Consider the following 72,089-nt stretch of genomic DNA (forward strand, 5'->3'; position numbering starts at 1 on the left):
ATGTAGAGGCCTAACATTGGTGAATGCCCATCTGAAACACTGTCTCCCAGAATGAGACACAACTGTTAACTGATTAAGTGGATTGACCTTTTCTTGGGACTAAAAGACTTGTTCAGTGAGTTATGGGACCATCCACAAAGCCAGTTTCTGGGCTGTAAACTTCTTGGAAAAGTTTCAGATAGGGAAATAACAGGACTAGGGCTATGATATGCCCAAACACAGCACATTGTCATATGAGGAAACAGCAGAAGCAGGAAGGTCTCTTTGACCCTTCCCTCACTCTTCTCACCTGAATCAGTCCATAAAATAATCCTCTGACTTTTCTCCCTGAATCAGGTCATAAGACCTTAATTCCAGAGGTATCCACCCTATACCTGGAGGAAAGGAACATCCTTATCCTCAAAGACACTGAGGTGCCAAGAATAGGAACAAACAGGCCTTGCTAAGTTGCCAAGCTTGTTGCCATTAGATCATACCCCCTTTTAAAAATCATACTTCTGAACGACTCTCCACTTTTCATTAAATGTAACATAGAAATAAACATTTTTTTCCGTTTCTTTGGGTCTTCATTTCCACAGGCTCCTGTGCCAGGGAAAACTTATAATAAATAAATTTGTATGCTTTTCTCTCGTTAGTCTATCTTTTGTTACAGGGTTCTTAGCCATGAACCTTGTGATGGGTAAGAAAAAGATATTACTTTTTCTCCCCTACATGATTTGGCCATTTTCTCATTGAATTGGTTTTTATTTTACTGCTGAATTTTGAGAGTTACTTATATATTCTGCATATATAAATAACTGGTGCACTGCTGGATATATGGTTTGCAAATATTTTCTCCAGATCTGTAGGTTTTCTTTTCATCCTCTTAACAGAGTCTTTTGCAGAATAAAAGTTTCACATTTTGATGATGTGTAGTTTTTCCAGTTTTTTTTTTTTCATTTATAGATTATTTTTTCCATGTCAAGCATAGGAACTCTTTGCTAGTCTTGGATTCTGAAGATTTTCTACTATCCCCCACACCCCAAATTCTTATACTTTTACATTTAAGTTTGTGATCTGTTTTGAGTTAGTGTTTTGTAAAGTGTAAGGTTTAAGTCAAAGTTTACATTTTTGCCTATGGATGTGCAACTGGTCCAACACCATTTTTAAAAAAGTTTAGTCTTTAAATACATTGTTTTGTCCCTTTGTCAAAAATCAATTGGGCATATTTATTTGTGTCTGCTTATGAGTTCTTTATTTGGTTCCACTGAACCATGCTCAAGTCATTTTAAGAATTAAAAAAACTCATGAGAAAAGTACTTACCAGTTAATTCAATTTTCTGATTATAAAATGGAAAAAAACCTCCTATGTCCTTGTAATATTTCATTGCCTCTCTCCATAGCATAAAATCATCCTTCATTGCACATGAGTGAGGCCATGTACGTGAGTTATGTTCAATGCATGTGGATGGATCTCACACAAACTTCTTCCAGTTCTGGCTCCTAAAAGCTTTTGGTAATCCTTCTAGCTTTTACTGTCCCCATCCACCAGCTAAATAGAGAAGGCTCAATGACCATAAAGAAGAAGAGGACAATAAACTACTGAGCTCCTGGATGTATGCATAGTGCAGAGTCTCCACTCTCAGATAGCCTCCATTCGATGTGCAAAATCAACCTTTTCATGTTAAGATTTGGGGGTTGTTTGTAATAGCAATTGGTTTACCCTGGCTTTCCTATTTCCTCATTCTTAATGTCTTGGGATTTTGCCTTTCTATAAAGCAGTGTAATGAACTCCAAGAAATTATAGTTTTATCAAGCATCAAGCTTTAATTATTATTAGGGAAGAATATGAACAGGAAGCCACAGCCAGTGATATTGCCCTGCCTCAACTGCCAGCTGTAGCTTTCTGAGTCCACTTTATCAACACATCTTTGTTTCAATGACAGATAAACCCCAGCTACATTTGCTATCTGAGCTAGCCCACAGTCTGTCTAGTCAACAAACAAGGAAGTCTTTCCAGTTCAAACTGCCTGCTTCAGGCATTTCCAGGAGGAAAGATGTGGTTATAAGCCCTGGTTAACTATTTCATCCCCAACTCCTTTCTTAAAATTCTCTCCTCCATAAAGGGAATGAGTTTAAAATCATGTCTAAGGCTCTCTTCTAACTTCAAGTAGTCAAAATATACTTTAACTAGTCTAAATTTACATCATAAAACAATAGGTAAATGTTTAACTTGCAATGAAGAAAGAATGCATCAAATTTAAATACCCTGACTCGAGAATTGCCCTTAGAAAGTGTGCGAATCAAATATATGTGGCCTACTCTTTGGTTCTCAGTACTTCAGAGATTTGCAATATTTTACATTCCTCTGTATGAGGAAAATGGAGTCAGTATAGTCACCCCTCGCCTCATATCTTGCTGGGTATGATTCAGCACATCCATTGTAAACAAGTTATGTAAGAGTGGTGTAACTGCATGCACACCCATATACTTCTTGGCTTGTTGCCTCATTATGTACTTTCAGTATAAAAGGCAAGACCTCTGAGTCACTGGCCGGCAGATCTCCTGTCAGAAAAAAGCATGTCTATCCTGTTATTGGCCACCAGAATCTTTTTTCAACTACCTGAGTGATGATTTGTCCAGGATGGGGCAGAGAGGTCTGTGATCCAGCAGGACACTCAGGTAAAGTCTAAATACAGAGAGTTTGAGAATTTAGACAGAAACACATTGCCAATGTGGCAAGTCTCCATTTTTCTATGCTGAGTTTCAGTTTCATTAGAACAAAATTGTTAGGTACCTCTTAATACATGAATCCTTTGTCATTTGGTGAGGACATTGTAGATTTTCTCCTAAATTTTAGGTAGATCCATTGCATCATTCATGTTTTCTGTTTAGATAGTAATATTTATTTTTGAAATTTCTGCACATAGTGCTGTTGTGTAAAATATTTTACAAATACTTTGAGAGAGGTGTTCTATATATTAACTGAAAAAAGCAATAAAATCTTTTTGGAGGTTATTCTTATTCTGTGTAAGTTTTTGAAATCTTTTAAAAAAAATCTAAAAGTATGTTGAAAAATTATACTTTGGATTAAATTATCATTTGGCACACAATTATCAAATCCTACTGGAAATATTAGATGATACAGAAAATAGAGAGTAATATAAGAAAATAAATATAATATTTAATCAACATTTAATATGGGAAAAGTTATGCCATTCTTTAGATGCAAGATAATATAATTTCAAAATTCCATTTTTGTGCTATTAATAAAATTTGTTTTATATATAAAAAACAATTCTAAGAATAAAGTATTTCTAAGAATAAAATCATCTTTGGACTACAAATATAATATTCATGGTCCATGATCTGAATTTCCCATTTGTAGTCTAAAACTGTTTCCTATTTTCTTATTTGAAATAGTCTATTTTTTTAATAAAGACAGTTTTTCTTTGCACCTAAAGGTAAAATGAAAAGAAAATCTATCTTTGATAAGTCACCTATGAAATAAATACCATGAAAAGTGCCTGGTGCACTTCAAGCACCAGTAATTACTGGCTATTTATGGCTTTCTAATACTTTCTAATACAATATACCTCCCTTATCAATGGCTTTACTTGTGTGTGTCTTTTTATTTGACTGTGATTTCCCTGAAGGTTACAAAGGAGCAGTACTCATCATCTGAAATTAATACTGTTGGTTTACTTTTCAGTCTCACCATCTGGTCTGTGAGCTATTTGAGAATAAATATGTTCTTATATAACACTTTTGTGTAATGTTTTATATAATATAAAGTAGGATCATGACAAGTCCTTGAACTTTTTAAGACAAGTGAACAGATATGATGTGGGGGGGGGCGAGAGAGGCAAGGGGGAAGAGGAATGGGTAAATGGTCATGAAAATCAACTACAACGTATATTGGGACGTTAAAATAAAAAAAATAAAGTAGGATATTAACCTGTATATTAATATATATTAAATATCACATTGTATGCAATTATATGTATTGGTATTGATATTTATAGTGTATCAGTATGATACCATTATATATTAATGTATAATTAAGATGTTTTAATGTCATACAATGGGTAAAATACTAGTCATTATTGCATAATATACTATTTACATTATATACATTTTTTAATATGTTTTATATAATAATGTCCACTGACTCTTCTGTATGAGCTGATCCTTGCATTCCTCTCTACTCTTTTTCCCATTGTCTATAATGATCTCTTCTCTCCATCCTTCTGACATCTGAAAGGTCACTTCTTCAGGCTGCTTTTCATTCATTCAACAAATATTTATTAAGGGTCTATATTTTTTACAGAAACTGCCATTCTCTGTCATTGTAATTGTCTGTGTAATTCAGTATAATCCTTGTCCAAAGGCTTACATTAGTTGATATATCTAGAATATAACTCCTTAAGTGCAGAGATGAAATGTCATATGCCATAGTGACTACCACATTCCGAGCAGGAATGGAGGGGTGTAGGGGTGTAGGGGTGTGTGTGTGTGTGTGTGTGTGTGTGTGTGTGTGTGTGTGTGTGTGTGTGTGTGTGTGTGTGTGTGTGTGTGTGTGTGTGTGTGTGTGTGTGTGTGTGTGTGTGTGTGTGTGTGTGTGTGTGTGTGTGTGTGTGTGTGTGTGTACAATATATAATATACTATATGTATATATAGTATATTGTAACTATATTGACACTCAGTTAATATTGGATAAATAAATAATACAAGTCACAGCCCAGGAGGCCAAAAGAGAATAAGAGAGGGTTTCAGAGGGTTTTTCATCTACAAATAAATCATCATGAGATACTCCAGAGCTAGTCCCATGGCTTCAACCATACCAAAGAGGGCCAGGAAGTTCAGTCTTCCTTGTGACAGAAGGAGAGGATTGGACATCAGTGAAAAGTCCTCATGACTCCTACAAAAGCAAATGTCATGATAAATATTCTTAATAAAGCCTTTCATTGTTTGAGTTATGTTTAATGATCTAGGGTATAAACTTTATTTACATGTATTTCTATCAGTATATGTTGAACTAAGGACCTACATAAGAATTTAAAAACTTATATTTTTGTTTAAAAGATGAGCTGAAATAAGTTACTATTACCATATATACAGCTGGTCATCCAGATGATCCCCTTATAACTGAGAACATTCACATGATTCAGTCCCATGCTGTGCTTCATGATAGTTTTATGAAGCCAAACAATCACTCCCAATGACAGAGTTTAACTTGAAATTGATTGGGTCGCATGTTAGCGAGCTGTCACATTCCAGTGTCAAGATGACAACACTGTGGCATATTTGTAACAACATTCTGGGGGATGGAGTGGAATGAGATGTGCGAGAGTTAAGCATGCTAAATTAGGTTTAATTAATTAAAGTAAAAGTCTTCAGCTTTTGGCACTTCCATTTCTAGATGTCACACACCTGAAAGGGACAGCCCACGCCTCTAAGTGCTGGTAACATAGGCTCTCAAAGAGGAACAGAGCCATGAGGACTGTTTGCTGGGCAACCTTGCCTTCTAACTTTTTGTCTCTGTTTTTCTTCCTTCTTTCCTGAATGGTATAAACCACATAATTTATTGGAAAAATGGCTCTCTTTAAATTTCATTAAATATTACTAAAGACACCTGAGTGTTTCAATAAATTTACTGTAATTGAATTCTATTGTATAACCTGTGCCCTCTGCTGCAGTGTGAGATATTATTTTCTCGGATTCAAAATTTTAGCATTCAGTAGTTATAAATTCACAGGAAAAGATTAGTAACACACATAGGAGTAGAATAGAGATGATGTTTTCCATATCTGTATAGTATTAATCTGGATTTAATCTGATCTGCAAATGTCATATCTTCCTGAGTACTCCTTTGCAAACTATCCTAACACTGGAAACCTGGAGAGGGCCTGACTCGTCATCTAGTTTATATCTTCCATTTTATGAAGTGAAATCTCAGGCCCAGTCAAGTTAAAGGACATGCTCAAAAGTTATCCAGTTTTCTTGTGGCGGAATTAAGAACAAAATTTAAAAATCTCGGCTATCATTCCAAACATGCTCATGAATAAAAACATTATAGTATCATGTTTAAGAATATTAATGACATACCCCATTCAGTAATGATAGTTCCTATCTGATAGAGCTGCTGAAGGCATTAAATTCTGGTGAAAATCTCAGCACTCAAAGTTAACTACATTAATAATAATATAACAATACTACTTAAACTTCACTGGCATGTAAGGTCTTTCAGAGCAGGGACTTTGATTCATTTGCCATTTACTATTACATTGTCAGCTGGCAGAACAGTACCTGTGAGATTGGCACTCAGTAAATAGTAAATGTTCATTTGTTGAATGAATGAATGAAGTGCTATATTTATTTATTTATCTATATCTGCACCTATAATCTGTCTATACTCTTTTCCAAAATCAGAGAGAATTAGGATGTATACAATTATATTGACTCTAAAACCTATACTTCTGAAAGCAATATAGAAAAACAGCTAAAACCACATCCAAGATAAAATATATTAACAGAAAATAAGAGAAGTCTCAGGCTTATGTTGAATGGTGATCTCCACTCCTGAAAACTGTAATGTAACCTTATTTGGAAAAAGAGTCTGTGCAGATGTAATCAGTCCTGAGATGACAACATCCTAGATTGTGTAGGTGGGCCTTAAATCCAATGAAAAGTGTTCTTATAAGATACAGAAGAGAAGATGTAGACAGAGGAGAAGACCATGTGAAGACAGAGGTAGAGATTGGATAGATGCAGCCACAAATAACGATGATGGCCATTAGCAAGTGGAAGAGCCATGGGAGAATATTCCATAGAGTCTTCTGAGAGATTGTAGCCCTACTGACACCATGATTTTGGACTTTAGTGGGAAAATAATTTCTGCTGTTTTAAGTCATTCATTTTGTGGTAATTTATTATGTCATCCACAAGAAACTAATGCTATCTCTAAGATCAAAAAACAAACATAACTAAAAAGAGTAGAGAACCAGAAGCAGACAGGAGGAAGCTCTGGAGAGAAACACTAAAAGTCAGTGCTTTAACTGACTGGATTATATTTACAACCCATCATAAGTTTGAAAGGCTGGATTCAAAACCTGAGTTAAGACCTGACTTTATGAAAAGACTAAGCCAACATAATTTCTTCAGGTAAACATGAAGCAACTATGACTTCACAAATACCCATGCACAATGAAAAAGTCACCATGAATGAATCAGAAACAGCAAATAATTTAGATTCTGAAGGAATTAAAGTATAAGATACTAGCTACAGCTGTAAAATGAAAATAAAGACAATGCCTGAAGAAGTAAAAAATATAGGAACTAAAAATAGTGTGCAAGCATCATAGAGCATAAAGATAAGAAAAGAAATAAATATTTACACATTAAATTGTATTGTTTTTAATTTAAAACTCAATGGATGAGTTGAATGGTAGATTAGATACAGCTGAGTGGAAATAGGAAGCTCAAAGGTAGATCCTGAAAAATTACCCAGAAATTAGAATAAAGAGAAATGAAGACAGAAAGTATGAAAGTGAATCACAGACTGGAATTACATAAGTATGATATCTAGTGAAAGTCCAGAGGAGATAATAGGGTGAATGAATGCCGGAGACCAGCTCCAGTTGAGTTTGGGGGACCTTGAAAGAGGGATGAGGAAGCCAGCAAAAATAACAAACACAGACAGAGAACTCAATGCATCAGTATGCATGTTCTCTCTCTGCGGGCTGTCAGCATGTTGCAGCTGGAGCCCAGTAGAGCAGGAGACAATGCCTTTTATTGAGATTTTTCTCTGCAGGGGGGTTTTGGGTACTATTTTTATTATATCAGCAAGCTTGAGTCAATAATTCAAAAAGGACAGGGGAAACTTTTTTAGAGGTCAGCATGTCTTAGGTGATCAACTCGTGCTTCTTTTTCCTGGAATCAGGTTATCAGATTCAAACCATCCCTTCATTGTCTTGAAGTTATCTTGTGACCTTTTTCTGTTAGCAAGCTGTGGTTAATATCCATCTTATTAACAGGGTGGCAGCTATTTTGTCTTAAATGTAAATGAACATACCATTCATATGGAAAAAGAACAGTGGATATTTGAGCAGCATTATCATGCACATTTTAAGGATATGCATTGGCTGTGGCCCTGTAATCTTGATCTAAATGTTAAAGTGTCCTTGTGCACAGCACCATCCCTCACAAAACTAGGTTTACTCTTTTATTTTTCTAAGATCTAGTTTTGCAGGTTTAATAATTTTACAGCATATATTTTTTATCCCAACACCTGATTCTTAATGATTTATTTAAAACTGGACACCACCAAGTAAAGGGAATTTTATGGTTTCATTCCCATACTTAATTTATCCCAATCATATAATTTCCCATTAATACCAACCATTCTCTTGCCATTAATATAATCTTCAGTAAATGATGTTTGCCAACTCATATTTAGTCATGAGCAGTGCTTTTGGAACATATGTTGGTGTGGTCAATTTATCATAAGGGGATAATTTTAAACTGTCCAATTTACTCAGATCCTCTGTGGGAATGTTTAGTTCAATGACCGCATAATCATTTTTGTTATTTTTATAATCTTTTGGGAATTCAGAGAACTGCCACGCTAACCAAAACTTCAAAAGAGAGAAAGTAAAACAGTACCACTATGCCAAGGCAGAGATCCCTATGGTTGTAGCAAGTGCTCGCAGCCGTGGTCTTGCCAGAAGCTCTCCCTCCAGTGGCCTTGCCAACTCGGAGAGGGCAGCCCAAGCTATTCCTTTCAGGACTCCACCATGGTGTGGACCACTCCAAATGAAAAAGAAGTACTACCTAAAGTGATAACAACGAGACTTTTTTACAACTTAAGACATCCAAAGATACAGTAAACACAGCAGATACATTCGGAAAACCAAAAGTAAATTGACTTGTAGACATAGTATGATGATTTCTAGAATATCAAAGATAATGAAGCAGAAGAGTTAACTCAGAAAGAGACCCGCCATCATATGAAAATATAAAAGTTGTGGCACATTGTATCAATGGCAAAATAATTGATTATTTTATGATGACTCTGGAACAATTGGTTATTATGATGGAAAAGAAATTAAATTGGATTCTCACATCACGCAATAACCTAAAACAGATATAGGTATATTACAGATTTAAAATAAAAAGCAAAACTTTAAAACTTTAAAAAAATATAGGAAAATATTTTTTTTGAAATTGGGGAGAGAAGAAAGTTCTTAAACATTACCTAGTCTTAACTATAATCCAATTCCATTGAAATTAAAGCTTCTGATGTTACAAAGGCACCATAAGAGAGATGAAATAAGTCCCCAATTAGAATAAGACATTTGAAATAAAGTATACTGATATATGCTATTTGTGAATGTGCCACAATTATATTTACCCACATCTCTCAAGAGGAGAATGTATTAGTAAATTGTGTCATATTCATGAATAAATAGGATACATAAATAAAAATTATTGAATGTTAGACAAAATGTTGAAAGTATTACAGAAGTCTGTAGAGACTATTTTTATACAATTCCAAAATGAATTAAACTAAATAATATGTTATTTATATTCACATATTGCAAAGAATATAATAATACAAATTCCAGTTCTTTGGTAATCTCTAAGTTGTGACCAAGTTGGGGGAAAAAGTTCTGAGGGGAATACATGTATTTACAAAAAAATTAAGTTAAATAAATGAATTCACTTCTGAACTATGATTTTTAATACATTTTTATTCCAAAATTAACTTGAAACATATTTAAATAAATTTATTTTAACTCAAATTTTAAAATACACCAAGGAGAAGAAAGAGGATGAGGAGGACTAGAAGGCAAAAGAATATGTGAAGTACAGTTGTGTAATTTAAACCATGACGCAAAAATTCCTGGTTTAGGTAGTGCCCATATGACAATCTGCAAAGATTGGAGATAATCTATTTCATTCTATTTTTAAAATCTCACTCTCCTTACAGAATATTATTGGCATTTTTCCTGATTTAAAAATATGTGCCAAGACACGTGTACTAATTTAATGCAGTTTCATCAGAAAAGCACTTATACTATTTACCATGTATTCAAATAAAACTACAGTTGCACACTTTGTTTTGTATGATCAACACTGGAAAGTGAAACCAAAAAATCTATTCAAAGATTAATATTAATGCGAGTTAAAGTCAAAGAAATCAGTCCATCATATGTTTAAACTCTGAAGACAGTATTATCAGTGTATGTGATTGTGTTGTTGTCTCGGTGACATAGAATTTAAGTGATAAATTGACTACGGCCTTCACACACACACACACACACACACACACACACACACACACACACACACACACACACAGAGATTTGCTTTTATTATTGATGCTTTAACATATTTTATTACCATTTTGGGCACAACAATCCAGGATTTGAGCAATCATTGCTACAAATGTAAAATTAGGGCATTGAACCATCTAATTCACACAGTTCTTAAAATTACCAAGTTATTTATTACTACCCTGGCCTTGATCTCATCGCCTGAAAAGTTCCAGTTGTAAGTAGGAGAACTTAGTTTGGTACAACAGGCATAAGACAAAGGCAAAGTATTTGAGGACTGCATTAGATAAGCAGGTGTGAGTTCTAGTGAATCCAGAAAAGGGACGCAGGACTTTTAGAGTTAAAGACAACCTTACAATAGATGGAGTCAGATTTTTTTCTCATTGAATTTTGATATGTTGACTTCTGTCTTTTTAGATGATGTTTTTTGCTGACCTGGTACTCTACCGGCAGCCAAGAATAAAAGACTCTTGGCCTGCTCTTCTAATTTTTGTAGACTGTTCTTTTAAAATCAGGTGGAGTGTTTCAGAATTCCAAAATGGGCTCTGAAATTGAATTTTGTCAGTTTACATGAGGGTTTTGTTTAGAAAATGTAATTGTCCCCATAATCAAATTGAACTAATTATTTTCTTTGTAACATTAATATTTTTAGGAGGGAAAAATCATGATTTTGAATGGTTTTGCATCTTTTGCCATTCCAGTAGAGAAAGACGGGGATTTCTTATTCAAATGTGAGAAATTTGTATGTAGGAGAGATATCACCATCTAGGTCTGGGTCAACTATAGAGATTAATCTCATTGTATTAGTCTATAAGCAACTGGAGAAAAGGACTATTCTTATATATATGGATGATAAATTCTTATTTAGTGAATGAATAAATGCATTGTCAAAATAACATGATGTTAATTTTTAACTTTCCTTCTACTGAAGTTTACATTGCCTGAAATTAATATAGGTATTAAATCTTACTTTTGATTATTGTCAGCATGGCATATTCTTTTACTTCTAACCTATCTTCTTATTCATATTTAAAGTGAGCTTATTGTACTCAATATATTGCTGGGTCTTGTAAATTCACTTACAAATAACACCATATTGCTCAATACATGGTGCAGATACCTTATGAGTATTTCTAATCCTCCTTTTCCATCCTTTATAACATTGCTATTATTCTTTTCACTTATCCATATGCTTTAATCACCCGATACATTATTGCTGCTATTACTTTAAATAGATACGTTTTTTAGTTACTTAAGAATAATAAATTCTGTGCATCAAGGGACATAATTAACAGAGTAAAAGGCAACCTACAAAATGGGAGAACATATCTATAAATTATATGTTTCATAAACAATTAATACAAGAATATATGAAGATCTACAACTCAACAACAACAATAAACAAATAAACTGATTAAAAAATTGGCAATGGGCTTAAATAGACATTTATCCAAAGAAGACACAGAAATGGTCAACAAGCACATAAAGGCTCCACACCACTGTTCATGAGGGAAACGCCAGTCAAAACCAGGTTGAGATACCCCACTGCACAGCCACTAGGATGGTTACTACTAAAAACAACAACAGAAAACAACAAGTTTTGGTGATGAGGGGAAATTGGAACCCGTGTGCACTGTTGGTGGGAATGTAACACAGTGCTGCCATTATGGAAAACAGTGGTTTCTGAAAAAATCAAAAATAGAATTATCACATGATCCAGTGATCCCACTTGTAGGCCTATGCCCTAAACACTTGAAAGAAGTATCTCAAAAAGACCCACCTGAGTACATAGCAGTATTATTCACAAAAGCTAGTAAGTGAAAGCAATGCAAGTATTGGTCAACAGGTGAATGGATAGACCAAGTGTGGTACGTACATCAGCAGAATGTTATTCAGTCTTAAAAAGAAGGAAATTCTGACATTAGCTATAATATGGATGAACCTTGAGGACATCACACTAAGTGAAATAATCCAGTCATTAAGAAACAAATACTGTATTATTCACTTATATGTGGTATCTAGAGTAGTCAAATTCATAAAGACGGAAAGGAGAACTGTGAATGCCAGTGGATGAGAGGAGGGGAAATAGGGAGTTTCACTTAATGAGTATAGAGTTTCAATTTTGCAAGATAAAAGAAAGTTGTGTAGATGGGCTGCAATGTGAACATACTTAACACTGCTGAACAGTATACTTAAAAGTGGTTGAGATGGTAAATTTTATGTTATGTGTATATTATTCCAATAAAAAAGAAGCCTTTTTATTTTACCTTCATTTTTCTTTCTTTGGTGCTCTTTCCTTCTTCCTGTAGATCTGAGATTCTGATTTATTAATTTTCCTTCTCCCTAAAGAACTTCTAACATTTTTTTAAAGGTCAGTTTTGTTTGTCTAAGGAACTTTATTATTCCTTCTTTTTCAAAGATTAACTTCACTGAATATAGAATTCTAGTTTGTTGCTGGTGATATTTTTTCTCCAACATTTAAAATGTTCTAGTGCACTCTCTTCTTGCTTGTATGGTTCTGATGAAAATCTGCTATTATTCTTATCTTGTTCCCCTATAGGCAAAGTAGACTTTTTTTTTAAGTTGGGCTTCTTTCAAGTTTTTCTCTTTGTCTTTTGACAAACGTTGGCAAAGAGTGTGCAGATTGAATATGATTTGCCTAGGAATAAATGTCTGCTTTTTTTTTTTTTTTTTTGTATGGGAATTCAAATCCGTGACCTGGATGTTGTAAGGCTGTGCTCTATCAGCTGACCTAACCAGCCAGTTCTTAACTTTTTATTTTACTTCCTGCTCTGTGTTTTCTGAGCTTCCTGTTTTATGTATGTTATTAATTTTTAACATTCCTAGTCATGATTCTTATTTCATATACTTTTTCTGATCCATTTTTCTCTTACTTCTTTTGGTATTCCAATTATGCATACAATCACCTTTGAAACTGTGCCACTGTTGGGGTGTTCTGCTCTGTTTTTTGATCCTTTATTCTCTATGGGTTTGAGTGTGGGAAGTTTCTACTGACACATTTTTAAACTCACTAATTCTTACCTTGGCTGTGTCTAGTCTGCATAGGAGCCCACTGGAGGCATTCTTCACTATGCTACAGAGTTTTTGAGTTTTGATTCTTTTGTTAGTGTCCATCTCTATGCTTACTTAAATCCATCTGATCTTTCATGCTATCAATATTTTCTTTCATTATAATCCTTAAAATATTAATCATTGTAATTTTAAGTATGTCATCTGACAATTCTAACAGCTGTGTTATATCTGAGTTTGCATCTGATATTTATTTTATGTCTTCAGATTCTATATTCTTTTATTTCAACATGCTTTGTAATTTTTTGTATGAAAGCTGAACATGACGTATCAGGTGATAGGAACTGAGCCAGATGCACCATTAGTGTCATATGGCTTATGTTTTTATGTCTTTATGTTAGCCTTGCTAGGAGGTGAGATGTGGTTACCGTTTGCTGTAGCTGTAGGTACCCACGATGTCAAATTCCTCCAGTGACATTTTTGTCTTCACTGTCAACTTTGGGCTTTCCTAAGTGCTGAGAGAGTCTGTGTCTTGCAGCTACTTGGGCACTAATCCACTGTCATGGCACTGGATCAGTGTCACTGTGGTGGTGAAATGGGGGGGGTGCTTTATCATATTCTAATTAAATCTAAGTTTTTAAACATGCCTGTGTCTCTGGGCTGGGACCTTCACAGTTGTTTCTCCAGTGTCAGAGCTTCTCCCTCAGCCATCTTTGGTGGAAGAGGAAAGCCAGAGGGAGCTGCAGGGGAACAAAGCCCTTTCTCCAGTTGGGATAAGGTTCTGGTTAAGCCTATGTCTCTGGGGAGGACATTTTGATGTAGAGATGACTCTTGGTGTGCTTCATAAAAGCTACTCTTTCTCTTCTCCTTCCAGTGCCAGTTGGACATTTTTCTGGGCTATTATTGTAAGAACTTGATGGAGTTCCCAGGGTTAAACCCACAAAAATGTAGGGCACCCCTAACATAGCAGCCACCCAGGAGTTCTTTATCTTCACATCAGTCCACACTCAGTGTCCACACAGTGTCCAACAATTCATCAAATTTACTATTTAAGTTTTCCTACCAGTGTATGGCTCCAGCAGCTTCTGTTCCAGTTAAACAGGTCTCACCTCTAAGTCACTGGATTCACATGTGCCTTCAGATTTCAGGGGGTGGGGGGGTGGTTTCCCTTGCAACACAGTTCTCTGATGTGTCCAGGAAAAGTCCTCAATTTTCAATTTTCTCAGTACTTTCTTGTTGTTAGAATATGAGGGACAGCTTCCAAGCGTTTTAGGTGTTATAGCTGAAACTGGAAAAATAAAGAAATCCTTTGGGTGGCGTATATGTAAAAAAATATACAGAAAGCAAGCACTGCAATTCAGAAGTGGCTTCTGATAGTGGGTTAGAGAAATAATTCCAGCCAAATTTCATTGCCTGATTAGCACTAATTTACTCACAATTTGAAGAAACAGCCATTAGCTTAGGAGTAGTCGACTTCAGAAGCAGTTGCCCAAGTAGCAGTTATTGCCAGCTTCTTCCAGTGCCAAGACTTAGGATTCCTGCCTGGATACAGTAGCACGTGACTGTTGGCCACTGCGTCAGCGGCTGCCATCTGCCCTGCTGTAGGAGGCATTCCATGGCACGAGTGCTCTTTTCACTCAATGTGCTCAGGTTTCTGATTTGCAAGGCAGCTTTCACTGTAGCACCCTGACTGTCATTTGGGGTATTGGCTTATTTACTGCTTCCTGCTGTAGCCAGAACTCACCCACCCCATGATTTTACCCTGTGATTCAAAAAATGGGTTTAACAGGGCACTCATGGTATTTTGGTATCACTGACCATAATAAACTGTGGGAAAAAACAAAAAACCCCCAAAAAACAGATATATCACATTCACTAGCACAAGGCCATAATTGTGTTTTGTCAGTGCACATTTGTCTAAAGCCCCATACTCTTTGGAGATTTGCCAGTGGTTACAATTACAAAACTAAAGATATCTATGTGTTAGCCTGTGGTTGAAGTAGGTTTCCAGGGAGCTGAAGAGAATGGTTGCTCACGGTGATGACTGGCCATTACGGTCAAAGACTTAGTTGGAAACAAGCCCAGAACTTTCCATTTTTTTGTGGTCTATTCAACACTTCGTACTGTAACAGGGCTAAATGAATAGTAAATATATAACTGACTTTATCCATGATGAACTTACCTTTTAAAGAACTGTAAGGTTTATTCTTTGGATCTCCAATACAGGGGCAATATGTTAATTTAATGTTGCCTTAAATTCACATGCTGATTTAATGTAAATGTCTTTGAGAAATGTGTGGCTCAGTGACACTTGAGCTCTCCTTATGTGACTGCAACAAAATCATTAAAACTACCCTGGAAAGAACAACAACAAAAAAGATCTTATTGAATTTCTAGAATGAGTTTAATTCTGCATCATCCTTCTTTTCTCATCTGCTTTCCATTCTCAGAACAGAAATAAAAGAGAGGAGAGAGGAGGTGTATGTTTAGTCTTAATGAAGGTCTTAACAGTCGTCTATCATGTTAAAAAGTAAAATATTATATCCACTGTACCCTCTTTCTTCCTCCCTCAAAATAGTTCTCATTACAGCACTTACTTCTTGCTTTAACTAAAAAACTGTTTTTCAAAAAATGGAAACATGTTAGGAAAAACTACAGGATAAATCTAACCTCACCCTAAGTGCTAATATATTGATTTAAACAAATGATGTGTCTTTGCATTTTTTTCACTCAAAAAACCATATAGCCTATAATAAAACACCTAAGTCGACCTCAAACATCAAAGTGATAATGGAAAAACACTTGATTTCATGGAAGTCAGAAAAAAAGAATCATGAAATTAAAACCAGAAACTGTATTTATTTCATTCATTTTACTAGTATAAAACAACCGGTGTTATAAAAATGACTGGACATCATTTAACACAGGGTACAGAGGTGAGCTCCATTTTTATTGCAGTCGTTACAGCAGGGAAATTTCCAAGGAAGAGAGAGGAGAGTCACAAAAAAGCAGCTCCCAAAATATGTGTGAAATTTACCCTCAGAATTTTGGGTGACTCTTAAGATACTCATGAGCACGGAGAGACACTGGGGCCCGACAAGGACAGTGGTAGGGGGCTACTGAGATGATCAGAGATTTCAGCAGCTGCACAATGAAGAGGTCATGTTGGAGTTTAAGCCCAGGCAGTGTGAAATCTCCTTAGTGGAAACAACGCATTTTTATTTAAGCCTCGAAAAAAGAAATAAAAAAAAAAGACCAGACACTGGGCATGTGTCATACTCTGAATACCCATAATTACTTTGGCGATGCTTATCTTGTTAGGAAAGACACAAAACTGCAACTTTAAAATGGATTCTAATATATCAAAGGAAAATTTTGTAATTTTGTGAAAGTATCTTCAATTAAAAAGATATTACTAATGTAACAACATAAAAACCCATTTTTGATGTTTTATTGCTGAGAGCTTTCAAGCCTTCCCTCTCTGCTTCTGCCTATCTGCCTCACATCTGGGCAAGCTGATGAGGAAGTTCAGAATGTGCAAGCCCAGCCCACATGTGGAGACCTCACCCAATCTCCATCCCTTGCCCATCATAAAACTGCAAGCCAGTCCCCTTTCCCTGCTCTGTCAAGACATTTCAGATCAGTTCGGAAGTTCAATTTGCTCTTGCAAGAAAGCTTCATCATGTGAATAATAAACATCTTCACAGACTCTTGGCACCTGTGGGGAGTCATCAGTTTCCACATCCAAATCCAATTTTGGGAGTGGGATACTACATCCTGTTAGTGTGGAGGGACACCAACAGCTGGGAAAAAAGAATGTTATATTAATAATAACAATAATTATCATGATTAAATACTTAACGAAACTAAGAAACAAATCAGTCAAGATTGTTAGTAATATATTTTTGTCCCTATAAATTATAGTACAACTTACCAACTGTACACTTTAGATATGTTTAGTTTATTTATGTCAATTATACCTCAATAAAGCTGTTAAAAGGAGAGGATTATCAGACTAGATAATAAAATGTAAGTGTATAATATTTATAAAAAGCACTTTTAAATATAAAGACACAGAAAAACTTAAAGAAAAATGGTGCAAGTGCACATCATGCAATCTGTAACCAAATGTGTATTTTATGAGAAGAAGTACTAAGATAGACAATGGAAGTTCTTCTATAATAACAAGAGGTTGAAAAATCAGGAAGACATAACAATTATATACCTGGACACCTAATACTATAATTTTGAAACCTAGAAAAACTGAAAAAATATTAAAGAAAAATAGACAACCCTAAGAGTATATTTAAGAATTTTAACATAAATCTCAGTAACTGATAGAAAAAGCCGATAGAAAATCACTAATACTATAGAATATTTAAACATGATTAACTGACTTGAATTAAATGACATATGTAGAAGTCTATATCCAACAGCTGCAGAATACAAATTATTTTAGTGTGTAGGTAAATATTTACCCAAATAGACCTTACATCTGGCAACAAAGCAAGTCTCTTAGTTTGTTTTCTGTTGCTATAACTGGATACCTGAGACTGGGTAATTTATAGAAAAAAAAATTACTTTTAACAGTTCTGGAGGCTGGGAAGTCCAGAGGAGTTCCAGGAGGCTGGTGTAGGCATCTTGCGAGGGCTTCTTGCTACATCATAACATGGCTGAGGGCATCATATGGCAAGAATCAGGAATGTGTCAGCTCAGGTCTCTCTTCCTCTTCTTATAAAGCTGCCAGTTCCATCATGGGGCCTCACCCTGATGAACTTATCTAATCCAAATTACCTCCCCAAAGCCTCACTTCTAACCAACATATGAATTTGGAGATTATGTTTCCAACACCTAAAATTTGGGAGACACATTCAGATCAAGGGTTTATATATATATTTTTTTCTATTATTTATTTATTTGTTTGTTTGTTTGTTTGTTTGTTTATTTATTTTTACTACTTATTTTTACATTCTAAGATGTTGCAGAGTAAAGAGGAAGGAAATAGGGTGGGAGGAGAAGGAAGGATGGGGGGCTTGGTCCAGGCCTGTGGCACCCCCCTCAGCAGGGGAGACCAAAGGGCTTCCAGTGGTGGCTCAGTCATTGCTGGGCTGCATGCAGATGTCAGGGAGGTATGACTAAGGCCCTTGGACTCTACTATCCTGGCTTGGGAGCCTGTGGTACTTCCCGTGCCAGCTCAGTGGTCATTGCTGGACTGATTGCAGATGTTGGGGTGCATGGCTGAGGCTGTTGGCTCCTCACTGCCCCAGCTTGGGAACCTGAGGTATTTCTGGCAGCTGCCCAGTGGTCATCGCTGGGCTGGTTGTGGATGTTGGGGGGGGGGTTCATATATTTTAGCTATTTAAATAATTCAATTATTTTTTTGACCACTGTAGAATTAAAAGTCAAGAACAGAAAGATAACTAAAAAATCAACATTACTGCAGATTAACACACTTAAATAACCTATTAATTAAAAAATAAAACCACAGAGGACTTTAGAAAAAAATTTATTGGCTGAGTGATAATGAGTGTGTAACATGCAGCCAAATAATGTTTTAGAGGAAAAGTTATAGCTTTCAATGAATATACTAGAAAAGAAAATTAAAAGAATTAAAATAAATAATCTTGTCTTCAAGCTAAGAAACTAGAAAAATAACAGCAAACTAAGTCCACAGAAAGAAGATGGATCAAAATAATACCTATAAAAATAGAAATAAAGAAAATAAAAAACAGATAAATTTTTAAAAAATCAATAAAATCAAAAGTTTATTATTTGTAAAAAGTAATAAAATTAGTAAATTTCCAGCACAAGAAAAATAAAGGAAAAAGACATTTTACAAATAACAGAAATGCAATAGAATTCTTCACTAAAGATCCTATGGACATTTGGTTAATAAAAGGGGTTGTTTTAAGTAAATTTAAGACAACAAACTTGAAAATTTTGATGAACTTGACAGATCCTTTGAAAAACACCACTTACAAAAATTGGCACAAGAGAAAACAGAGAATATATATAATCTATGACTTTAAATAAATTAACTCCATAATAATAACTTTTACATTCATAAAGAAAACTCTGATCTCAGATGTTTTCAGAGGTGAATTTTCGAAGTTTGTTAGAGAGATAATACTAATCTTGCATGAATATTGCAAGGGATAGAAAACAGAGACTATTTTTTGTTTGTTTTGTTTAGGTTGTTTTTTTTTTTTTCATCTTGGAAAAGAATATATAGTGACATGAGAAATGTTAGTAACATATTGTGAAGAGAAAAAGCAGGTTACAAAACAGTAATGTACAGGATGCTTCTACATTTGACCAATAATTTTTTTTAAGTGGAATGCCTAAAGAAAGTGCACCAACCTAAATTGATGAAGAGAGTTGTACAAAGTTCATGGATCAGATAACTTGATATATGTCAGTTCTTCCAAATTTATGTATAGATTCAATGCAATGAAAATTAAACTGAAACAAGCCTTTTGAAGAAAGTAATATTCTTATTCTAAAATTTATATGGAAATGCAAAGATTCAAGAATAGACAAAACTATCTTTAAATTGAAAGCTTGAGGTCATACACTATCAGATAATAAGGATGTCTGTAAAGATCTAGAATTTAGGAGTATTTGGTATTAACAAATAGACCAATGGAATAGAATACAGGGTCCAGAAAGAGACCCAATAAGTTAAACTAATTTTGTAATAAAGGCATAATTGCAATTCAGTTGAGAAAGTATGGTCTTTTCATTTAATGACATTGCATCATTTTTAATTTAATTTGGATTGATCATTGATCTAAAGGTAAGAGTTTAAACCTGCAAGCTCTTTTTAAAAAATCTAGAATAGCTTTATGATTAAGATAGAAAGAGGAATTTCTTAAATAGGATTCAAAAAGCACTTTGCATAAAAGAAAAAACTTACAAAAAAATCTTTCACTAATCAAAATATCATAAAGTAAAAAGTCAGTCCACAGACTGGGATAAGATGTTTGTGATATGTTTATTTAATAATCAATTCATATCCATATAATATATAGATCTATTTCAAATAAATAATGAAAATAATGAAAAGAGAAAGAACCATTACAGTATTACACAGAATAGTGTCACTGCCCTAAACATCCTCTTGATCACCTATTTTGTAGATACATGTCATAATACACTGGTCAAAGTGTTTAGAACATAAATGTGTGACACCAAGAGTGAACCCTAATGTAAACTATGGACTTTGGGTGATAATGATGTGTTGGTGCAGGTTCATCTATTGTAGCAAAGGCTCCACTATGGTTCAGGATGTCGATAGTGAAGAAAGCTATGCATGTGTGGGGACAGGGAGTATACAGGAACCCTCTGTACTTTCTGTTCAATTTCTCTGTGAGCCTAAACCTTCTCTGAAAAATAAAATCTATTCAAGAAGAAAATTTTTTAAAAAAAGAAAAAAACAACTAAAAATGGGCAAAAGTCTCCAATAAACACTTTACTAAGAAGAATATCAAAATACCTATTCACATATGAAAAGTGTTTAAACATAATTATTCACTGGACAAATGGAAATTTGAAAATAACAATGATATACCAATTAATCCTAGAACAATAGCAGAAGTTTAAAAGAATGACAATACGAAGGATGTAGAACAATGAGAATTCTCACTCATTTCTGAAGTGAGAAAAGTGTTTGTAAGCATTGAGGAAAAGCTTAGTAGTGCCTACTAAAGCATAACACACAAACCAGCAATTCCAACAAAATAATTAATTATGTAAATTAAAATACAAGATGTACATGTCCAAGAATGTTCATACCAGCTTTCTTTCTAATGTCTCCAAATGGGAAACAATCTAAATAGCCACCAGTAGTAGAATGGGAAACAGTTGTATATTCATACAATGGAATAGCGCACAGTAATATAATGATGCACACAACAACTTGAAAGAATCTCATGAATAAAATAAGACAGAAGATAAAGAGTGCATACCATGTGATTTTAGCTACATGCAGTCCAAGAACAGGAAAATCTAATCTAAGGTAATAGAAGAAAGAAAAATGATTTCCTTGGAGAGATTGTACTGAGTTGTCAGGGGCATGAGAAAACTTTCTTCAGTGCTTGAATGTCTCATTTTTAGTCTGGATGGTGATTATAAACGTGCATACCTAACTAAAAATCCACCGAGCTATATATTTAAGATAAGAGAATTTGCTATAAATTATACCCCAATTAAAAATACTGAGCTTTTAAAAAACTTGCCAGTGTGATATAGAACATCCTATTGAAAACTCCCTCAGTCTCAGCTCTCTCATGGATGAGATAAATAATATAACTAAAATATAGTGTTATAACAAAGCTTAAATGATAGAATGCATAACAATAGCACACAGTCTAGCGTGTAGAAAGTTTGCATTGTTTTCACATAAGAACCTAGCTTTTGATTTTTTCCATTCCATTTAATTCAATTTTTGTCAGTCACATTGACATTTTAACTCCATTTAAATGTCCATGGAATAAGAATTTCTAGACATTATATATAACACAAAGTATGATTTTCTTAATAAAAAGAAAATGAAACGTCTCAATTTGAGAGTACAGTTGCCTTGATATCAGAAAAGGAAAACAAAAATTTAAGTAACAGAAAATAGTTTTTTTAGAAAGAGATTGCAGTATTGTTTAAATTAAAAGTATTTTTACATATTTTCTTCTCAATCTGTCTCTCATAAAGATTGGGCAATGTCCAGAGATATTTTGGTTGTCACGAGGCGGGGTTGTGCAACTGGCATTTAGTGGGTAGCAGCAAGAGATGTTGCTAAATATCTTCTAATGCAAAGGACAAACCCCACCACAAAGAAGCATTTGACAGATGATGTCACTGGTGCTGTGGTTGAGCGTGTCCTAAGCCATAGCTAAGGATAACAAACATCCATCAATACTGCCTGTGAGGATCAGGAGGAGATAACAGTATCTATCCCCTTTCTCTACATAGACTTGACAACTTTGAGATTTTTGAAAACGTGGAAAAGTTTAAGCCAGAGTTCCCTATGCAAAATGTCAAAACCCGAACAGGTCTGAAAACAGCATTCACATCATAAAAAAATTAAAATAAATTTGGTCTGACTTGACCTGCTCTGTGCTGAGGCTATTTATTGCCTTTGTTTATCCAATTTAGTGTAAGCATTTCTGCCTTTTATTATAGAATCACAGTGTATGTGATTAAAGGATAACGGTCCATACATTGTCAGACAGTTATCATAATTTTATATGATATGTACACTATATTGCCTTCTTAAAAGTCAAGGAATTCTGAAAGGCATCTATCTCCAAATGTTTAAAATAAAGAACTGTTTACCAGTATTAGAGTAGGACATTGTAATGTAGTAAAAACAAGAAAATTAAAAACAAGTTTTTCTTTTCTCCAAACTAGTTCTCTTATTAGCAAACCAACCATATATGGATAATTTAGTCCAGATTTATCATGTATAAAATGTAAATAATCATAACACATTCCTCTTAGATATCATTTGAGTATTAAACGAGCAAATATTTGAAAATGACTGCAATTCCCAATTTCTAGTGTTTTGTGAATAATAGGTTTTCCAAATTTTTCTGTTATTATTTTGTTATTAAATAAAATATGTCCCCTTTTAATTTTTGAATTGAGGAATAATGAACATATTAAGGAGTTGTCTTTTTTTAACTACAGTAATATTAAAAAATTAGAAGAAGTCTGTGCACATTTCTTGGTATATCTCTGAATCTATGGTGAATATACTGAATCTTCAGCGGCTAAAATGGTAGAGTCACCTGCTAAATGCATAGCAGCAGTAGTTCAAATCTTCAGCAAGGGCTCCAATGGGGCACTTAAGAATAGGGAGTTGGCTGTATAGGATGCAATGTGTTTATACAAAAAGTACAAATTGCATTCAACATTGTGTACCTCCGAATGCCTTTTACAAAGAAAGTAATTAATGAATGTCTTAATAAATGTATAAATTGGGGACTGCAGATGAAGTAGTTGACTTGCAACTTGGACAGGACTCTATACTTCTCAAACATGTAGCTCTACTACATTCGGACAACTGACCATTCTGAATTTTTATGATCCAATCTCCATGTGTTCAGATGAAAGAGAATCATTTCTTTGTAAGTAAAGAAGAAAGCCTCAGCTGTCTTTAGTGAACAAGGGGAGCTATTTAGGATTAAAAGAACAGACACCATGAGTTTAGGTTGTGCATTTTAGCATTTTCTTCTTGTTTTATGTTTAATTGCTTGTTTTTAGTTAAAAACTGCCTAAACATAGAAGAAATAAAGTTAAATAAGAATCTGGGATACTACACGCAGATGCTCTTCACGGCTGGCTCACTCTTGCCCGGACACTGGGAATGTTCTTTGTTCATGGCTCACAGCTGCATCTTCTCTGGATACAGCTCAGCTGCCTCGCCCAAGCTCCCGTTTCCTCCTAGGTGGTGGTCCATGGCCAACAACCAACAGAGATAAAAGACCTCACTTCTTGCCTTCATTTGGGACAATCTGGAAGGGTCAACCCAACTTCAGAGAAGCCTATAGGACTGGCTGAGGCCTCAGCTGAACCCCTGTGCCTGCCAGCTCTCCTTCAGCCCATCCTGTCTTGCTCACTCTCTGAAATGCACCTCCTAAGTACAAACCCCCAAAGGCCTTCTTCCCACAATCTTCTCTCATAGCCTGTGTCCAGGAAGCTCAGTCTAACACAAATAATTATTTTACTTAGTAAATATTTATTAAGTATCTATTATACAATGTAATGTGCTAGGTCCTGAGGATATATTGATCATAGATGTTAAACAATTATGAAATATTAGAAAAACATACTAATGATTTGCAGTTGTCTTTAACAAAAGGAGAGGTCAACTAATATTTGTATTTTTTTTAGCTTCCAAACAAAAATAAATTCTTGAATGTCTTCTAGGCTAAACATTAGGTATTGATTATTAAATTTGTCATATCTTAAAGTTGGTGGTGTTAGTGAGGGAGAAGAGTATGTCAGGATTTTAAGCATTCTTTCTGAATGACAAAAAAGCCCAGAAAAAGAAAATCCTAACCGCAGATCCTCTGTTAATTTTCTGTACAAATTAATAACTCCTTTTGCCTTCTTACAGGTCATTTTTATAATTTCAAAAGAGGCTATGGAATTTGTCATTCAGATTAAACTGATAACCCAATTTCTGTGAATTTAGCTGCTACAGTTTTCAGGTGGCCATAATTCAGGGGAGGAGCAAAGACCTCCCATCTGAAGGACAGGTATGGGCAGAGCAGCTGCCAACAAGAATCAGCAGAGTTATGGAGAGTCCAAGAACTTCAGACACAATCTTACTGTGCACTAAGTTCCTAGATACTTCAGTGTTTAGAGGTAATGGCTCAGGTTTCCTAGTTCTGTCTTTTCATTTCCTAAGTGACTGAAGACATTAAAATGGAAGACAATAACTAGAGAGTTAAAAGTGAGAATGAAGCTAAGTTTATTAACCCTCACACCAATTTCTAAATGTGTAAAGGGAATAAGAGTATCTAGAACGTAAGAAAATATTACACTTTTAATGTTCTTTTTCTGATTTATATGTACTATATAAATATTATACAATAAAAAGTTTTAAAATATTAAGTGCAATTTCATGAATTATAATTTTTCTTTTTTCTAAGATGTCATAGCAAATAATAAAACAAGTGGTCTAAGTCTATAGGAAAAAGTGTTTTTAGCTCAGTTTACTATGATTTTGTGGTATCTCTATTGTCGAAGGTATTAATTTGTTTCAGTTCTCCTTTTGTGCTCATGAATGAATCAGATTTACCACATTTTTGTTTCATGATGCATTAGATCTTAGCATCAGGTCTGTGTTTTGTTTTCACCAGTCACAATATATGAATTGAACACATTGCTCCGACATCAGGAATGTAAACTGTACCTAAACCATCAAATTTTAAATGTGTGCTTTCCTTAGAAGTTTGATTTGGTATGAAATGATCCTTTAAAAAATGCAAGAACTTACAATTTTGATTCAGAAGTCTCCATAGGTCTACTTTTCATACCACCTGAGAAACCACCGTGGAGTAGATAACCTGCCTTTGGATCAGTTAGGATTTCTATAGAACTACAGGACCCATTCCAGATAATTTGTGGTTTTATTGGATGAGCTAAAATGAAGAAAAAGTGAAATGACCCAGAAATTAAAGGTAGAGGAAGTACCATGAGGATAGAGGGGAGAAGAGAGAAGTGGCTTTACTCCCCGCATTCAGGAGCTGGGGCTACTTGGCCAGTACTGGAATCTTGAAGGAGACACCAGGTGGTAGCCAGGATCAAAGAGAAAGTCGCTGATTGATGCAGTGGAAGCCACTGAAGTGACACCATCAGTTCTAGAGATAAAATGAGGGAGGGAGAGGGAGAGAGAGAGACAGAGACAGAGAGAGACAGAGAGACAAAGAGACAGACAGAGAGAGAGCGAGAGAGAGACAGACAGAGAGACAGAGACAGAGAGAGACAGACAAGAGAGTGAGAGAGAGCGAGAGAGCGAGAGAGAAACCCGCTCAAACTTGTTTTAGCATAAATGAAATGCTTTAGTTCTCCTAACTAAAATTTTTAGGGAGTCAAAAATGCTGTGCAGAGTGGCACTAGTTTTCCATCAGCTCTGAGCTCTGTTTTCCTGTGTGTGTGGCTCACATGTTCCAGCAGGGCTCCTTTTATCTTGGAAGGTCTGCTTTCATTTCCTTAGGTTAACCTGGTTCTGAGAGCTTAAGGTCTCAGAAGCAGACACTCCACTCTCCTGATTCCCACAGTGAAGATTCGAATCTTCCTTGGTAATGTGAACATCCCAGAACAAGTAACTGGGTCCAAGAGGACAGCAGGCCTCTGGCTATTTTGGGTTACATGGTCACCATGGTGGAAAAGGGAGTGTCTTAGTCTGTTCGGGCTGCTGTAACAGAATACCGCAGACTGGGTGGCTTAAACAAACATTTATTTCTCACAGTTCTGGAAGCTGGGAAGTTCAAGATCAAGTCACTGGCAGATCTGGTGCCTAGGGAGGGCCCACTTCATGGTTCACAGACCATCTTCTTGCTGTGTCCTCATGTGGAAGAAAGATGAGGGAGCTCTCCAGGGTCCCACTTGTAGGAATACTAATCTCATTCATGAAGGCTCCACCCTTATGACCTAATCACCTCCCAAAGACCTTCACCTCTAATGCCATCACATTGAGGATTAGAACTTCGATATATGAATTTTGGTAAGACATGTTCAGTCTGCAGCAGGGAGATACCTCTGGGGTGAGAGAGAGGGCAGTCAACATATACACAAAAATGGAAGCAAGATAGATGATAATAAAAATGATGTCTACTGCATTTGGTGCTGCATAATTTTCATCAGTCTCTCTGTACTTATCAATGTGAGGCTAGGCTTGAACTGGTTAAATGATGAAGGCAATTCTGAGAGATTAGCCATCTAGAACTAAATTCCTTATTGAAGAAGTAAAGAGCCAAGATAACTGTATATATGTGGTTCCAGACAGTGGAACACAATCCTGTTTCAAAGAGAATCATAGGAAACTAAAGGTCAGGACTAGCTCTAAGAGCATGGTTAGAGTTTGGGCACCTGACCTCAGGAAACACAACAGAGACCAATGATCAAAGTTGTTTTTTAGCAACAAAAACGAGTTCCATATTTTCTTACTAGACTTCCTTCAATTCCTCCTTTCTAATTTCAGAAATAGTTCAAGACTATGGAGAAGAGCTATCTTCTTTGGGGGTATAGGAAACAGCAGAGTCTGACAAAATTATTCATGGCCTGAGAATGTCAGTCCTTTTCAGAGGAACACCAACTCCTCTCCTTCCATTTTGAGACACAAACTTTTCTGAGTTTCTGTCATATATTGTCAGGCTCATAGATATTGCAGAATTTTCAGCTAGGAAAAGAGAACTCAGTTCTCATTCTTCTGTGCCTTAATTTACTTTCTTCTCATTGATCGAGTTAAATAATGTAATTTAAAAAAAAGGTTTGGTGTATTGCTGTCAGGATATTATCCCCCTTTTTTTTTTTTTTTTGGACTTTTACATAATTATATTAAACTGAATCTTTTAAAAGTAACTCAATTGATCCTTGATAGAACATTGAATTAAGTACAAATGATGCCAGAAAAGGTTTTTATTTTAATTTTATAATATAGAATTCACTTTCAATGGCCCGAAACGATTTTATATTTGAATGAGTCCATTCATGTTGAGTGTGTATTACACACAACCTAACTTGTTTTCAAATGTTATTTATTCTTCATTTTTATTTATCATTCTGTGTAGTTATATAAATTTTGCCCATAGTTTGCCTTGAACTTTTAGAGCTGTTATAATGTTCTATAAGTGAACCAATTCTTTAACGTTCCATATTATAATTTAAGGCAACACATACATTATAATCAATCATTTATAAAAATTTAATACTGAAAAAAACTACATCAGTCCAAAAACAATCTTTTTATCATTTAGAACAATGGCAAATTATGCATGAATGCTAACAGTGTACAATCTTAAATGCATCTGATGGCTTTGTAAAATATTAATATCAGAGAAGAGGACTCCCTTCTATTTGACAAGTCTTACTGGAAGACACTGATGTAAAAATACATTATATATTTACGGTGAAAGAGTTGATGTATTGATAGCAAGATCTATATTTGTGAGTGGGGTCAAAATATCTTAGTGCCTACATCAAACTTTATGTCAGGATTCTTTAGTGAAAAATAATTACTGATAAAACTAAGCTCTATGTAAACCTATTCTAAATATGCATATTTGAAGTACTCTGTACGTCCAAGTTCTCCTAGAAACAAATATAGTGGGAAACGAAAAAGCACACAAAAAAATAAAACTGCAATTTAAAAATAAGACACATGAGCCAGCAAAGGAGTATAGTACCATGTTTCTCCAAGCAACCTGCTACCTTCCGTTGTATCCACACCCAAATGTCCATATGTCTAGGTGGGTCCAATGTCTATCTAACTCATTGGAAGGAAACTTGATTATTTTTGTGCAAGACTGTAGCTATTGTATACGAAAAGGGAGGAGAAACAGAGTAAGTTATGAAAGTTTCCTTCTAAGGTATTTCTACTGTCCATTTTTGTAATTCTCTCTCTACCATGTCAAAACTCTTTTTTAAAAAAAATATATATATATATATAATCTTACAGCATTATGAAGTTACATAATGTACACTAAAGATAAGAAAAATTCCTTAGGTAAAGATTCTTAACTGAGGAGTCACAGATCTACATGTGGGCTTCAGAGAGCCTTGGAACACAGAAAATTTTGTATCAAAATATTTGCAATTATTTCTTTGGGAAAGAACATCCATGGAAGTACAAATGATTCTTAAGATAGCTTGCAAAACAATGTTAGACAATTACTTCTGTAGGAACTAGGTTCAAATAAAATTATACAGCTGAGATTATGTTTTGGGGAGACAATTCTCCATGGATCTCTTGTGTTTCTGCACTCTTGCTCGCTGAGGTACAGATTGTCTTTATTCTGGACTATCTTGAGAAGAATGTTTGTACAGCAAATACCCTTGGAAGGTAGAGATATAGCCTCCCTCTGGAACAAAAAGAAGATTTGCATACGGTCTTAGAAGATACAGAGAGTGTCTACTCTAAGAGGTTAAAGGCTTAATTTGCTTACTGCAATTACTGTAGAAACTTGGGCTCCCTAAATGCAGGGTTTCTTTTTTGTAATAAAATTCACCAAGTGTGCAGATGTTACATGAATGTCTTACTGTCATTCTGTGGCAATTGGGATACAGGGAATTGGGGCAAGAAAACACTGATACTCTGACTCTTGTACTGCTGTGAGTAACCACATCTTTTGTCTTTACACAGAAGTCTTGTGACTTCAGTTCAGCTAACACCCATGAAACCAAGGAAGGCTATTTGTCACAGCTTTGGTGACAATTTTGGCCATAAGTATGGAATGCTGACAAAGCCTGGCTTTCTAGAAAAAGAAGGATGAATCAAGATAAAGGCCTTGATTAACAGGATTTGAAGCAGGTACATGGCCATAAGTAATAACCATATGGACAAAATGCATGGTTAATTAGGCAATAAATAAATTGCTCCTCAGACCACTGAGGTATATTAATGTTAGAAACTGAAGATGTGGCTGTAAAATGAGTACCATAAAGTAGGTTCAAAGACATGTGTCTGAACAGTGCTTGACTTGTGGCTAACTCTTCTCAGGAAGGGGGCACTTCTCTGCCAATCTGAGTGCCAGCTTCAGGTTTGCTTGATTATAAAAAATAATACTAAGATTCTTCCTACCTGAGCAGAATTTTCCAGCTGCCTTCAGTCAAGAGTTGCTTATACTGTTTACTTATGCTGAAGGTGAAAGGAGATAAATCTGCAACCACTGGAGGTAGAAACAAGGTGTGCCATGAGAACACTGACTGGCTTGCTTGCGAGATGAATGTCTGGGGCGTGAAGTGTTGTTTAAGAAGGAGACGAACAACTGGTGCAGGTCAAGGCTCAACCACTTCTGTAGTCTAACACCAACCCTAGACCTATTCAGAGACAATGGTAAAAGGTGCTAGAGATGTTTTCAGTGTGTTGTCTGCTATTCGTGAGGTAAGGCTGGGTTTATAATGCAAATGATGACAACCTACAAGAGAATGAGAATATGAGCAAGGAATGTTTGAGAAATTATTTGTCATCCCTGTACCCCTGGAAGACTCTTGTAACCCATTTGTTAGAACCAGGGTAGAATTTAAGAGACAGTATCATGGTAATGGGGCACTGAGGTGGACTCCCTAAAAAAGATGCTACTGTGTGTGCCCAGCCCAGGTCATCCAAAGAGTGAAAACTCTGTGGACCCAGGCAAAGAGCAATGTGGCTATGACTGCTGAGTCAAGATGCCCATAGCTGAAATAAACAGTGCCAGAAATGGTGGCCCTGCAATCCATTGGGGATGGGGGTTGGGGTGGCAGAAACACAAAGATTTTGTTTGGTTGTTCTGCAAGCCAGAGTCATGCCACTCAGAAACAACAGTGAATGTGCCTGGTGTGTGGGTATGGACCACACTCCTCTTCATGACCGTGGTCCCTCCCTTCCTCACTTCTTAGAATTCAGCTGCCTTAAGGAAAAAGAGGATTAAGGGTGGGGTCTGGATTTCAAACTTCAGGGAGGAGAGGGGCTCCAACCTGTATGACTTTGTTGGACATGGAAGTCCAAGTCATCTTGTCACCAACCTACCCAACTCAGTGAGGACACCTGGATTCACCTCGATGGGTTTGAGCAGGGTTCTCTATGGGGAAGGGAAGGGAAGTTGGCCTGACCTTGGGCAGGGCGTGGGAGTGGATCGATTCAATGTTCTTCTGTAGTAATTTCTACCTCTGAGCATACAGTAGGAATTACAATGTCATGTACTTGTACTACCCTGTCTTATAAACTCAGAATTTTTCTTCTAATTAAGACTCTCTACCCATGTAGAGAAAGTGCTGGTACCTTTAGGACTCTCCAACATGATTAATCCCTTTGAGATATGAATTTCTCTGACTGATGCTTTTGCCAAATGAAGCATCTGGCAAAGTGAGGCAGCCTCTACTTACAGACATCATCGGGGTTTTGGATTTGTCATCCTCCTGACGCAACTACCAGATACACCCTGTTTGAAAAGCAGCCATTATCTTACTAACGGTACTAAAGGACTTTTGTTCAAACCAAACACCTGACCCAGGGAGGCCTTGTGACTGATATGCCCATTGCGGGGTGAGTCTATTCCTTATAGCAGTTACTTTATTTTTTTATTTTTATTTCTTTTTTTATTGAAGCATAATTGATTACTTATATATTTGGGGTACAGTGTTGACTACCATTACTCATGCACAATATGTGATGATAAAATCAATATTATTAGCATATTCATTATTACCAATTGTACTTATTTTTTGTGCCCCTTACCCAATTTCTCCCTAATACTCCTCTTCCTTCCCCTTTCCTACCTCTGGTTACCATGAGTTTGTTCTCTCCTCCTAAATGTTCAATGCATTACTGTGGTCTTATTTCTTTCAAACACTTGAATTATAAATCCTTTCTCTGCCCCTTTGAAACAAAAATCTTCTACCACCCAGAACTGTCTTCTCAAGGATCTGAGATCTGTCTCTTTGAAATGAAAATATGAAAGGAGATAACTCTGGCTCCCAGTTCCTGTTGGAGGATGGGAGACTAACTTCAATAAATCCAGTTAGCAAACTAAGATGGGTTCACATAAACCACCCCCCTCCCACTGTTTGTAAATTTCCACTTCCCTGACTCTGCTCCAGCTCCTGACATTCCCCTCCCTACTTCCCCCTTCTTTCTTTAAAATGTCCAGTCACCTCTGCACAAATCAAAGTTGGATTTAGTTCATGCTAGACTCTTTTCTCTATTGTAATAAATAGCTATTACTGAATAAATCTATGCTTACCACTTTAGTGTCTGGCTTTATTTAACTTTGATAAACGCAGCTGAGCAGCCCCACTAGCACCTCAGATATCCACTTTGGGGAAACGTTACCCTTTTTTGCCTCACTTTGCTGCCTGCAGCAAATTCACATTCTCTTCTGAATAAGTGGTCGACAGAGATCCTTCTTATTGCCTCTACCTGACTAACTGATGGATCACGCACACTGAAAATGGGCTGCCGAGACTGCTCAGCCCCAGCCCTGGCTTGCATAAATGAAACCGTACAGGATGTGGTCACTCTGCTCAGTGTGCAGAACTCACAGCCACTGTCACAGGTTTGGCCAATACTCTTCTTGATGTACTGTTTTACATATTTGCTGACTGAAATAGGCTATTGCCAATGGAATGTCACTTAGAAAACCACAGAGCAGATTAAAATTCTTTTCTTTGGGTCCATGAATCAAAGAGATAAATTACAGTGACTGAATAGTCTGCGTAACTCATTTCAGTGCCTGGTAAGGATTTACTCTCTGGGACCCCAACTGGATTCAAGCTGCTGATGGAGCCTGCACTGCCCAGACAGCCACCAGTGATGTCTGAATCTGTCATTGTACCAGGCAGGGGCACATACTTCCCAGTTCCACTGGATGCAGAATCACGAACTCTGTTTCTAATGCAGGCTGACTGTGCATGCTGGACTGTGACTCCTGCTGTGAAAGGAGTTCTGTTCGTGGTGCGGAAGGCCACTTTGCAGGATGTGTTATCCACAACTGCTCCTAGCATCCTTGATCCTTCTTGGGCTATGAGTGTGGAAACTTTTCAGGTTATGGGGTTGCTGTCCCAGCTGGTCATCCAAACCCAGCCATATACAGCTGGCCCTTCTAGTAGTCTATGTGATGAGTTTAGCTTTCTGAACTGTTTGCCATCTGACAGCAACAAGGGGCTGATAGTGCAGATGCTGGAGCACCATCCATGCTCTTCACCAGTCACAGGCATCAGATTTTGTTGAGCTTTGGAGCAGTATCCTCTAAACCAACTCAAATAAAATAAAACAGTCCTCTGGGCTAACACACTTTAGTCAGTTCAGCCTGGTCACCAAATAAAGGTATCCTCAGAATGGAACTATCACCTTGCAACCATTTCCCGGGTAATAATAAGGTCAAAAGGATTGGAGGGTTTTATAGATGTTATTTGAAAATACAGGACTCTGCCCTGACCATTTCTGGACATGATGCATCTTTCTTTCTCCTAACAGCAACCCCAGGCCAGCCTGTTGGTACATCCTCTGGGTAGCAGCTCAGCCAAAAATGGGGCCTAAAGGATTCTAACTTGTGTTTAGCCACCTGGATTCTCTTGTTGAATTGACATGGTCCTAGATCACATCATTTCTTTGAGAACACTGCTTGCCAAGCTTCCCTACATTGACCAGTAAGGGTCAAAGTGGAGACACACTGGGTGTCTGTAAATTTTATTAATATGCCATCATATGTCCCACACTGATCCTTCCAGAATGTGATCTGGGTGACAGTGGAGAGTGACTAGAAAAAGGTAAGGTTTTGGCCACGAGCATGGGGTGCTTCTTTATTCTTTCTTTCTCTTTTTATGGTGGAGGGAGTGCAGCAACCCCAGCCCTTATGATGGGAAAACTTCCTACTGAGAGAGGTATGAGGGAGGAAGGGACATCAATGATCTTTCATATTTTAGCATCATTCCCATGTCTTCTTCAAGAAAGGAAATACCCTGATGTACTTTCCTAACTCTTTCAGGATCCTTACATTTAACTGGCTATTGGAGCTAGCATTCCCCTTCAGGTGGTTCTGACTACAGTTGATCACCGTTGCCCTCAGCTTTACCATGAAGTTTATCAAAAGCATATGTGGTACCAACCAGCTCCTGCTCTTCCACATAAACCACCTGCCAAAGGTCCAAGTGTCTTTCCCACCTCCATGTCTACAGACATTGCCGGTTAATTCACACCATGACAGATGCCACTCAGATGGAAGCACAGATAACACCAACTGCATTTATAGCCCACAGGCAGTTCCTCCAAAAACAATGATCAGAATCAATTATTCCAACTAAACTGGGAGCCCTGAGGCTTGCCAGCTGTCCATGAGGCCATGTTGGAGGCAATGTCAACCTGTGCTTCCCGACTGGAAGGCTTTTCACTTGCAGATTCCCTGAAGTTTCAAATAACACTTTCTTTCTAGGGGCACAATACATGTCCTGGAGACTACATTTCTTGCATTAAAGCCAAACCTTAACTTACATTCTTCCTGAAAATGTGATGATCTGTACCTTGGGGGTTGTCATAACAGACCTCAAGTGTTAAAGGAAACACCACCATTACATAATGTAGATCTTAGGTCACATGGAGATCTCTTCAAAAGAAAACCATCCTTGGTGACTTGGGGAAGCTTCCTGGAGGGATTACGCACTTGGTATTTAGGAACACAATACTGACAATAATTCCTATGGTGACAGCCATTCAATTAGAGGAGGTGAAACAAAGTTGTCCCTGAAATGAACTCAAGTGCTCAATGATGACACCTGGGCCCTGGAAGGCCTTCAGTTTGGCCTCGACTTACTGACCAGGGTTCTTATAGACGGTAACTTTCTCTTTGTAGGCCAGGGCATGGTCTGTACCATCACTAAAACATCTTGCTATAACTTATTTAATTCCACAAGGCCAAGAGAAAAGTCAAGTACAAAAATTAGTAGAGAAAGCCATCTGGCTTTCTAAGGTGAAGACTAGAAGTTTATGGCAATTGCTCAGCAGGTGGGGTCCAGGACACTGGGGTGCAGGGTTGAGGTCAATACCATTTGCTGGCCTCATCCGGCTACTTGGAGTCCTGTTGGTGGTAGCATTAAGTAAATGTTGTATGACACAAACTGAACAGATTCTTATGGTCATACTAATCAGACTGGCTAACTATACGGCTTATTCTTAGGACATTTTACAAAAACCAAGACAGTGTAGAAATGTGTGGTGTTTATTTTTGGAAGATAATTCTCCATGGGCCTCTCACATTGCTGCGTAACTTGCAAGCAGAGGCAATGACTGCTGTGTACTCTAATATCTTTACAAGGACTTTTTTATGGTGATCAGTCATAGAAGATAGGGATCATCTTCTTCCCGAGCAAAGGGCAGGTTTATTTACTGGCCACTATAAAAGAGTCATGTTCCCAAAGCTCATAACCCTCTCCTGGAACACAACTCCTTGTATGTTCAGGTGTCACCCGGGCCTCTTCGTGTTTCTCTGAGGGAATTAGGGATTGAGGAACTAGTTGCAAGAAAATGATGATACTCTGGCTACTGCTATTTTTGTGAATAATACTAACCTTAATTTCTAACCCATAAATCTCATGTCTCAGTTGGCATTCATGAAACGCAGCCTAGAGTTTTAGCTTGCAAGTAGGGTGACCTATCAGACTCTTCACAAGTCTTCACATATGACCAATCTCTGTTTACTATGATTTTTTCCCCTATCAAATAATTTCAATAATTTTTATTTATTTGCTAACCAAGAATATGAAAAGGTAATAAATTTGAGCTTGTAATGTAAAATATTACAGAAAAAAATCCTAATCTTTACTAGCTTTTCTACTGCCCATATATTTTATTTATTTGTTGAACAAATATTGTCAATGATGTTCTAAAGTATAGGAGTACATAACACATATCCCCACGGAAGTAGACACACATACTAATCACTTTTTTCATGCCATTAAAGCTAAGCTGAGAAAAAATAAACATATATAGCGCTATTTCTTTAACTGACTGAAAGGACTTATTTCAATCTGGTTGAGTAGCAGAGAGTTTGGGGTTAGAGAGACATAACCACCACCTCATCTGCTCACTTCAGATATGGTTGGTCTTGTCTGTCTGTATTTCTTATTCCAACCACTGATTTGCAAAGAATTCTAACGATTTACCTCAAATGAAATATGACACAGGCGTTCCACATTCCTCCCATCTCCTATCCCAGGGCTTCCCATTTGACACTGAGACATGAAGCCTTGGGGGCCTGTAATGCTCATGCATGTGTAACCAGGGAATAGGTGAGATAATGCAAAACCTTGACCAGTGGAGTCAGAAAAGGGCAGAGACATTTGGTTCTCTTTCTCCTTCAGCCCAACCAGTTTCACTGAATAGCTTGACACTTTGTTGTTACACCTCTTCTTGGAAGGTGGTCAGACAAGATTGACCATCAGCAGCACATGACAGATAACAGGTGGTGGACATCTGGGAAATTTGCCTTCATTTTGACTCATTCTTTTTCCGTGCCTCCTTCCTCTCCTCCCATGCTCCTGCTTCCCAGAGATTAGAGTAAAGTCATAGCACGTGTGTCTTTGGCTAGTGCTATGAATTCTGGAGAACCCAGACAAACAGAACTGGATCATGAAAGAGGTCGCATTTAAGTTGAGCACACACGAAAATGTTTGTGTGTGCGGAGATGCAGTAAAGCCAAAAACAAAACAAAAAAAGGTCATGCTGGCTGAAAAGAGGAGTGAAAGTAATTATAATGGAAAAAGAATGATAAGGTATGTAAGAAAAATGGCAAGTGGGATTTGACTGTAGTGTTTGTTGTACAAAAGTCAACCAAAGCAATTGTACAGTGAAAAGTTATGGCCAATTACACTAAAGGGATTTATGGTCCTACTACAGAACCTGTATGGCACAGATAACTATAAGCAGGTTGAATGTAGTGTTAAGAATTTCAAGTCAAAATTCAAACAAATAAAACTACTGAAAAATGAAGACAGGTTAATAGGCAAAGATTAGCAACAGAGAGAAACTTTACCCTCTTCAAAACATGACACATTTTGTCTCATTTTAAGTTCAGCCTTGGAATTTTCAAATAAGTAAGAGTACAGAAGTGATTCTAATATGAATCCGACTAACCCCTCTGGCTTCTTTAGATGTCTTTCATAAAGTTTACATTTACTTTGACCTGGCCTTGGAACACATGTATCTGAATAGAATAGGAAGGGACACAGGCAGAAGTTGTGAAAGAGAGCAGCATTCCTCTTAGTGGGGGTGACCAGAAGTGGGGGTGACCAGAAAGGCTCTCCACAAACTTTCTTTAACAGCTCTTGCTCAGTTACAAGAGAATAAAGAGGTGAAAGAAAGTAGAAATAGGAAGAGGAATAATGAGTAGGCGAGATAAAAAAGCGGGCATTTTTTAAAAAAGGGGTTTATTAAAGGTATTTCCAAATTTAAATCAAATACAGCAGCATAGAAACATAGGACATGGAAATGCAAAGGGAGGCATATGGTAGAACAGAAAAAAACATCAGGGCACAGGAGAAATATCCTATGAAAATATATTCAATATCATTCAAAACCAAAGAAATGAAAAGAAAATGTGTCTTTGGAGGACCCTGCACTGCTGACACTACAAATTAACATCAGATATTACAGAAGAAAACAGTGGTTCGATTTTGGAAGACAAATGAATAGGAATGAAAGAGACCTTGGCTAATAATAATAATATTTACATGGTTTTACTCTTGTTTGGTTTTAAAACATTGCTGGGTTCTCAGGTATAGTAATTATAAGATTTCGGACATGATACTATAAAACTCTGAGAATTAAACCTTATTAATTTTTTTCCCAGATTAGTTACTAATGCATTACTCTCTGGGGACAGTCTAGCCCACCATAATTTGAAAGAAGTACAATATTGCAAGATTTTCCTTTGAACATTTAAAAGTAAAGCTTTTGTCTGTTTGTCTGTTTTAGAAGTAATGACACTGAGGATGAGGGACTACTTGAAATTTAAATAACCCAAATCAAGGTAGTAAGTAAAGCTCAAGGACGTCATCCAGAATTTTCAACTCACTCAAAATTCAAAGAAAATATGTTATTGTGCTGCTGTTTTGTGCACTGCTTTGAGATCGTTTTATCATGACTATGTCCCCTATTAACTCAGGTTTTGATAATTCTCAGAGAGGATGGTTTGGTTCAGAAAATGTGATGCGTTCAGGGTAAAATCTGAAGCCCTCAATTTAGATACTTACTTCAGAAGACGTCTTGAAAACTGCATTTTAATAAGTGTAGTGTCAATAGCCTTTCAAAAGATTATCTTGAGAGTCAGTTCTCTTGTTCTTTTATATGATGTCAAAAAATATCTCATTCATATCAGTTTTCTGTTATTTCATTTACAGGTATTAAGTTATTACCTTGACCTAGCCTCTCTGTAAGTTTAATAACATTAAGATCAGATGGACTTGTTGTGACCAGGTGTTATTTTTATGCTTCCTCACACAGTGCATTAAAGGTGATCCTCACCTTCCTCAAAAGTACCCTATTGATACCAACTGTATAACGTTCATCAGTCTTGGGAGCAGGCTCATTTATTTAAGTCACATTCGGGTTAAATGTAACCCAATTCAACAATACTCACATCAGTCAGAAATAATTTTGGGAAACTCTAAAAATTCATAAAATGAAAACACTGTTACGAAGTGTGGGAGGGAAATAATTGTGAGAAAAGATAACCATTAGAACAAGCTAGTCAAACAGACACTGCAAAAAAGTTTCAAGACCTCTAGGTACTGCACAGTAGAGGGTTTAAGAACAAATAATACTGACCTTATAAAAATAAATGGATAAGAATAATTTTAAAAGATTAAAGAATAAAATGAAGCAAGATAGTATATGCCAATAAACAAAACTAAATATGATCGCATATGAAAAAAACAGAAAGCAATGATGCAAAATAATTAATTAAAAAAATAACAAATAATTACAAGTCTACTTCAAAAAGTTCATGGAGACATTCGTATTTTAACACTATTTTTCCATGAACATTTTGAAGTACCCTTGTACACCAGTATGTGTGTATCTATGAGTGTGTGGGCATACATTTTCAAAAGTCAGTATAATTTCAAGCTTTTATAACTTTTGAAATATAAATTCTGAAAATGTTTAAGATAACTATCATTCTTTTTTATGGCTGAGTAGTATTCCATTGTGTATATATACCACATTTCCTTATCTAGTCATCCTACTGTGGACATTTAGGTTGGTTCCATAGCCTGACTATTATTAATGGAGCTATGATAAACATGGGCGTGCAGGTAACCCTTCAACATGATAATTTCCTTTCCTTTGGATATATACCCAATAGAGGGATTGCTGGATTATATAGTAGTTCTATCTGTAGTCGTTTAAGGAAACTCCACACTGTTCTACATAATGGCTGTACTAATTTACAGTCCCAAAACCAGTACCAAAGGGTTCCCCTTTCTCCACATCCATACCAGCATTTATTCTCTATCTTTTTGATAATAGCCAGTTTAAAATTGATGAGATATCTCAAAGTGGTTTCGATTTGCATTTCCCTGATGATTAGTGATGCTGAGCATTTTTTTTATATACCTGGCGGCCATTTTTTTGTCCTCCTTTGAGAGGTGTGTATTCAGCTCCCTTGCTCATTTTTTAATTGGACTATTTGATTTTTTACTGTAAAGTTGCTTTAGTTCCTTGTATATTCTGGATATTATTCTTTTGTCAGAAGAAAATATTTTCTTCCATTCTTTAGGTTGTCTTTTCACATCACTGATTGTTTCCTTTGCTGTGCAGAAGGTTTTCAGTTTGATATAATCCCATTTGTTTATTTATTTATTTTTGGGGGGGGCTGGGATTTTGGGGTCTTATTCATAAAGTCTTTGCCCAGTACTACGTTCTGGAGTGTTCCCCCTATACACAATGGAATACTACTCAACCATGAAAAAGAAAGTCTGCCATTCATGACAACATGGATGAGCCTGGAGAAAATTATGTTAAGTGAAACAGCTTAGGCACAGAAAGAGAAATACCAAATGTCCTCACTCATAAGTAGGAGCTGAACTCATAAATAAATAAATAAATGTTAGAGAGAGAGAGAGAGAAAAACAATCACAATAATACATTGAACTTTAGAAGAGAAGAGAACCATGGTTACTATACGTGGAAAGGGAGAAGGGAAGAGGGAGAGGAAGGGAGGTTAATGGGAAATTGAGAAATTGGTCAATAGACACAAAGAACGATTACATACTGTAATGATAAATAAGCTAACTGATAGAGTTTTGATGTACTATCCCCCCAAAACTCATGCAGAAATCTGATCCCCAATGTGGCAGTGTTCGGCGATGTTTGAGTCATGGGGCAGATCCCTCATGAATGGATTAATGCTCTCCCTGGGGAGTGGGGGTAATGAGTGAGTTCTCGCTCTATTAGTTCCTGTGAGACCTGGTTGTTTAAAAGACCCTGGCACCTCCCTCCCCCCTCCTGCCGTGTAATCTGCTTCTACCCACCAGCTGCCTGCTGCTTTCCACCATGAGTATAAGTAGCCTGAGGCCCGCACCAGATGCGGATGTCCCAGAATTGTGAGCCAAATAAACCTCTTTTCTTTATAAATTACCCAGTTTCAGGTATTCTGTTATAGTAACACAAAAATGGACTGATACACTGACTATTCTGATTTGAACATCATATATTGTAAACAACTATTGATATTATACTTTGTACCCCACAAATATGTATAATCACTTATGCTTCAATAATAAATTGGAAAAAAAAGATTAAGAAAAAATATAATACTAAAGAAAAAAAGATTAAAATGTAAAAACACCATCATTTAAAATTTAATAGTTATATTTCTTACCACTATATATTAATATATGTGTGATATTCTAATAAAGCATCTTCCATTCTTTCTCCATGTGCTTTCATTTAGATTATTTGTATTAACCTATCTTCAAATTCACTGGATCTTTCCTCAGCTGGGTCAAGTCTACCGATGAGTCTTTCAAAGATATACTTTATCTCTGTCATCATGTTTGCATTTCTAGCATTTCCAGTTTTTAGCCTTTTCTTATCTCTGCTGGAATTCTTCATTTGTTTATGTATGTTGTCCATTTTTTCCAATAACACCTTTAATATATTAATCATTGTTATTTTAAGTGCCTGTAGGTTAGTCCAAACATCCATGTCACATTTGGCCTAGTTCTACTGATCATTTTTTACCTCTTTCTTTTCTTTTCTTCTTCTTTGTATATCTTGCAGTTTTGATTGAAGGCCATCCATTCTGTGCAAGACAGTGCAGACTGAGGTAAGTAATATGAAAGTCTGGAAATGGGATGCCTCTTCTTTTGCTACACCTTTAGTTTGAGGTGTCAAGTCAATCTAGTTAACAGTGTGTTGGGTTTCAGTTTTCTTGTTGCTATGGTTATCCTTTCGTGCATCACAGAATTCAAATATCATTAGTTGCCTTTTGTTTTGACTTTTGTCTTAAGGTTCCTGATAACCTTAAACTGGAGGTGTTCCTCAGAGCCAGCACCAGAGAGTGGCTCTCCCTTTATGGGCTTGTAAGTATCTAATTGACTCCTGTTAGCCCAGTGAGGGAAGTGGTATAGTTTTATTCTCTGCCCCAGCCTCAGATTTTGGCAGGTGACACATCTTTGGGTCTAAGAGAGGGGCCTTCTCAGTCATTCCCTCCTTCTTTGCAGCAGATGATCTTTGATGATCCAACCTCAGAGAATTTCTATGCTCCTCCCCAGAGGTAGTGGGCTGTTAGTTTGCTTAGCTCTCTTGGTCTTTAGCCATGCCCTAAAGGTGAGAGTTTGCTGCCCTCCCACAGCAGTTTACAGCTTTTGGTCATAGAAGAGATTGGAAACAAGGATTTCTGTGTGGTTTCACACTGTTCCCACAGCAGCTGCTTTTTCCCACCTCAGGCTTGGGCCAGGACAGAGGCTCCCTCCTGTCACTCGACCTTGTCCCAGTACTCCTTTTGACAAGTGGTGAGGCCTGTGGAGAGAGCCTCCAGTGGGTGTGAATCCCCCCTTTGCTTTCACAGCTCCCGGGGACGCTGCCCCCTCAGGCTAGCCCATGCTTGGCATTTCTCAATTTATTAAAAAATTGAAAGAAATTATTCTCACTAGGTCATGAGGTGTCCTATGTCTCTCCAGATAAGCAGGTGCTCTCACCTCTTTGGAGCTGCTTGTCTTTCTGCAGATTTCAGGCTAATTGTCTGCCTTATGACCTCAGTTCCCAGATATGTTAAAGAAATGTGATGTTGTAGATTATACAGCTTTTATTTTTATTTATTTGTTGTAGTTGTAAGGGCCAGAGCAATGTATTAACCAGCTTTTTGTATTCCAATAGAAGTTAAAAAGCAATAACATTTTTTATCAATAATATGTTTTTAATTTTAAATTTTTGTTTCAGTCCTTCTGATTAAATATCAGAAACCTGAAATAAACGTATATTAAAAGTTTTCTTTTAAAATTTATGAAACATCTAAATAATGTTTTTAAAAATGTGTATGATCATATTTCTGAATTTATTTAAGCTTAAAACTGCAGATTATAATATAGGTATATATATATTGTCTCCCTCTCACACACACACACATATACACACACAGAAATACACACACATACTGTATTAGTTTTGTAGAGCTGCTTTAACATTTTACCATATATTGGCACTGCTTAAAACAACAGTAATTTAATCACTCAGTTCAGGAGGCTAGAAGCTCAAGACTGAAATGCTGGTAGGTCAGGCTGTTTGAAGAATCTAGGTTAGCATCTGTTCTATGCCTTTCTTGCAGCTTCTGGTGTTTGCTGCCATCCCCAGTGCTTCTTGGCTTATAGACGGAGCACTTCACTCTCAGCCTGACTTGTCACACAGCCTCTTCTTTGTGTGTCTCTGTCTCTGTCTGTCTTCTCCTCTTCTCATAAGGACACCAGTCATATTTGATTAAGACTCATTCTACTTCAGTATGACCTCACCTTAAGTTAACTAATTACACATGTAACAAACGTTTTCTCAATTAAGGTAACAGTCTGAAGAATAGGGGTTTAGAACTTCAGGATATATTTGAGAGACATAAATCAACCCAAATCACATACACAATTGTGACTTGGTTGATTTTCTTCTAGGACTGCAAGGATTGTTCAACATCAGATGATATGTCATCATAATTCTTCACACTGACATTCATATAATCATCTCAATTGATAACACGGGAAACAGCAGTACAACAGCACATCTAACTTCACCCATTCATCTTACAATGATAGTTACTTTAACCTAAAAAAGTTATTAGAATATTTCTCAAAAGCTTATTATTTATGAAACTTTAGGAGCACTCCCAATATTTCCGGAGCTGGAAATGACAGCCAGTCTCACTCAGTATGATATATTGCCCTGGAGTTCTTAGCAACTTCCAACAAAAAACAAAAAAGATGCATAAAAATTGAAAAAGAAGAAACAGCATTTTTATTAAATTTAGGTGGTCATATTTTACCAGAATTGTACATAGAATTATACAAATGTACATTTAAATATATGTGATTTTTTAAAATACCAATTGTGCCTCAGCAAGGAATAAAAAAATCTAATATGATAAGAAATGATGAAAGGAAAATGTCTTCAACTGTAAGTCCTTCATTATGCAGATTATAAACTAACAATTAATAAAATAATTCAACCTAGAAAAATAGAAACATAGTAAAGTCTCATTTGTTTGAAATGTTTATTATTTATGGTTTTACTATCAGCACTGACTGACAACTGGTATCCAGATTCACAGAATGCAAATTAAAAATAAGATCAAGCATCCTATTCTAAATAACTACACGCAGAAATAAATGCTTCACCAGTATTCTAACTGGATGGTGTTGGTATGTAACTCTAATCATCCACTTATTTATATCTATGTGCATTATTTCTGATTTATATATTTAGCTGTGTGCACAATACAAAAAACATCAATTGCACTATGTACATTTAATACTTTGTATCATTTTCTGCCTTCCTACAGTCTAAAGATTATGACTGCCTTAGTTTTCCATGCTGCTATAACAAAATAAAATGGTAATGTATAAATAACAGAAATTTATTGCTCACAATTGTGGATGCTGGGAAGTACAAGGTCAAGGCACCAGCAAATTAAGTGTCTGATGAGGGCTTGCTCCCTGTTTCACAGATGGCACCTTCTTGCTGGCTCCTCACATGGCTGAATGGGCAAAGGAGACTGCCCCAGCCTCTCTCATAAGGGCACAAATCCCATTCATGAAAGTGGATCCCTCATGACCTAATCACTTCCCAGAATCCCACCTCTTAATACTATCACATTGGGTATTAGGTTATAACACATGAATTTGGAGGGGGCATCAGCTTTCAGACCATAGCAAAGACCCACCATAAATATTATTAAAGAAATAAATCGATCTCAGTGTATACTACTAATTTTATAGCTTCTATTTTAGTAGGCAGCTGTACACTTTGAATCTTAACACACTGTATGGTACAAAACTATCAACATTTGACTTTGAATAGGCTGTGAAGTTACAGAGTAAATTTAAGAGAACGTGGGTGAACTTCAGTACACAGACCATAGAAGCAGCATTGGGTTTACTGAACATCAGCCCCTGTTGTGTTAATTATATGCAAGGGTCAATTACCTACACCAATGATTCTCTTTAGTGCAGCAGAAAATCAAAAATTTCAAGACTTTACTCAGATCATATACAAATCAGGTTGATCTTGAGTAATAACAACCTTGAATATGAAGGACAAAAAAATAACCCTTTAATTACCGTGTTTATGTCTCCTTTTTTAGTTTATGTCTCCTTTTTTAGTTACCCACAGAAAGTAAACATGTTTGAGAGCATCTTGGCAATTATAGCCTGCTTTTCAGACTCTGTTTAATTATGAATGAATCAATCAATATGGTTCTATACACTGCCTCATTCCAATGCTTTAAACCAGTTTTAAAACTGAATGTCTCCCATAGATTTGGGTTTGTACTTCTCTCTCAGACAGTTATTCCAATCCATAACAATGACTGAATATAAAAAGGCATCATTTCTTAGTACTTTACCTGGTATTAACTTTTTCTCAAACTTTTAAATTATTGTTCTTTTGTTTACATCCATCACCAAAGCTATGCTTGTATGCAGATGGCACAATTTCACCTCTCTCCCCAGAATGACTGACATATGCCTCGATGCTCACAATTTCTGTAACAGGAGGCAGAAACTTTCATTTTTCTCTTAAAGCTAAAATTTTAAAAACTGAACACTTCAGTGTATGATGTTATCTCTTGTGCCCTAGGGGAGATATCAATGGCCTGATATGAAGGGAATGTCAGCCTCTTCCTGGGACTTAATATGCAGTGTTTGCTTCCTCTCAGTTCTCTCACGTAGCAGCTAACTTCTCCATTATGTTAGAGTCCTGTCTTGCCTTTCACATTCTCCTCCCCCAAAATAAACCACGGCTAGCAATGCTCCTCTGGACACTGAGTTTTGGATTGTCTGATATTGGAGATTAGCTCTATTGGTGACTTAGAATTTTTAGCTTTTTCTGAGTCTTCCAATTCCAGTGTTGTCCCTGATTTAGTGTTAGTCAGCGTTGCTATACTCCTATAACAACCTATCTATAATTACACAATTATGATCTCAAAATGCAAAGGACAGCTATCCAGATAACTGCAAAATAAGTTTTATATTTAATCAAATGGATTCATTTCCTCATTGAAATTATGTGCCCAAGAAGTGCTTTTCCCAGTATATCCAGTGAGTCTACATTTTTCAGATTTATTTTTGAATTATAATCAAAAAACCACAATAGTAATTGCACTTCCATAGTTTATATTATTTGACTGAAATTTGACTCTTCAGTTCTTTTTTCCTTTGTGTTCTCTTTGTTTGTATGTTTTGTCTAGGATCTGCTCTATTATTTATCTATGAAATGGAAAGGGAAACAAACATTTCATACTGTTCTCTTATTTTAAAATAGAGATAAGAAGCCTTAGACATGATGGGTACGTTGTCTGAGGTTATTTTTCTAGTTGTGTTTTGAGCTGGAATATGATTCCAAGCACAGTGCTGTTTCCATTACAATGTTGCTGCTATGTCTTCAAGAATTAGCACTATACAGATTGTGATTATCTCATTAATTTCAGTGTGTTTGCATGCTGAAAACTCAGTGAAGAGTTGGTAAAGGCAGTGTGAGACACAGGCTGCCTCTGCATGAGGGCACTTTTGCTTTTAGGCAAATGGTACTTGACCGGGTGTTATGAAAGCACCAGAAACACAGTTGTATCACTCACTCAGGGCAAACCAAGAACATGAGAATCGCTTCTGCATGCCTCAGCCTTCTGAATTGATGGCTTATGCCATTGTATTCTTAAGAACTCTCACCACTCATCCTAATGCTGTCTTCTAATAAATTTTTGTTTATTAAAAGTGCAGATAAATACAAGCCTAAGATATTTGACGTTATGATTTCCATCTCCTATCACACTGAAGCAAAACTTTCCTCATAAGCATTAACTAGTTTGCTCCTGCTCTAGGCAAAGCAAACTTCTTTATTTCTTAGATTTAAAATCGATTTATAGAAAACTTCAAATTTGCAATATTTTGACAGAGTTTTTGTGAATCTCCCATAAGCAACAAATAATAAATAAATAAAACTCTCACTTGAGAATTGGCAGTTTGACCAAATTCACAAGGAGAAGATATTGGAATATTTATGATGATAGAAAAAGGAAGCCCAAATTAACTGACATTTGCACTGGTAAAGTAAGAAATACAAAATGAGTCTTCAAGACAAATATCTATCTGTCATATATTAAAAACTAGCACATTGTTTAAATCTATATATGACAATCAGATCTTACAAATATACTTCACATTTTAAAAACTTTTAAACATTTTTACAATAAATTTGATTAATTTGGATACCTTAATGTTTATTAATTTAGTAAAGTAATTAACATCTTGATATTGTTTTGTAATTACAATGAAATATTTTCAGCAATTTTCAAATACACACACACACATGCCACACACATATATGCACAAAGACACACATACACTCTTTGCTGTCTTCTTCCTATGTTAATGTATCTTTTAACTTACCAAGTTTAAGTGATTCAAAACTAATAATTCTTAATCTTAAAAGTTTAGAAATTTGGACTTTGCATAAACAAAGCCCATATTTTTTCTTGGAAGATTTAATTGTAACATTTCAGAGGAGACTGCCATTAAACCCAGGGAAATGGCAGCCTACTCAGCATGGGCACATACTGCAAGATTTAATGTTTTATATATACCTTTGAATTCACATTGCAGCTACTTTTTTATATCAGTACATGGATACTGCTCAAATAAAACAAATCCCTAATGTCTGAAAAAATTATATTCTAATCTGCTATAAAAAAGAATGAAATACTACCATTCACCACAACATGGATGGACTTAGAAAAAATTATATTAAGTGAAAAATGTCAGGCGCAGAAAGAGAAATACTACATGTTCTCATTTATTGGTGGGAGCTAAAAATAAATAAATAAACACACAAATAAATAAAGGGGGGGAGAAGACACAACAATCACAACAATTCCTTGAGCTTGTTAAGACAAGTGAACAGATATGATGCGGAGGGGAGGGGAGTAAGGGAGGGGAGAAAAAGGAATGGGTAAAGGGTCATGAAAATCAATTACAATGTATATTGAGAAATTAGAATAAATAAAGAAATAAAGAAAAAGTCAGGAGAAAAAAATGCAAAGACTGGTGCAATGCAAACACAAGAAACAAGAGTGCAGAGCAGGAAAGTAATGACATGAGTGTATAAAGTTATTTGTAATACGCAGAGCTGAGATTTTAGACATGAAAAATTCAAAGTGAAAAAGTGTGGGTTTTTTGGGTTTTTTTTTTTTTTTTGCAAAATCTAGGCTAGAAACCATGTATGCAATATGCAGGCATCATAGGAAGCCTGGTTTTCTTACTTGACTGGTTTCATTCATTTCAAAAAGTCCACAATGCTGAAGAGAAATTTAGAGAACAAATAATTTGTAACTTAGCTCCAAAATTGCTTTTAGCATTTTCACCACTAACTGGTGTCTCATTTATTATAAAAATGTGTTATAATGCTTCAAATGTGAAAAGTGTAAAGTAAGATAATGTGATTCTGGGAAAAGCTAAGAAATAGTGTCGATATCGAACTCTACTGTCTTCTTTTCTCATGTTATACCTTCCCTCTGTTAGTGACAAAATGTTTTACTGCTTGTAGCTCAAAAGAGCTATCACAGCTTTGAGAACAGAATACTCTACTCTTGAGAATCCGTAGTTTACAAGGAAGAGAAAAATCACTACTTCATAGAAAATAAGGACAGTTTGGAAAAATACTCATATATCTCAAAGAATCAAAAGGAAAGACCTGTTCAACCAATCTTTAGAAAGGACAGTCATTGGGGTCTCTGGAAAGAATTTAGCAGCAGAAATCCATAGATCCTTATTTTAGGGCTCAATCATTAAATTGACTTCATACATTCTTGAGTGAAAGAATATAGATGTTTTTCAGGCAGGCATCAGGATGAAATAATTATTTGTGGTCAGCGTCATCTGATAGAGACATAATGTAGTGTCTTACCTTGGAATTGAGATGCCAGGTCTCAGGGAAGCAGAAATGCACCAGACAGCAACCCAAACGTTTACTACTTTAACACATAAACGGACATTTCACGTCACATAGTCTGAGCAGAAAATCAAGTGTCTCTCTTTCTCTGACTCTCTTTCTCCTCTTGAAAAGCATATTCTCTTGTAAATGGCTCAAAATCCCTTCCCAATTTCAACAAGATAATTACTTGAAATACCATATGTACTATTGAAATGGCAAGGTTGTGGATCAGAAACGTGTTGCCTATGAACCCAACCTGATTTATGCCGTGTACTGAAACTAGAAACAATAAAGTGAGGTCATATCCTCATTGTGATTCTGAAGATCTATTTTTCCAAATGAGAAATGTGAAATGGAGTATGCTCATGAGTTAGGGAAGGAGAGTGGCAGTCATTTCCATAAAACAGTAATTAAGCCCTTTAGTTTCTGAGAATTGTATATAAACTCAATATGTTGACTGCAGAATTACTCCTACCTCAAGAATTACTTAAAATATGATTTACAGCAAGTCAAAATCAGGTAGTTTTTAAAATGTGTTTGCTTACTTTATTAACAATACATCTGCCATGTTATCACCATAGAATGAGTTTATTTTAGGCAGAATTTCACAAATATGCCCAAGTTTGTGTCAAATGCCTGATCAAACCAACTTATTCATAAATCATCAATCACTGCCAATAGAAGGTAATGGATTTAGTTTAACATTTATGAATCTTGCAAGGAAAATAAACATACTGCACACACTTAAAATTGTTCATTCCTTTTTGAATCAGCATTTTAAATTACTATTTCTACTTAAAGGTGACACTTAAAAATTATTCTAATATGACAACAGCAACAAATATAATTCTGCAAGTATAAAAGAGCCCAATTTTAAAACATAATAATTGAGTTATTTTAATATTTTATTTTAAGAGTGTGGCTAGATGTCTAGGTTTATTTTAATGCACATGATGTTCCATAAATTTTTCTCAAAGGTGTCTGAAAGGATTCTTCAACCCCCAAAAATGAAGAACTCAAAACATCCAGAAGAAAGATAGAAAAAAAGTTGATTTACCACTCTCACATAACACCTACAGTATGCTACTTTCTACAGCAACCAGAAGTACTTCGGCTTTGCTCTAGAACTAATTATATTGTAAGAGTTTAAGAATGTGGACACGTTACCACTATTTTGTGAGCAGCTCTGAAGACACATGTATTATACTCCCACTTGAGTGTCCTGAATGATCTAGTGTGTGGAGTGGTCTCTAATAATTTGGTCACTGGGTAAATCAAGTCTAAGGACTATTCAGAACACCAAGCTATTGTCTGAATGAACCATGTACTGCACAGCAGAACATATACCAAGATTTATTTCCAATATAATATTTTACATCAATATGGGTGTGCATTTAAGTGAAAGCCACCAACCATACCAAGATAGCATTTTTTCTTTGACATTGTGTTTTTCCCCCCAGTATTCCTGATTCATGGGAATTCATGGCTCATACCAAGAGTCATTGCTTCCACCAAAACCTCCCAAGCTGCCAAACATATGTGGACCTGGTGAATGCGCATTTTAATGTGCCCTCAACTGTTCACGCTTTATAGTCTTTATGCAATAGTAGCTGCAAACCCTTTTGTTTTTATTGGCACAAATCCCTGATGTTTACTATAGGAAGAAAGAGAAACATTTGAGATGACGAACAAGATGATTAGTTAAAACATGGTCTAACAAATGACAGATCTCGTACACCTATTGAATTCTCAACCTCATGAAATGTTGATACAATCGCTTTTTTCATTAAAAAAAAGTAAGAAAATTCTTTCCAACATAGTTTGTTTTCCTCTTTCTGATTTATAATTAATCTTCTTAGAGGTAATATATTATGATATATGAGAAAGGGTCGGCCAATAGGCCTCTGAATGTTATATAATAAAAGTTTAAAGAAATACAAAATTTCTTTATGTAATCCTCATTGGATCCAGAGATCATAGAGTCAAAACAAACAAACGAAAAAACAAACTTGTAGCACGTGGAGCAAGGAGTGAGACTCATTCATGATACTGCATGACTCCTCTCCAACACTGATTCCACAGTAAAATGAGTCATCTCTTTGAATTTGAAAATTAGCTACCCCCCAAAATGGCATATTCCTTTCCATATAATCAACATATACTTATGCAGCTCACAATGCATGCTACATGTTTATACAATGATTCAGATTTTGACAATGCATCTGTTGCTATCACATGGTTGGCATTCAATGATGTTAAGCAAATGTTTTCAAGTACACAGCAAAAATTATTGATGCACTCTATTCAAGAAATAACCACTTTCAGAAATAACAAAAGTGTTATATGCATATTTATTCATATGGATAAAAAATTCATATGTCAAAAAATTCTCTATGGAAATTATAGCTTGGACTGTACTAAAACAACGCATTAAAAAAATCCAAGGAGCAATTTCCACTGTAATGAATATGGAACTTTACTTAAAAGCATTCCACTACTGGAGTCATGGGATGTGACATATACCAAGAAGTCTCCTTTGCCAGAGACATGGTGCTACACATGGAACAGAAACCCGACAGGGTCTTCAGCTGCTATGTTTACCAGATGATATGTGACACTGGGGAAGAAGAAGAAACCATAAACAGAAGCTGTTAAAAACCTTGAGATAACTGTTACTTAAGAGACTTTTAGCCAAATACCCCAACAGCTGTGTCCATTCCTCCTTCTTATTATCTGCATGGTATATTTTCCAGTGTTTTCCAGAAAAGGTCTTATGTTGACTTCAGATAACTGTGACTTCTTTTGTAAACTTGACATAGAAGCTGTCAAGAGCTTCATTATATGTAGAGTTTTTGGTTTTTTTGTTCATCTTTTGCGGCTGGTTGGTACAAGAATCTGAACACTTGACCTTGGTGTTATACCACCATGCTCTAATAAACTGAGTTACCTGGCCAGACCTGTATGTAAAGGTTTTTTAGAATGCTGTCCCAAGAAGGCTGGTGTTTTGGGGGCTTTTAGCTAGGTGGTAATGCAAATGCAAAATGCTAGAGAACAGGAAAGGAGGGGTTAATTCCAACTGTTGAGGAGAGGGTCATTGATCTGGAGGTAATTAACATGGTTCTTAAAGCATGGTATTGAATTTTGATTGGTAAAGCTAGGAGAGAGAGATAAAAATAAAGATACAGAAAAAACAGGAAAAAAAAGTTGAGGAGCAGATCATGTCAACTGAAATCTTTTCCTAGGTGTAAATATTTTTACCTTCTCTTTGCCTTTACCTGAAATACCTGGTTTCCATAGGTCTCCTACTCTACCTGGTCACCCATTAATCCTCAAAACTTACTTAAAATACCAACTTTTTTGAAAAGCTTTGCTTCACTTCTACAGGAAAATTAAAAACTCTCTTCTCTGTTTCTTATAGCATATTGATAATCTCTCTGCTACAGTTGTGCACTAATGAAATTATTAGTCTATATGTCTCAAACTCCTTCCTCCAGACCAAATTAGTATCTCGGAAGAGCAGGGCCTGTATCTCATTTTCCTTATATACAATCTATAGAATGGCCCCATAGCTGTAGTAGTGAGGGCAACAGCAACAACATTACTAGCTCCTACTATGTCCATCCACATGAATCGAACTCTTAGTAAGTGGCAGAAAGCATCTGTGTTTATCCATATATAATCTTCACAGATGTTATCTTCTGTAAGGCAATAATTATTTTCTTACCCAAAATAAAAAGGAGAAAGCCAAACATTAGGAATCACAGAGCTAGGAATCAACCCATCTGTTTGGGCACAAACTCTCAACCACAGTACCTTACTATCTTCTAGGTTCTTTATGAATATGTGCTGAACGAATTATGACAGAAGGAACTTGTACATATCAATTGATTGATGTAAAATTTGAGGTCCTGCTAAGATGTCATTTCTCCATCAGGTTTCCCATTTCCCAGGCTACCTTTCCTGTTTCAGGCAATGCTAACGGAACCTTTTTTGACATTCCTAGAGTACCTCGTTTATATGATGGTGTAAAACTTATCACATGGTATTATAATTATTGTTCTAGATTGTGAGAATCTTCAGGGCTGGGATAGTGTTTTTCTTCACTGAATCCTTATTGTAGTAATAAATATTTGCTGAAATAACTGGAAAACTTAAGTTACTTCATTATTCAATTATTAAAGTGCATTAAAATGCAGCTCTAGTTGCCACTATTACTCTTGATTATCTTCTGAACCGGTGGCCATGAATTAGGACTATTTGGAGAGTTTTGGAAACATGAATTCTCAGGTCCAATTTATAGCATTCTTATCCAATGGGTGGAGCCCTGAAATATCTACTACAAATCTACTAAAAATACTCCCCTTTAAACTTCAGTACAAAATCAGGTTTGATAACTAGTATTAGTTTCCATTGTTCTCGACAACTTTCTTTATTCATAAATATTCTCTTTAACCCTAAAATCACGGGTGGGGGTGAAGCCTCCTGAGAAAATTAGCCCTGCTTATCTAGAAACTCAGTGTTTTATCTTCCTTGGAGTGCAATTTTTTACTTTGGCTTTGCATTTTGGTACTAGTGTCCAGTGTAGCAGCAGGTGCATATGGGCATTTAATGAGTATTTAATGATAATCAAAAGATGATTTAGTGTACAGGATGAGTAATATAATGAATAGCAGCTCAAAGTTTTGAGAAGTGAACTTTAATACTGGCTACCTTTCACCCATATAACTTTAATAATCTGTCAGGATTTGTCACAATATTTAAAAAAGTGACGCAGTTGTGGTTTTTGGTTTCATTTTCTGATATGGTCCATTTTCTCCACGTACTTATTATATTTGTTTACTATTGCCACTTAACAAATTACCACAAGCTTAGCAACTAAAAGCAACACGTTTATTATGCCCTAGTGTCTATGGGTCAGGCGCTGGGGCATGACGTATCTGAATCCTCTGTTCGGGTCTCACAGGTGGCCCTCCGGTTGTAGGACTGTACTTCTCATGGGAGGCTCAGGGTTCTTCTCCAAGCTCATTTCAGTTCTTGGCAAAACTCATTCCCTTCTGGTGATGCAAATGAGGTCCCTGTTTACTTACCAGCTGTCTGTTCGAGGTCACTTTCAGATCTTTGTGGCCACCTCCAGATGCTTCCTATGACCCTCAGAAGCTGTTCACACTGCCACTGTTGCTTTATCCCGAGCGGGTGGGAACACATGGTGCCGACTGCCCAACTCTCATCCAGTCTGCTAAAGTCACTGAACCAAGTGAGCCAATTTTCAGATAATTCATTCAGAGGTTCTGCCCACACTCAAGGGAAGGGAATGTGCAAGTCTTGCCCACCGGTGTCAGGAATCATGGGGCCATTGTAGAATCCTGCTTACCACACTTTCACAGGGAACAGTGTAACTTTAGAAGGTCAAACTCTGTCTTTTAGAGCTGTTCCCCATGTATGGTCACAAGCTTGAATTTTATGTACCCAAATATCATTCTTTTTATAGTTTTACAAGTAAAATATATAATATTCAATTTCCTCAATCCCATGGTTGTTGTTTTTATTTAGAAATTCTAACAATACGTTTTGTAGAGCAGTATGGAGATTTGGCATTCTAAATTAGAGGTCAATGACCTTGAGCCAATCTAGGCTGGGTTTTTATTTGAAATATAAGAGAACAGAACGAAAGTGGCTATTTAATATTTTTCTGTAAGCCCATTTGCTAACAGAGAAGGTATTACTGCTCAGGGTTATAAAATCTATAAATGATTTTGATTTCTTGCAAAGAGTGTGCATAACATTAGTAGTTTATGTGATGATTCTCCATTATTATTAAATTTTACCAACAATTAATGATTTTCTCACCTTCTACCTTTGGCTCTCAGCTGCTATTTGACAACTTGCTCTGCTGTCATTGTTCTGTTTCCTATGCTGTTCAGAAGACATAAAGTCAGACCAGCTGTATGGTGAAGAGATTAAGCTGTAGGACCTAGAGGTTACATCATGGGGCTTAGCGATAAAGTGCAGGGATATTGGAGGCTGCTTGCTTGGATTATAATCTCAGCTCTGACACTTACTCTTGAACAAGTTCCTAATGTTTCTTTGCTTTATCTGTGTGAAAATAATAGAACCTCTCTTTTCTGGTTATCATGAAAGCTAAATTAGTCAATGCCTGTAAAGTGTCTGAGACAGTGCCTAACGTATCATATGCTTTGTGTAAGTGTTTACAGTTATTTTGAGCTTATATTCACATTCTTTTCATTTTTATCTCAATTTTACTCTAGCCCACTGCTAGCTTGGCCAAGCCTTTATGGGTTTCATTACTTAGAAAAGATTTTAGAGGTCTTTAATATGAGAATTCCCCTCTATAAGCCCAGCCTCTCTTTGCTTTATACTCCTACTATTTTGAAAACAGTGAATTAACTCTTTAGTATTATTTATTAATAATCTATATCTTGGAAGTTTCTCAGTTATTCCTTGGAAGTATTATTTTTTTCATTCCCTACCTACCCCTCTATCCCAGAACTTAATTTTGTTCATCTTTATATTACCCACTCTAACAATCCAAATTTTGTGTTTTTCAAGGAATATTTTTCTAATATTGAACTTTTTATGGTTAAATAAAGAAATAACAAAAACTCCAGGCTACGTGTAATTACAAAAAGGAAGAAAAAGTCTCTTTCCATTGATATCCATTGTTTGCTTTTAGTCTGCAGACCTAAATACCACCCTTACACATTTATTTTTATAGAAATGTAATCATGTAATTTGTGCTCTCATAAAGGCATTTTCACTTAGTTTTATGTTAGTGTATTTTTATGTAAGATATAAACCTATATCATCATTTTAGTTGTTGAATAGTATTTGTTGTATAGATGTAATACAATTTAACAATCCTCTAATTATTGAGTTGTTTCCAATTTGTAACAGTACACACCCATGCACACACACATATATGTACACAAACCCGGACTGGTCATACCTTAAGTACGTGTATTATATATGCTGTATCCTAGATTCCTCTACATCTTAGATTGTTTCCTCAAAATTAATACTAACAAGTGAGATTACTGTCAGTGTACACTATGAAAGTTTTCTGTGTGTTGCTACATTTTTACCAAAATGTTATACCAATTCACACTCCCATGGCAGTAATATGAGAAGCTAGCATTACCTCTCTGATGCCAATATTGAATATTGCCATTTACACATATTTAAATTAAGTGGTGGTATTCTTCCGTCCTAAACAGGTCTTGTACCTCCCTGTCAACTCTGCTACACTTACTAAAACCTGACAAAGTGCCAAAGACTGTCTCAGCTCATGACACAGCAGGAAGTGATAGACTGAAGGCACTTAGTCTTTTACAAAGCTTGGGTTTGATTTGAATTAAAATGAAACCAAATGGAGAAAAAATAAAATAAACTAACATCATCATCAAATGTGAGAGAAAAGAATAATAATGTTATTTATTTCTGCATCTCTCTTAAAGTCTTTTATATAGAAGAGATAAAAGAATTGAATTGAATGTTTGCCAAACTTATTCATATTGTGTACCATTATTATTTTTTGCATGACAAACTTTCTAGAAAATTTTCTTGCATTTAGTTTTTTTCCTCTGAGTTCCTCTTTTTTTTTTTTTTTTTTTTTAATCATTTTCAGTTTCTTCCTGGGACAGTGATTTAGAGAATAATTTCCACAAATGGAGTAAGATGATACAGTTTTCTCTGGGGAAAGTGTGAGTTGTAAGTAACTTCTTTCTTTTGCCTTTATGCAGATTCTTTTACAAAGTTTGTACCAAAAAAAAGAGATTCTTGGAGTAATTCAGCAAAATGGCAGATGAGGACAGCTCCAATCTTGTTCCCCAACAGAAACATTGATAAAACAAGCAAGATCAACCTTGCAGGAGCTCAGGAAATAGTCAAAGGCTTACAGCAACTAAGAAAAAGCCCAGTGGATGGAAAATAAGCAAAGCCAACTCCTTCAAAATGGTGAAAAGACTTGTGGCATTTTCACATGCCCTCGACCAAACTCCTTTCTGGTGTGGTAGTCGTTTTCTTGTAAGAGTGGCAACCCATTTCCCAGGAACATGTCTTGAACCAGAGGGAGCAGGTTCTGGTTATTGTGTACACCTGCTATGTTGTTGCAATGAACAAAATACTGCCATTTGCAACAACATGGATGGACCTTGAAAGAATTATATTAAGTGAAACAAGTCAGGCACAGAAAGAGAAATACCACATGTTCTCACTTATTGGTGGGAGCTAAAAATTCATATATAAATTCACACACACACACACACACACACACACACACACACACAAACTGGGGGGCGGAGAAGATATAACAACCACAACTACTTGAAGTTGATACGACAAGCAAACAGAAAGGACATTGTTGGGGGGGGGAGGGAGAAGGGAGGGAGGTTTTGGTGATGGGGAGCAATAATCAGCCACAATGTATATCGACAAAATAAAACTTAAAAAAAAAAAAAGGAATTGCTATTTAAATAGCTGATTGTAGACTATGAGTCTCCTCGACTATTTTACTTGCTTTGTCTACTAAATAACACATCCAATCCTTTCTACAAGTGCCTGCCACAATAGCAGAAGCTCAGAGGGAATACGTGCTTTCTCCCATTAGACGTGTGTGTGTGTGTGTGTGTGTGTGTGTGTGTGTGTTTTAGCATATTCATTGTTACGAATCATATTCTTTATGCCCCCTATCCAATTTCTCCACTTTGCCCTCCCCCACTTCCGTGTCCCATTCCCCCTCCCCATATTCTCCCGCTCCTTCTCTCCCTCCTCCTCTTCTCCCCCTTCTCCCTCCCCTTCTAATAACCATAGATTTATCAGCTCCATCTGATAGATTAACTGTTCTGTTGCAGTGAGTTACTGTGAACTCTCAGGGAGAGGCAGGAAACACTAAGTCTTAAAACAGAGTTTACTGAAATGCTGACATTTGGCCCAAAGAACTCATGCTCAAAGTTTGAGCACCCCAGTGTAGTGGGGCAGTTATTTTTATATCATAGCATTTCCGAGATTCTGTAACTGAGCTAGAGCAGTGATTTTATGATCTTATGTGGTTATGATTTTGTTTCAGGGTGGAAAAGTACAGTGGGTGAGAAGCTGGCTAAAAAGTTCTGTTTTAGCAGTCTGTGCTAACCACAGGGTGAGACCGAGGGGGCCTGCTGATGCAGCAGGGTGTTAGCAAGTCTCTGATAACCACGGGGTGAGAGAAGGCAGGGCTGCATGACATCCAGGTGGGGGTCCTGGCTACAGAATGGGTGCCAATGGCCACAGACACCACCACTCCGACCACGAGATCAACCACCCGGGCTGCTTCATCTTCAGTGGGGAAGAAAAGAATTGCGTGAACCGATTCTGGAAAGAAATCCACTCAGGAGACATTGCATGTCTTTGCAGCAATGAGATCATCCCTGCAGCCATTCTGCTGCTCTCCTCCAGTGAGCCTGAAAGGCTATGCCACATTGAGACTGCCAAACTGGACAGAGAGACCAACCTGAAGTGGCAGCAGGTGGTCCGTGGCTTCTCAGATTTCTGTTCTATTCCAGTCAGGAGGGCTGGGGGAAGTGCTTGTAAGGGAACCTTCGAAGTCCAACCTTGGTGGTGACTGTGCTCCAGGTCTGGTAATAGATGTGGGCCCCTCCCACTGCCAACCCATGGACTCCACATGCCCGCCTGTCATCTTAGGTCTCTGAATTCAATCCTTTGACATTAAACAGTGTAATCAAGTGTGAAAAGCCAAACAACAACCTGACTAGGTTCTGTGGTTGCATGAGCCATGCACAACAGGAACATCTACAGAGGCAGAACGTGGATCAGAAAGGGGGTCAGGCTGGTTCTGGTCAAGATGGCGGAATAGACTGTCCCTAGCATCACTCTCTCCCACAAATCAACCAATTCAGAACTATAAAAATGTAACATCAGCCAATCTGGGGCCACTGGAGCTCAGAGGAAGAGAAGGAGAGACCTACCTAGTTCACAAAGGTGGGAGAAACCACAATGAGAGAAAGATAAAACTGCTCAGAGTGATTTGTGCCGCAGCCGCTTTTATGCTAAAGCTGCTGAGCGCATGGAGCAGGAGCCAACAGAAGCTGCAGCTGTGCCCTTCAGATGGAGTTTCTTGGGAGTGTCAGGGGAGAAGAGGGCCTTGTTGGCCCCCAGGATAACAAGACCTCTAATAGGGCTCCTGTGGACCCACACAGGAGTGAGGAGATGGAACAGCTGAAAAAGGGAAGCCTTCTAGAGGCTGGTGAGTCATTGCAAGTGACCAACGCAGGGCCTGTCGCATGGAAAGTGTTTGGAGCACAGGTGCTGGGGGAAGACAGGCCCACAGAGAGAACACTGGGACACATTAAGGGCAGCGATCTGCCCCTCAATCAGCACAGGACCACTCAGAGGAGACTGGTCAGGAATGCAGAATTGCATGGGGTGAAGCTTGATGAAAAAACTCAGGCCCAGATCAGAGTTTCTACATAACGTAGGTGCACTGAGTCTCTGGAGAGCCAGAAGTACCCATAAGGTCACCCATTAAACCCTGAGCTGCACAAAAAGGCTTCCCTGGGGAAACAGCAGCAAAGCAGCAATTTAGCTCAATGACACAGCTCAAGTACTGGTTCCCAGAGGAAGTTCACCCATGATAGAAGCAAAGGACAAAAAACTAGTTCCAGCCAGCCACACCACAAGTGCCTTGGGGCCCACCAGGGGACATGAGGTATGGAGCCGGGGACAGGAACCCCACCCACAAACAATCATTCTGCCAGTGCCACGGGGTCTGCCCGGGGACCCGAGGCATGAAGGTGATTAGAAATCCCTCCCAAAACCAGGCACACAATGCCAGTGCTTCAGGGCCCACCTGGGAACCCAAGGTATGGAGAAGAGGACCAGACTACCCTCCCACAATCAGGCACACCATACCAGTGACTTGGGGCCTGCCCAGGGACCTGAGGTATGGAGCCAGGGACTGGACCCCCCTCCCACAACCAGGCACCGTGCCAGTGCACTGGGGCCTGCCTGGGAACACGAGGCATGGAGAAGGGGACCGGACCCCCTTCCCAGCACCAGGCACTCCATGCCAGTGCCTCAGGTCCCACTTTAGAGTCACCTGGCTGAGACGGCGTCATTCTTCTGTATTGAAGAGAGTCATTAGGACCCGCCTGCAGTCCATCCAGGTGGGCCAGTGAGTCTGGACTATGGACTAGGCCAGATCAAACATAGCCTGGGGCTTTTCTGTATATGTGGGCATATGATATTTCCAATTCAAAAGGTCAGTCGTTGTGAATGGCTGATAGGTGAAGGAGGGGTGGCTTCCCTGCAGGTCCCCATCCTGAGCACAGCATAAGGGACTTTGAGTCTCTCTGAGTGGCATCTGCAGAGCCATTCCCTGTGGTGACTCGGTTGTGGGAGTGACAGAGCAGTTGGCCTAGTTAGTTAGAGAGGTGGCAGATCCTCCAGATCTGAGGGCAGGATAACTGGCTTGAAGGCCTCATGTAGCAGTCACCTCTGGGCATGAGTCTGGGCTGGAGCCGACATTTCTCTGGCCAGGAGAATTTGGCAACGTTTTTCCATGCAGGAGGGTGGAGGGTGGAGAATGAACTAAGTCCTTCCAAGAATCAGTACGGGGTAATGGTTAGGGTGGCCCGGAGGGTCATTTCCACACTGCCCAGTAATAACTTGCCTGACTCGAGGGATGAGGGAAAGGTTAAAGGACCACTCAGATGGCCATCTTACATTGAAAGACAGCCAGTCTACCTCACAGAATGTCCTGAGTACATCAGGAGACAATTTGACACCAGAGTTACTAGAAAAGCCCTTTTTAAAAGATCCTCAGCACATAGGCAAAGGGGGTTTGTTTAACTAGGTTTCCCTCCCATGTTTTTCACCCATGATTGGTGTCACAACAGACACTGTATTTCCATTGCTTCATCTGTCTCCAGCCACTCACCTCGCAGTGATATTTCAGCACCTCTTGGCTTTGGTGAGATGGCATCAATTCCACATCAGACCTCTCTTGCAAGAGTCACCCTCAGCCATATGAGGTTGCAATGGAACCACAGACTGGGACTCTGCACTTGCTTCATATCCAGGATACATCTCAGCCACGCACATTCACTCATTTTCATTCGCTACGCGAAAATTTTTAAAATTTTGACCTGAATGCAGAATGTGGTTTCCTCCATGAAATGGAGCACTAAGACATTCCCCGCTTTGGGAGTTGATCAGGCTCCCCTTCTACTCACACGAGAGTAGGAAGCTAGTGGGACCCGTCCTTACCTAGTCCAACGGGCAGAGCTCCCCTGTTCTGGTTCCTGCGCCTCTTTGGGTTCCATTGTACTCAGAGTTCAGCCTCCGTGTCCATGCGGTGAGGTCTTTCCCATTCACAGAAAACTCTCCGCTGGTGCCTGACTGCAGTGAGCATCACCAGGTGTCCCGGGGACTGAGACCAAGAGACAAGGGAGGTGGTCAAGCCTCCATTTCCACCATCCTGGAAAAGCCCCCAAGAAATGTTGCAGTGAGTTACTGTGAACTCTCAGGAAGAGGCAAGAAACACTGAAGCTTAAAATAGAAAACAGAGTTTATTGAAATGCATTTGGCCCAAAGGACTTATGCTCAGAGTTTGAGCACTTCAATGCAGTGGGGCAGTTATTTTTATATCACAGCATTTCTGAGTTTCTGTAACTGAGCAAGAACAGTGATCTAATGATCTTATGTGGTTATGACTTTGTCTCAGGGTGGAAAAGAACAGTGGGTGAGAAGCAGGTTGAAAAATTGTTTTAGCAGTCTGTGCTAACCACAGGGTGAGACCGAGGGGGTCTGCTGCTGCAGCAGGGTGTTAGCAAGTCTGTGATAACCACAGGGTGAGAGAATGTGGGGCTGCATGACATCTGTATGAGGGTCCTTTCTACAGAATGGATGCATAATGGCCACAGCTGGGTGGGACACAGCCGGGTAAGTGTAAGTGCCTCAGCTCCTGTGTTCTTTGTTGCCTAGATGATCTGTCCAGTACTGAGACAGGTGCCATCATGTACTCCTCTATTATCATTAATCAGATGCTTCTTCTATTACTCTGGGGTGTGATTTGTGGAGAGAGAGGATCTCGTCTTCTTTTTTGTTCTTTTGGTCTCCTGCAGTGCCTCACCTTTTTCAATGCAATTGAGAGTCTGCATTGCCATCTGCATGGTGGCTGTCACTGCTGCTATAGAGACTAGCTTTTGTGTCTTCCTGCAGTTGCTGTTGGCTAAGAGAACCCATTCTCAGCCTAGTGAGCACTTGAGTTATTGACAGTCTGGAATGGTCTCAGCAAAAGTGCCAAGCATGATAAATGTGCTTAGCATGATTTTGCTGTTCATAGGAGTTTTTTCTTGTATGTATTCCTAGCCAGATGTACATTCATCCTTTGCTCTCTATGGAGGATTGGTTCCAGGATACCTTTCTCTTCCTGGCTTCTTCCTCCTCTTTCTGTCATTTCCAGTTCAAGTCTACTTCCCCTGCATTAGTTAGATCTCCCTCCAGTGTGTACTAAAGTTATTTTGTCGGTTCTTCAGCTGGCCTCCTCACTGGATTGTAATTGCCCCATGAAAAAGACTTTTCTTTCATTTCTCCATGCCCAGTGTTCTATACAGGGCCTAGCATAGAGTCATCACTCAAGAAATGTTTTCATGACTGGTACAGAGAGAGCACAGAACAGTGCCCAGGGCTTTCTTCTCTCCACCTTGTGTAAAATGACTCTCCTGGGTTGACATGGTTAACTTCCTTGGCCAAAGGGAGATCAGATCTCCTGGCCAGGCTGTGACTATTTCTTGGGGATGCCTGAGTTATGGACAGCCCACTCATTCTTCAGACTCACTGTCTTTTCTTCTGCAGTTTCAAGATTAAGAGCAAGGGATGCCTCCTTCTTACTTGTTTCTCCTTGGGCGTGGCTTCCTACTCCTCCACCCATGTCCCCTGAAAGACACTTCTCTAAGATGCGACACTTTTGATTACCAAATTTTGAGAGGCCTACACAACTTTTACAATTGCAATGGATTGAAATGGTCTGAAATTCCCTATACCCAGGCTTTCTTTTATTTACACAACTCTCTGTCACTCCTGCACTACTTTCCAGATACTTCTTTTACAAACTGAACCCAACTCCAAATCTAACTCTACTCCTCTTGTCTTCCTGTCCTGACTCCTCCTGATTGTGATCCCTCCTATCTTCCTGTCCACCTCCTGCTGCAGTGATCTCTTCCTCCCACTTATGCCCCCTCCTCCCCTTTGCCCTCTCCTCCCATAATCCAGTCTTACACACATCTTCACAACCAACATTCCCACGATGACGCAGACTCTGATACCAGCACCAACATTTCAGATACAGCCTCCTCTCCAGCCCCTATGCTCCCCTTAAGGAGGTTGCCAGAGCAGAAAGCATTATATGTGTCCATATTCCCTTCTCTCTCTCTGATGTATCTCAAATAGAAAGGAAACTAGGCTCTTACACCACAGACCTTACACAGTATGTTCAAGAATTTCAATATTTAACACATGCCTATAATCTTACATGGCATGATGTGTACATCATCATGTCCTCTACTCTCACCCCGGAAGAAAGGAATAGGGTCTGGTCAGCCACTACTGCATGTGCTGAATCTTTACACACTCAAGACCCTGCCAGATATCCAGTAGAGACTATGGCAGTCCCTTGAATTGACCCTAACTGGGACTACCAGACCAACTCTCAAGATGGGCCTAAATGAACACACCTAATTACTTACTTAATAGAAGCAATTTAGAAAGGTACTCTCAGGGCAGTAAATTATGACAAAAGCCAAGAATTAACACAAAAGCCAGATGAAAACCCAGCTCCTTTTATGTGCAAACTCACAGAAGTGGTCCTTAAATATACCAAGCTAGACCCAACCTCTGAAGCAGGCCGATTATACATTCATACACATTTTATCTCACAATCAGCACTAGATATCAAGAAAAAGCTACAAAAACTAGAAGATGGCACTCAACCCCCTCAAAAGGACCTAATTAAAACAGCTTTTAAGGCCTTTAATAATAGAGATGAATTACAGAAGATGGACCTTCATCCATATGCCCAGTCTGGGGTTCTCCCTAAAACCAACTCATGTCCTTTTTGCCAAACACAGAAGGGAGGAATATTAGGTTAGTGAGGACTACTTAAGATGATGCCACACAAAGATACTCAAAATGGAAGTTCCCGCCCTGCAGGACTTCCCCATAAAATAAAAAGACAAAGGAATTCATAACTGCAAGAGAACTCCATCTCATTGGTCCCCTCTCAAACCCTACTTTACATACTAAGGAAACCAATAATCACAAACCTAAAAATCACCTAATTAACATACGGCCTCAACAATTCCCATTGGATATTTCATTTAACTCATTAACATAAACCACGGCCAATCAGAACACAACTCACCACAAGAAGAAATATAAATCCAACCCCTAGAGGAGAGCTGCACCACCTGTGCCAATAAACTCCTTTTAGCCTGATTTCTAGTCTTGGTACCAATTCTTTCCAAACCTTTCAGATCCCAGAGGGTAGAGCTAGCCTTGCATTTCCCTTTGAAATGGGGCACACATGAGGTCTAACCTGGGAGGATCATAGACCCTTGCTACTTCTATAGGAAGCTCCACAGGCCAGTGTCTTCCTCTTGGACCCCAACGATCCTGACCCAGAGAAGAATGAGGATGAGTTGGTGGGTGGTCCAGCAGTTGAGTGTGTAACAGAGCCCTGGGAAGGTGAGGAGGGGGCCCTAGAGGCAGCTTACCTCTTTGTCGAGTCCATGTGAGAAGCAGGGTTACAGGGGTGGAGGCCGACACGGACGTGCCCCTAGAGGCAGCCTTGCTTGCAATGGCACTTGGTCCCCGACTTGAACTTAGGGGTTTGAGCTTGGGTTGGTCCCCAAGGTTGTGACTCAAAGTGAGGGCAACAGTGCTCCCCCCAACAGGGTTATTCTTTACTGCAAGCAGGTCCTGTGGTCACCGCAGGTGTTTGCTGTATAGAGGGGCCCCAGGCGTTCAGGCCTGAGCTTCCCGCATAGTGCTGCGTGGTGCTCGGGGCTCGTCTCTTTCCTTTAGTGATGTCGAGAGCTGTGAAGGCCGAGCTCAGATCTGCGACAGTGATCTGAAATGGCCAACCTCAAGGGCGCCCGGCTTGTACTGCTGAATATGGAGTGGAGCCACCCAGTGTGTGGCTGAATATTGGTCACAGCGGTGGGTGTGTGAGTGGCAGCTGCAAAGCCAGAGGCAGTGGATGCGCCAGGGAGGAATACAACTGTGGTGGCAGCAAAGGCCAGCTGGCTGCTGGTGTGGGTGCCCAAGGTAGGAGTTGTGGGTAATGAGCCTCACAAAGTGGATTGTGACATGCTGCCTGAGGCTTACTGGCTTGGAGTAGAGGTGTGGGCCAGGGCTGAAGCTGGAGCTGCCGGGTCTCCAACCTGGAGAGAGCTGTGAAAGGTGGGGGCTCTGCGTTTCTGCCCACGAGGGGACCCAACTCTGGACTGGACAGTGGCTCCAGGGTTGAAAGGAAGTCTCCAACTTGGGGTGGAGGCACAGAACCTCTTTGCAGGTGGGCTGGTGTTGTCCTTGGCTGATACCCTGCTGCCTCTGGGGGGCACTGGAAGGGCCTGGGCAGATGAGAAGAAGTTCCCACTTAAGCCAGCAGGAGACCCCACAAGGAGAGGCTGGGAAGGGGGAGAGGTGTCCATGGGGGTGATCCCAAAGTCAGAAGCAAGGGCCCATAGGTTTAGAGGTCTGGTGGACAGGTCAGCTGTGCCTACGCCTGAAAATGGGGAGGGAGCAGGGCTCAGCAAGGCGAAGGGGGCTGAGGAGAGGGAGCATGAAGAGGTGCCTGGAAGGGGCTCTGAGGAGGAGAGGAGGGGGCCTGGTGCCCTGTGCTTCCTCCCAGATGCAGGGCACACAGCAGAGGCCACTGCAGCAGACCCCAGGAGAGCCACTGGACCCAGGGAGTCCTGCTCCCTCCTGCATGGCTTTGGCTATATATTCATTCTGAGTGCTGCAGGGCCAACAAGTGGAGGGTCAGTCCCTGCAGCAGGCAGGGGGAAAGAGCCAGAAGGCTCCCTCTCCCTGCAGAACCTGGTGGCCTCCCTGTCATCTCCCAATGCATCATTGGTGCACTGCAGTGCTGCCTTCTTCTCCCTGTCTAGGTCCTCAGCAATGACTCAAAAACCTGGCTCGGGGTTTGGTGGCAGCGTGTGAGGGTCCCCTGGCCTATGCGGCAGCAGAGGAATCTTGCACTTGTTGGGCCTGGAGCTATGGGCTGTGGGTGAGCGTTCTCAGAGGGGAGTTCCTGCCCTGTTGTTGCATCTGTCACCTTGTCATCTGGGATCTTCCTCTGGGAAAGCTCTGCAGCTGAAGAGGGAGGCTGAGGGCCCTCCTTGCTCACTTTATTTGAGGACCTGTGGGGCAGTCCGCAGTGAGAGAGGGCCTGACCCCTCCTCCTTTGCAGCAGTGGGAAACCTCCAGTGGAGCTGTATGAGCTTGTGATGGCATTTTGTTGGGGGAAGGAGCTCATACGAGAGGTCTGGGGTGTCTTGTACTAAACTGCCTGCACTCCACCTGGAGGTTCCTCTGCAGAAGCCCAGGCCTTGGCAGGAAGGAAGAAAGGGCTGCATTGACCCTAACGGGCCTAAAAATTGACTGCGCACCACCAGGGCCATTGCCTATGCCATTGTGACCCCGTTTCTGACCTTCCTGCTTCTCTATGACTGTGGGGTCTTCCTCTTGCTCAGCCTTCCCTTTGCTGTTCTCTCCAAGGGCCCTCGTCACACTCTTCACTGTGCAGGAGTCTTGGGCACAGCTGTGTGTTGCAGGTCGCAAAGAGGTGACTCTGCTCCTGTTCAAAACAGAGTCACTTTGCCCAGTGCGCTGGCTGAGCTGCAGGACACCTTGCAGACAGCACCTGCTTCCTCTGGTGAAGACACCTGAGAATTGAAATAAGGACCCCCATTATGGAACACAGTATTTGCAGGGCCACAGAACATCTCCTTGGAGGTGCTTTGTCACAGTGCCTGTGCAACGTTCCTGGGTACTTGCTGGTTGATCCAAGGGCATGGGCTGCTGAATGGACCCTACCAGCCGTGGAAACTTGGCCAACATGGTGAGTTGGCTGCGGGTTTGTGAGCCCTTCTGACAGGTCATTGCCCCCCGGGGCAGGGGGCAGAGGTAAGGGGCAAAGCTTGCCCAGGTAACTACCCATGAAAGCAGTTGGGTAAGTTTGGATATGTGGATAAATAAGAGAGCTGAGCTCTGAGCTTCCTCCTTGAGCTGCCAAGTCAGGCAACTGTCAAAGCCAAGTCAGCCAACTGTCAAAGCTCAGAACGTTTGGCCAGTTGCTGGGACGCCCAATGCGCATGCACAGAATGTGCAAGTGAGCGCATGTGTAACAGACACGCGAGGAAAAGGCACACGCAAGGCATATACTAGGAGTGGGCATGCACAAAAGACTGTGGAGGGAGAGGTGCATGCGCACTGACGTTAGTGGGACAAGTGTGAGAAGGCTGCAGATCTGCTTTCCCTTCTCCTGCTGAGGGTCGAGGGTGCTCTGCTTGAGGGCAGCGAGCTCAAATGTGGGGCAGTGACCCCTTCTCCCCCAATCATGCCCCAGAGCCTTCATTGCACTGTCCAGCCCAGTAGAGGGGGACATGCTGGAGAGTAGGGTTCACAGCTGAGCAGCTCTTGCAGGAGGTGGCAGCTTTGTGATCAGAGCCTATGTGTTCTCCAACTCTCACCTTGGGAACACTGGATCAGACACCCACTGAGAACAGAAGCATGGGCACCACCCAGATCCTGCCTGGGTGGCAGCTGAGGTGTCTGTCATGGCAAGCTGGGAGGGACATACTCACCATATGACCCACCAACATCATCAAGCCATTGGCATATCTTTTGAAGTGACAGTATGTTCTCTTGATTCTGTTATGTCTTTGAAGTTACATGCATAAAAGTGTGTATGAAATAATAAAGTGGTTATAGCCTTAATTCCATTGTTTTCTATGATGGATTCACTGAAATAAAACTACATTAACTATAATGCTACCTATTCAATCAAATCTATAATATTCAGCTTTACAAGTCTCTTATAAACAGTTTTACTAAACATTTAATAAGATGTCATTCTCAAGTCTCTGGATGAATTCAAAATTTAGAAAAAGATACATTTATAAAATGATGTATAGTTATCTCCATAACCAAATTCTATCCCTATTTATTCAGTAAAGATTTTTCCCATGAGAAAGAATACAGGCTAGATGTCATCTTCTCCCACAAATTGGTACTATGCTAAAAGCCTACCGTATGTATTATGCTTTCTCTCCCAAATTCCAAATCTGGATTACCACTCTTCATTTGTTCCAACAAAATGTCCAAGGGTAAAAGAAATACAGTATATGCACCTTGTATTGGTCAAAGTTCAGTTGTGGAGAACAGATTTTACTCCAGCTAGCTTAAGCAGAAAGCAAGTAGTTATAAGATATTAAATGGCATCCAGAAGTTTGGGGTATGCTAAAGGGACAGATGTTGGGCTGAGTTTCCAGAAACAACTCCAAAAATCACATCATAGATCTGGATTGCCAGATGAGCTACTCAGTCACTGATATTTCTATATTTTAACCATCTTTGAATTAGAGTCATACCCTTATTCTAGACAGTTGTGGTTTGAAGGGACTAGAATATACGATTCAAAATGTCACCAGAGCTACCCCTTCAGATGGGTCTATGTGAGGCCCTTTCCTGTAGGACGATGGGTATGGCAGAATCCTGACAATATATCTAGTACTTGCCAGCCTTTTCTCCTGTCCTGCTTCATCACCATCAAAATCACAGAGGTAGTTATAATAAAGCACTATAAACAGATAAAAGAATGAATCTTGAGACTTCAAAGGAAGGACTGACCTCATGGGACTATTTTGTTAAAATGCTAACATACAAAATGAAGATTCAATAATGCTTCCAACATTTCTAGCCCAAGAAACTAAAAAGTGTCCTATAAGTCTTTCAGAATAGAGAACATAAATGACAGCATGCTAGAATAAGATGTTGCATCTGGGGAAGGAATCTAGTACTGATATTCATTCAACTCACTAAGTGCTTATTAAGACTTTGCTGTCTAAGACAAATCTGTAGAATACAGCAAGTCTCAGAATTTATCATCACATAGTAGAATATTTGAGCATTTACAAAATTTAAAACATGACAGAATATGATAGATTATATAATAGAAATACAAATTAGTGAGATTAAATATTAATATTTAATAATTAATTAGATAAATTAAGTAATGAAATTAAATGAATGAGCTGAAACGAGAAAATGCAAACAATTCAATTCCGGTAGGAAGGCTGAGGGGGGGTAAATTTTACAAAGAAGCTTTTGGTTTGGATTTAAATAACAACGAAAAAAGAAAGAAGCGATTTAGATGGATGCAACAGTGTGAGCAAAGTCAGAAGACAGGACATTCTTGGCATTCTCCTGGTACCAACAAAAAATCTGACTTGGCTGTAAGGGAACATAGGAAAATTGTACTTGAGTTGTAGTAGAGTTTTAACTGTCATGACAAATAACTTATTAAGTGAACAAAACAAGAAAAGACAAAAAGATTTGGGGTAGGAAATAACATAGTGAAAAGAGCATGTAGAATGAACCAACCATGTGCGGGAGAGCTGAAGTGAGGAGCAGTGAGGCCAGGAATGGCTCTTTTACATAGAAACAGGAAACACCAATGGGCATGCTATTATCAGGGTTAGATAATACGTCCTTGAGAATTTCTGTTTAGTTAATTGTTAAAAATTTGGAGATTTCATGGAGGAGGCCAGGACAAAGAAAGGAGATTAAAACTATCATACAACAGAATCATAAAATCCATGTTATGAGTAGGTATGTCATTTTCCTAAACAACATTTGAGATGCTATTTTTATTAGTAATCCCACATTTCTTTTACTGAAGATGTAGATTTCAGGGCTATTTTATAAACACAGGGAGAGTCAGTGTTCATATCTAAAAAAATAATTAATGACTTTCACAACAATAATTCAGAGTGCAGTTTCAAGAAAACAGGCATGCCCCCTCCATGGCTGCACGACGGTCTTTCAGCTATCCCAGTACTTCATACAGTAGATGCCTCCCACCTGCTCATATTTTTTTGTTGTTGTTTTTGTTCAGTGATTGAGGAGAGAGCAACAATATTTAATAGCAAATAAGCTGATTTATAAAACTTGTATTTACTCATCTTTTCAAATATTTTGTTTTTCTAACTATGCATTATTTAAGGACAGCAACTATATCCTACTTGGCCAACATTCAGACATAACTCATAAAGAAGTTTTGGCTTCCACTATCACAATACATTCTGTCCAGTCAAAATGATGCTTCAGAATATTAGCATCTTATATCAAATGTACTCCACTAACTAAGCATCAGGAAACTGCTGCTCACCACGTCAAAGCTGATACCATCATTCTGCAGCCCAAACCGACAGCACAGATATCTATCAGGTTATCCAAGTCACAAATGTGGAAGCATTGCCAATTTCTTCTTTAAATTTTACTTTCTTGAAAAAGAACCTGGACTTCTGGGAAGATAGTGGACTACAGGTGCCCAGGGCACGTTCCTCCCACAGAAGAAGATTGAAACAGGCCCACCACCACCATTGCCGCAGTCACTGAAGCCATTGTCTGGTTCCAGAATCTTCACCCATGGCAGGCAGAGCAGCAGAGCAGCTCCCCGCAGATCAGCAGTCCTGAGCAGATGCAAGGGAGGTGGCTGCAAACACTGCCTCCCTTGCTGCCACTGAATTAACCCTACTGCAGTCAAGGACACTGCAGACGGGAAGGAGACAGCTGCACCCACCGGTGCTGCTGCTGTCTCCACAAGGTAACCCCCCTGCTGCCAAGTACAGTTCAGAAGTGAGGGAGGCAGTTGCAGCTGTCAGCTTATGTCGCCACCATGACATAACCCCACTACCACCAAGGACACCACCACAGATACCGCATACGTGAAGGAGGCAGTTGCAGCTGCCGGTACCACTGTCACAGCCATGAGATAACCTGCTTCTGCCAAGGAGACCACAGACATGAGGGAGGTAGTTGCAGTAGCTGGCACTGCTGCTGCTCCCACAAGATAGCCTCGCTGCTGCTGTGGATACTGCAGATATGGGAGAGGCAACTGTAGCCACAAGCACTGCTGTTGCCCTCACGAGGTAACACTGCTGCTCCTGCAGACACCATAGCTACACAAGCCTCTACTGTGGACACTGAAGCCAAGTGGACATCTGCCACAACCACCACTGTTTCAGTCCCCACCACCACTGGCACTGGCAGGCAGCCATCATCATTGTGCAAGCAGCCCACCACTGCTAGAGCCACCACTGCCATGTGAACGGCCCTTCAAAGCCACTGTCAGAGCCACTGCCACTACCAGGGAGGTAGTGCAAGCAGACCAGTGGCCATTAGACTGCAATGACACAAGGAGGGTCACCAACAAAGGCCAGGGAAGGAGAATAACAGAAGAAACAACTGGTGTGCCAGATGACCACACATCCATACACAGATACTAGAAATATGAAGAACCAAGAAAATATGGCTTTACCAAAGGAATACAATAACTCTATAGTAGGAGACCCCATAGAACAGGAAATCCTTGAAATGACTGAAAAAGAATTCTGAGTAAAAATCTTAAGGAATCTCAATGAGGTACAAGAAAATGCAGTTGGATGACAATGAACTGAACAACAGTATTCAGGATATGAAGGAGGAAATTTACAAAGACATTAATACTTCAAAAAAGAATATAGCAGAGCTCATGGAACTGAAGGAGTCATTCAACAACAACAAAAGAAAAACAAACAAACAACAAAAAAATACAACTGAGAGATTAAACAGCATGCTAGAACAAGCAGAAGAAAGAATCTCTGATCTTGGAGACAGTCTCTCCAAAATAACTCAGGTAGACAAAAAAATAAATAAAAAGAAAACAGAAGAAAAAAGAATTTAAAAAACGAATAAAATCTAAAATAGATAGCAGACAACCTTAAATGCACAAACATCCAAATCATGGGTGTTCCTGAAGGAAAAAAGAAAGGCAAATGCATTGAAAACATATTTGTGGGGAAAACAGAATAATTTAGTCTGGCTCCCTCAGCTCAGGTCTGGCTGGGGGGTCGAGCAGCACATTTCTTGTAAACAAGTCGTGTGTGGGTGCAGTTGGTGCACATGTGCGCCAATGTATCTTTTTAGTTTTGTAGCTATTTTGTGTTCTGCAGTTTGTGAGGCAGGCTGGCAGCAGAAAGCTTGTGTCTAACAATAGTGTTTACTCTGCTGGCAGCTGCTCAGTTTCAGTTTTTCTTTGGACTTTGCCAGTAGCAGTAAAGTTTCTGAGTTTCTCTTTTGTACCACCTAACTTTAGATGTGTCTGTGCTGAATAAAGACTATTCCTTCTTCAACCAAGGTTCGAAGGACCTTTTTGTCTGGTTACCTAGCTCGTAGACCTGCATGTGAAGGGTTTGTGAATGGGCTCGAGGAGTCTGTGAGCTCCAGACCCTAGCCCTAGCTCTACAATATTCAATGAAATAACAGCTTAAAACTTGCCAGGTATAAGACAAACACAGGCCTTCGGATTCAGGAAGCTCAAAGATCTCAAACAGATTCAGTCCAAAAAGGTCCTCTTTGAGGCACATGATAGTCAAATTAGCAAAACTAAAAGACAAAGAGAAAAGCAACAAGTCACCTCTAAGGGAGTCCCCATCAGACTAACAGCAGACTTCTCAAGTGAAATTCTACAGGCCAGAAGAGAATGGAAAGAAATATTCAAAATACTAAAAGAAAGAAACAGCCAG

Source organism: Cynocephalus volans, chromosome 1 (assembly GCF_027409185.1).
Source record: "Cynocephalus volans isolate mCynVol1 chromosome 1, mCynVol1.pri, whole genome shotgun sequence".
Classification (NCBI taxonomy): Eukaryota; Metazoa; Chordata; class Mammalia; order Dermoptera; family Cynocephalidae; genus Cynocephalus; species Cynocephalus volans.